Source organism: Narcine bancroftii, chromosome 7, assembly GCF_036971445.1.
Source record: "Narcine bancroftii isolate sNarBan1 chromosome 7, sNarBan1.hap1, whole genome shotgun sequence".
NCBI classification, from domain to species: Eukaryota; Metazoa; Chordata; class Chondrichthyes; order Torpediniformes; family Narcinidae; genus Narcine; species Narcine bancroftii.
The window spans coordinates 209,743,766-209,815,854 of record NC_091475.1 but is presented as its reverse complement, the minus strand read 5'-3'; the positions used below and the strand labels follow the sequence as shown (position 1 = coordinate 209,815,854).

Genomic DNA, 72,089 nt, shown 5'->3' with positions numbered 1-72,089 from the left:
AGCATAGAACAGTACAGGCCTTCAGTAGCATAGAACAGTACAGGCCTTCAGTAGCATAGAACAGTACAGGCCTTCAGTAGCATAGAACAGTAACAGAACAGTACAGGCCTTCAGTAGCATAGAACTGTAACAGAGCAGTATAGGCCTTCAGTAGCATAGAACAGTGACATAGAACAGTACAGGCCTTCAGTAGCATAGAACAGTACAGGCCTTCAGTAGCATAGAACAGTAACAGAACAGTACAGGCCTTCAGTAGCATAGAACAGTAACAGAGCAGTACAGGCCTTCAGTAGCATAGAACAGTAACAGAGCAGTACAGGCCTTCAGTAGCATAGAACAGTAACAGAACAGTACAGGCCTTCAGTAGCATAGAACAGTAACAGAGCAGTACAGGCCTTCAGTAGCATAGAACAGTAACAGAACAGTACAGGCCTTCAGTAGCATAGAACAGTAACAGAGCAGTACAGGCCTTCAGTAGCATAGAACAGTAACAGAGCAGTACAGGCCTTCAGTAGCATAGAACAGTAACAGAACAGTACAGGCCTTCAGTAGCATAGAACAGTAACAGAACAGTACAGGCCTTCAGTAGCATAGAACAGTAACAGAGCAGTACAGGCCTTCAGTAGCATAGAACAGTAACAGAGCAGTACAGGCCTTCAGTAGCATAGAACAGTAACAGAACAGTACAGGCCTTCAGTAGCATAGAACAGTGACAGAACAGTACAGGCCTTCAGTAGCATAGAACAGTAACAGAGCAGTACAGGCCTTCAGTAGCATAGAACAGTAACAGAGCAGTACAGGCCTTCAGTAGCATAGAACAGTGACAGAACAGTACAGGCCTTCAGTAGCATAGAACAGTAACAGAGCAGTACAGGCCTTCAGTAGCATAGAACAGTAACAGAGCAGTACAGGCCTTCAGTAGCATAGAACAGTGACAGAACAGTACAGGCCTTCAGTAGCATAGAACAGTGACAGAACAGTACAGGCCTTCAGTAGCATAGAACAGTAACAGAACAGTACAGGCCTTCAGTAGCATAGAACAGTGACAGAACAGTACAGGCCTTCAGTAGCATAGAACAGTAACAGAGCAGTACAGGCCTTCAGTAGCATAGAACAGTAACAGAGCAGTACAGGCCTTCAGTAGCATAGAACAGTGACAGAACAGTACAGGCCTTCAGTAGCATAGAACAGTAACAGAACAGTACAGGCCTTCAGTAGCATAGAACAGTAACAGAGCAGTACAGGCCTTCAGTAGCATAGAACAGTAACAGAGCAGTACAGGCCTTCAGTAGCATAGAACAGTAACAGAGCAGTACAGGCCTTCAGTAGCATAGAACAGTAACAGAGCAGTACAGGCCTTCAGTAGCATAGAACAGTAACAGAGCAGTACAGGCCTTCAGTAGCATAGAACAGTGACAGAACAGTACAGGCCTTCAGTAGCATAGAACAGTAACAGAACAGTACAGGCCTTCAGTAGCATAGAACAGTAACAGAGCAGTACAGGCCTTCAGTAGCATAGAACAGAAACAGAGCAGTACAGGCCTTCAGTAGCATAGAACAGTAACAGAGCAGTACAGGCCTTCAGTAGCATAGAACAGTAACAGAGCAGTACAGGCCTTCAGTAGCATAGAACAGTAACAGAGCAGTACAGGCCTTCAGTAGCATAGAACAGTGACAGAACAGTACAGGCCTTCAGTAGCATAGAACAGTAACAGAACAGTACAGGCCTTCAGTAGCATAGAACAGTAACAGAGCAGTACAGGCCTTCAGTAGCATAGAACAGTAACAGAGCAGTACAGGCCTTCAGTAGCATAGAACAGTAACAGAGCAGTACAGGCCTTCAGTAGCATAGAACAGTAACAGAGCAGTACAGGCCTTCAGTAGCATAGAACAGTAACAGAGCAGTACAGGCCTTCAGTAGCATAGAACAGTAACAGAGCAGTACAGGCCTTCAGTAGCATAGAACAGTAACAGAGCAGTACAGGCTTTCAGTAGCATAGAACAGTAACAGAACAGTACAGGCCTTCAGTAGCATAGAACAGTAACAGAGCAGTACAGGCCTTCAGTAGCATAGAACAGTAACAGAGCAGTACAGGCCTTCAGTAGCATAGAACAGTAACAGAGCAGTACAGGCCTTCAGTAGCATAGAACAGTAACAGAGCAGTACAGGCCTTCAGTAGCATAGAACAGTGACAGAACTGTACAGGCCTTCAGTAGCATAGAACAGTAACAGAACAGTACAGGCCTTCAGTAGCATAGAACAGTAACAGAGCAGTACAGGCCTTCAGTAGCATAGAACAGTAACAGAACAGTACAGGCCTTCAGTAGCATAGAACAGTAACAGAACAGTACAGGCCTTCAGTAGCATAGAACAGTAACAGAACAGTACAGGCCTTCAGTAGCATAGAACAGTAACAGAACAGTACAGGCCTTCAGTAGCATAGAACAGTAACAGAGCAGTACAGGCCTTCAGTAGCATAGAACAGTAACAGAACAGTACAGGCCTTCAGTAGCATAGAACAGTAACAGAGCAGTACAGGCCTTCAGTAGCATAGAACAGTAACAGAGCAGTACAGGCCTTCAGTAGCATAGAACAGTAACAGAGCAGTACAGGCCTTCAGTAGCATAGAACAGTGACAGAACAGTACAGGCCTTCAGTAGCATAGAACAGTGACAGAACAGTACAGGCCTTCAGTAGCATAGAACAGTAACAGAGCAGTACAGGCCTTCAGTAGCATAGAACAGTAACAGAACAGTACAGGCCTTCAGTAGCATAGAACAGTAACAGAGCAGTACAGGCCTTCAGTAGCATAGAACAGTAACAGAACAGTACAGGCCTTCAGTAGCATAGAACAGTAACAGAGCAGTACAGGCCTTCAGTAGCATAGAACAGTAACAGAACAGTACAGGCCTTCAGTAGCATAGAACAGTAACAGAACAGTACAGGCCTTCAGTAGCATAGAACAGTAACAGAGCAGTACAGGCCTTCAGTAGCATAGAACAGTAACAGAACAGTACAGGCCTTCAGTAGCATAGAACAGTGACATAGAACAGTACAGGCCTTCAGTAGCATAGAACAGTAACAGAGCAGTACAGGCCTTCAGTAGCATAGAACAGTAACAGAGCAGTACAGGCCTTCAGTAGCATAGAACAGTAACAGAGCAGTACAGGCCTTCAGTAGCATAGAACAGTAACAGAGCAGTACAGGCCTTCAGTAGCATAGAACAGTGACAGAACAGTACAGGCCTTCAGTAGCATAGAACAGTAACAGAACAGTACAGGCCTTCAGTAGCATAGAACAGTAACAGAGCAGTACAGGCCTTCAGTAGCATAGAACAGTAACAGAACAGTAGAGGCCTTCAGTAGCATAGAACAGTAACAGAGCAGTACAGGCCTTCAGTAGCATAGAACAGTAACAGAACAGTACAGGCCTTCAGTAGCATAGAACAGTAACAGAGCAGTACAGGCCTTCAGTAGCATAGAACAGTAACAGAACAGTACAGGCCTTCAGTAGCATAGAACAGTAACAGAGCAGTACAGGCCTTCAGTAGCATAGAACAGTAACAGAACAGTACAGGCCTTCAGTAGCATAGAACAGTGACATAGAACAGTACAGGCCTTCAGTAGCATAGAACAGTAACAGAACAGTACAGGCCTTCAGTAGCATAGAACAGTAACAGAGCAGTACAGGCCTTCAGTAGCATAGAACAGTAACAGAACAGTACAGGCCTTCAGTAGCATAGAACAGTAACAGAACAGTACAGGCCTTCAGTAGCATAGAACAGTAACAGAACAGTACAGGCCTTCAGTAGCATAGAACAGTAACAGAACAGTACAGGCCTTCAGTAGCATAGAACAGTGACATAGAACAGTACAGGCCTTCAGTAGCATAGAACAGTAACAGAACAGTACAGGCCTTCAGTAGCATAGAACAGTAACAGAGCAGTACAGGCCTTCAGTAGCATAGAACAGTAACAGAACAGTACAGGCCTTCAGTAGCATAGAACAGTAACAGAACAGTACAGGCCTTCAGTAGCATAGAACAGTAACAGAACAGTACAGGCCTTCAGTAGCATAGAACAGTAACAGAACAGTACAGGCCTTCAGTAGCATAGAACAGTAACAGAACAGTACAGGCCTTCAGTAGCATAGAACAGTAACAGAACAGTACAGGCCTTCAGTAGCATAGAACAGTAACAGAGCAGTACAGGCCTTCAGTAGCATAGAACAGTAACAGAACAGTACAGGCCTTCAGTAGCATAGAACAGTGACATAGAACAGTACAGGCCTTCAGTAGCATAGAACAGTAACAGAACAGTACAGGCCTTCAGTAGCATAGAACAGTAACAGAGCAGTACAGGCCTTCAGTAGCATAGAACAGTGACATAGAACAGTACAGGCCTTCAGTAGCATAGAACAGTAACAGAGCAGTACAGGCCTTCAGTAGCATAGAACAGTAACAGAACAGTACAGGCCTTCAGTAGCATAGAACAGTAACAGAACAGTACAGGCCTTCAGTAGCATAGAACAGTGACATAGAACAGTACAGGCCTTCAGTAGCATAGAACAGTAACAGAACAGTACAGGCCTTCAGTAGCATAGAACAGTAACAGAACAGTACAGGCCTTCAGTAGCATAGAACAGTAACAGAACAGTACAGGCCTTCAGTAGCATAGAACAGTGACATAGAACAGTACAGGCCTTCAGTAGCATAGAACAGTAACAGAACAGTACAGGCCTTCAGTAGCATAGAACAGTAACAGAGCAGTACAGGCCTTCAGTAGCATAGAACAGTGACATAGAACAGTACAGGCCTTCAGTAGCATAGAACAGTAACAGAGCAGTACAGGCCTTCAGTAGCATAGAACAGTAACAGAACAGTACAGGCCTTCAGTAGCATAGAACAGTAACAGAACAGTACAGGCCTTCAGTAGCATAGAACAGTGACATAGAACAGTACAGGCCTTCAGTAGCATAGAACAGTAACAGAACAGTACAGGCCTTCAGTAGCATAGAACAGTAACAGAACAGTACAGGCCTTCAGTAGCATAGAACAGTAACAGAACAGTACAGGCCTTCAGTAGCATAGAACAGTGACATAGAACAGTACAGGCCTTCAGTAGCATAGAACAGTAACAGAACAGTACAGGCCTTCAGTAGCATAGAACAGTAACAGAACAGTACAGGCCTTCAGTAGCATAGAACAGTAACAGAGCAGTACAGGCCTTCAGTAGCATAGAACAGTAACAGAACAGTACAGGCCTTCAGTAGCATAGAACAGTAACAGAGCAGTACAGGCCTTCAGTAGCATAGAACAGTAACAGAGCAGTACAGGCCTTCAGTAGCATAGAACAGTAACAGAGCAGTACAGGCCTTCAGTAGCATAGAACAGTAACAGAGCAGTACAGGCCTTCAGTAGCATAGAACAGTGACAGAACAGTACAGGCCTTCAGTAGCATAGAACAGTAACAGAACAGTACAGGCCTTCAGTAGCATAGAACAGTAACAGAGCAGTACAGGCCTTCAGTAGCATAGAACAGTAACAGAACAGTACAGGCCTTCAGTAGCATAGAACAGTAACAGAGCAGTACAGGCCTTCAGTAGCATAGAACAGTAACAGAACAGTACAGGCCTTCAGTAGCATAGAACAGTAACAGAGCAGTACAGGCCTTCAGTAGCATAGAACAGTAACAGAACAGTACAGGCCTTCAGTAGCATAGAACAGTAACAGAACAGTACAGGCCTTCAGTAGCATAGAACAGTAACAGAGCAGTACAGGCCTTCAGTAGCATAGAACAGTAACAGAACAGTACAGGCCTTCAGTAGCATAGAACAGTGACATAGAACAGTACAGGCCTTCAGTAGCATAGAACAGTAACAGAGCAGTACAGGCCTTCAGTAGCATAGAACAGTAACAGAGCAGTACAGGCCTTCAGTAGCATAGAACAGTAACAGAGCAGTACAGGCCTTCAGTAGCATAGAACAGTGACAGAACAGTACAGGCCTTCAGTAGCATAGAACAGTAACAGAACAGTACAGGCCTTCAGTAGCATAGAACAGTAACAGAGCAGTACAGGCCTTCAGTAGCATAGAACAGTAACAGAACAGTACAGGCCTTCAGTAGCATAGAACAGTAACAGAGCAGTACAGGCCTTCAGTAGCATAGAACAGTAACAGAACAGTACAGGCCTTCAGTAGCATAGAACAGTAACAGAGCAGTACAGGCCTTCAGTAGCATAGAACAGTAACAGAACAGTACAGGCCTTCAGTAGCATAGAACAGTAACAGAGCAGTACAGGCCTTCAGTAGCATAGAACAGTAACAGAACAGTACAGGCCTTCAGTAGCATAGAACAGTGACATAGAACAGTACAGGCCTTCAGTAGCATAGAACAGTAACAGAACAGTACAGGCCTTCAGTAGCATAGAACAGTAACAGAGCAGTACAGGCCTTCAGTAGCATAGAACAGTAACAGAACAGTACAGGCCTTCAGTAGCATAGAACAGTAACAGAACAGTACAGGCCTTCAGTAGCATAGAACAGTAACAGAACAGTACAGGCCTTCAGTAGCATAGAACAGTAACAGAACAGTACAGGCCTTCAGTAGCATAGAACAGTAACAGAACAGTACAGGCCTTCAGTAGCATAGAACAGTGACATAGAACAGTACAGGCCTTCAGTAGCATAGAACAGTAACAGAACAGTACAGGCCTTCAGTAGCATAGAACAGTAACAGAGCAGTACAGGCCTTCAGTAGCATAGAACAGTAACAGAACAGTACAGGCCTTCAGTAGCATAGAACAGTAACAGAGCAGTACAGGCCTTCAGTAGCATAGAACAGTAACAGAACAGTACAGGCCTTCAGTAGCATAGAACAGTAACAGAGCAGTACAGGCCTTCAGTAGCATAGAACAGTAACAGAACAGTACAGGCCTTCAGTAGCATAGAACAGTAACAGAACAGTACAGGCCTTCAGTAGCATAGAACATTAACAGAGCAGTACAGGCCTTCAGTAGCATAGAACAGTAACAGAACAGTACAGGCCTTCAGTAGCATAGAACAGTGACATAGAACAGTACAGGCCTTCAGTAGCATAGAACAGTAACAGAGCAGTACAGGCCTTCAGTAGCATAGAACAGTAACAGAGCAGTACAGGCCTTCAGTAGCATAGAACAGTAACAGAGCAGTACAGGCCTTCAGTAGCATAGAACAGTGACAGAACAGTACAGGCCTTCAGTAGCATAGAACAGTAACAGAACAGTACAGGCCTTCAGTAGCATAGAACAGTAACAGAGCAGTACAGGCCTTCAGTAGCATAGAACAGTAACAGAACAGTACAGGCCTTCAGTAGCATAGAACAGTAACAGAGCAGTACAGGCCTTCAGTAGCATAGAACAGTAACAGAACAGTACAGGCCTTCAGTAGCATAGAACAGTAACAGAGCAGTACAGGCCTTCAGTAGCATAGAACAGTAACAGAACAGTACAGGCCTTCAGTAGCATAGAACAGTAACAGAGCAGTACAGGCCTTCAGTAGCATAGAACAGTAACAGAACAGTACAGGCCTTCAGTAGCATAGAACAGTGACATAGAACAGTACAGGCCTTCAGTAGCATAGAACAGTAACAGAACAGTACAGGCCTTCAGTAGCATAGAACAGTAACAGAGCAGTACAGGCCTTCAGTAGCATAGAACAGTAACAGAACAGTACAGGCCTTCAGTAGCATAGAACAGTAACAGAACAGTACAGGCCTTCAGTAGCATAGAACAGTAACAGAACAGTACAGGCCTTCAGTAGCATAGAACAGTAACAGAGCAGTACAGGCCTTCAGTAGCATAGAACAGTAACAGAACAGTACAGGCCTTCAGTAGCATAGAACAGTGACATAGAACAGTACAGGCCTTCAGTAGCATAGAACAGTAACAGAACAGTACAGGCCTTCAGTAGCATAGAACAGTAACAGAGCAGTACAGGCCTTCAGTAGCATAGAACAGTAACAGAACAGTACAGGCCTTCAGTAGCATAGAACAGTAACAGAGCAGTACAGGCCTTCAGTAGCATAGAACAGTAACAGAACAGTACAGGCCTTCAGTAGCATAGAACAGTGACATAGAACAGTACAGGCCTTCAGTAGCATAGAACAGTAACAGAGCAGTACAGGCCTTCAGTAGCATAGAACAGTAACAGAACAGTACAGGCCTTCAGTAGCATAGAACAGTAACAGAACAGTACAGGCCTTCAGTAGCATAGAACAGTAACAGAACAGTACAGGCCTTCAGTAGCATAGAACAGTAACAGAACAGTACAGGCCTTCAGTAGCATAGAACAGTGACATAGAACAGTACAGGCCTTCAGTAGCATAGAACAGTAACAGAACAGTACAGGCCTTTAGCCCACGGTGTTGTGCTGATTTGTGTAAATCCACTCCACGACAATCTGACCCAGTGCTTCTCAACCTTTTTCTTCCCATTCACAGACCACTTTAAGTCATCCCTATGCTATTGGTGCTGTTTGATTAGTAAGGGATTGCTTAAGGTGGGATGTGGGTGGGAAGGGAAGGTTGAGAATCACTGCTCTAGACCCAATTGTTACTAAAATATGTTGCTTGAGAAAAATGGTCATTGGCCTATTTCCTTTGGAGTTCTGAAACCGTGCACATAACGAGTCCATGTGGTACGATTAAAACAATGGTTTTCAAACTTTTTCTTCCCACCCACATCCCTCCTTAAACAATCCCTTACTAATCACAGATCACTGATGCATAGAGAATACTTAAAGAGGGATGTGAGTGGAAAGAAAAAGTTTGAGAACCACTGATCTAACCCTTCCCTCCCTCACACCTATAACCCTCTATTTTTCTTACATTCATGTGCCTGTCCTTTGAATGTACCTATTGTACCAGCCTCCATCACCAACTCCTGGCAATGCATTCCACGCACATACACTCAGTGTAAATATCGTACCACTAATGTCCCCACTAAACTTTCCTTTGCATACTTTAAACAGATGCCCTCTTGTGTTTGCTATTGTTACCCTATTAAGTTATCCCTCATCCTTCGTCACTCCAGTGGGCAGCACGTAGCGGTCAGTGCAACGCCTTTGCAGCACCAGCGATCGGGACCGGAGTTTGAATCCCCTGCCATCTGTAAGGATGGCATTCTCTCCGTGGGTTTTCCCCGGGGGCTCTGGTTTCCTCCCTCCGTTCGAAAAGTACCAGGGGGAGTGTAGGTTAATTGGGTGTTAATGGGGCGGCACGAACTTGTGTGCCAAAATGGCCTGTTACTAATTTTTTTTAATTCAAAGAGAAAAGCTCTAGCTCGGTCGACCTTTTTCTCAAATCTAGGCATCTTGGTAAATGTCCCCTGCACCTTATCTGAAGAATCTATATCAGAAGTTCTCAACCTTTTTCTTTCCACTCACATCCCACCTTAAGTAATCCCTAGGCCAGGGGTGTCAAACTCAAATTCACCGAGGGCCAAAATTAAAAACTTGGACTAAGTCGAGGGCCGAACTAAATATTTATTGAAAATTTTCAACAACATCTGCATGTTTTCTCTCAACATATGTAATGTTAAACTTTTTCTTATTAAAATAAATGTTTAATAATAGTTTTGATTAAACTCTTTCCATATGAAGCATTAACAAATAAGAAATAAAATATTCAATAAATAATATTTCTCTCTAGCCTTTAAGCCAAGGATCGCACATTTCCAAGAAGCATGCCAGGGAGTGGATGTCTGCAGGGAGCCCTCCCCAGCCCAGCCAGCAAACCCGAGTGACATCCCCCCCCCACCCCCTCTCCCTCCTCAGCCCCCACCTCTGCCTGCCGCAACCGCCGCCAACAACCCAAGGAGTCCTCGCTGGTCTCGCCATCTCACCGGGAATACCGTGAGAGCGGTGGAACTCGTCCGCGACCTCCACCCCAGCGGAAAGTCCGATGCCCAGCAGCATCTGCCCACAGATGAAGTTCAAGGAGACGCGGAGGTGACCCACCACATCCAGCCACATGGAGCTAGGCGGCGGGTCCGTTGTAGCTGGGCGGCGGGTCCATTGTAGCTGGGCGGCGGGTCCGTTGTAGCTGGGCGGCGGGTCCGTTGTAGCTGGGCGGCGGGTCCGTTGTAGCTAGGCGGCGGGTCCGTTGTAGCTGGGCGGCGGGTCCGTTGTAGCTAGGCGGCGGGTCCGTTGTATCGGCGCCGCTGTGAATATCTAATTAACGTTCCCGTTAACTATATCGGTGTAGTGCTGTGCCTGCTGTGGAAGTGCTAAAAACTACTACGGTGTTGCCTGCTGCTGTGCGTGTGCTATACTTGCGCGGCGGTCAGCGGGCCAATTCTAATATATATTTAATATGATCTTGCGGGCCAAATATAATTATATTTGGCCCGCGGGCCAGAGTTTGACATGTGTGCCCTAGGCCATCAGTGCTTTGAGATTAATAAGGGATTGCTTAAGGTGGGATGTGAGTGGAAAGAAAAAGTTTGAAAAACACTGTTTTAATCGTACCTCATTAACTCATTATGTGCACTACTTCAGAACTCCAAAGGAAATGGGCCAATGACCATTTATTTCCATCAAAATATTTCAGTAACAAAGGGGTCTGGAGCAGCGATTCTCAACCTTCCCATCACACCTTAAGCAATCCCTGACTAATCACAGAGCACCGATGGCAGAGGGATTACTTAAAGTGAGATGGGAGTGGGAAGAAAAAGGTGAAGAACCAGTGGTTCAGCCAGAGTTTTATAGAGCTGCAATATTACTTCACAGTTCTTGATCTCAATCCCCTGACTAATGGAGGTCAACATACCATAATCCTTAACCACCCTTCCAACCTGAGCAGCAACTTGAGGGATCTTTGAACCTTGGCCCCCAAGATCCCTTTGCTCCTCCACTCTGCCAAGAATCCTGCCATTAAGCACGTGCTCTGCCTTCAGGTTTGACCTTCCAACATGCATCATTTCACATATCCAGATGGAACTCCAACTGCCACATCTCTGCCCAATTCTGCATCCTGCCTAGATCCTCTTTTTAACCCTCAAACAATATCACCAAAGCAGATTATCTGGCCAATCTTGCACTGGGTGTGGACAGATTTCCCCTGCTGTTCTCTCAAATGGGCGGCACAGTTAGTGTTGCAATTGGTGCATTGCACAAGGGATTGAATCCTCGCTGTCTGGAAGTAATTTGGACATTCTCCCCATGTCCTCCGGGTGCTCCGATTTCCTCCCGCCCTTCAAAAACATGCAGGGTTGTAGGTTAATTGGGTGTAACTGGGCGGACTGGGCCCGTTACCGTGTTGTATGACTGCATTTAAAGAGATTTTAAAAAAATTTCAACTGCCCCCTTCCTCGCTTTCCTTCCTCCCTCTGGACCCATCCCTCCTTCTCTTTCTCCTCCCCACTCTCTCTATCAGCCTGTCACTCACACCATCCTCTAGCTCCTCAGCCCCTACTGTTCCTCCTATCAGAGTGCAGCATTCTCAATGCTGGGTTTCTTCTTCCTTGGCTTCTTGCTTTTCCTTCCCCTACATCCACCTATCACCTGTGCTCCTCTCCCTTCCCCCACATCCTTTTATTGGGTGCCTGCCCTCTTCCTAATCTTCGTGAAGGGTTTCAGCCTGAAATGTTGACTATTGCCTCCCACAGATGCTGCCTGGCCCACTGAGTCTCTCCAGCTCGTTGTGTGTCACTCCAGTTTCCAATATCTCTAGTCCTTCTCATTGGCTCCCTTTTCTATCTTCCAGCTACCCATCCCATAGGACGATGATGTCAGTTTGTGGGGTTTATAACCCATCCCCTCAGAAAGGAACAGCGCGTGTGTGAATGGATTTAGCTGAGTAGGGAGTTGAACAGGACAAGCCCCACCCTCCCGGATCCAGCAGCCTGGTGAAGCCCAGGACAGCTGGGGTGAAATTCTGTTGCAGTGAATGTCTGGACTGAGCTTCGATGCAAGGGATACCCATTCCGTGCTTCACGGCACCTGTTTGCTAGACAGCCGTTGATCCTATGAGAGGGTTCGTCCGCCCTTTTCTATCAATCCCATTTTAAATCCCCCAACATTGTCATCAACTGCCCACCAGTTCTATCCCTCACATTGGAGGTAAATCTCAGAGGCTGATTAACCAGTTCACCCACAAGTTTAGGATGAAGGAGGAATCAAAATCAGAATTTATTGTCATGAACATGTCATAAACTTTGTTGTTTTACAGCAGTATCACTGTGCAAACATGGCTATAAATTGCATTTGGCCAGTCAAATCAACTCAAGTTCATTCTCATCTGATTGTACAAGCACAACCTAATGAAACAGCGTTCTCTGGTCCTCGGTGCAAAACACACAGACACACAACCAGACATACAAACAAAAAAATACAAGTATTGATATATACAAATAAATATTGTTTTGTGAATATGAGTCTTGGAGGGACAGTGTGAGCAGTTCCTTTGGTCGTTCGGCATTCTCACTGCCCATGGAAAGAAACTGTTCCTCAGCCTGGTGGGGCTGGCTCAGATCCTCCTGCATCTCTTCCCCGATGGGAGCAGCTGAAAGATGTTGTGTGCGGGGTGGAAGGGGTCCTCAATGATTTTGTATGCCCTTTTCAGACAACAAACCCAGTAGATTATATTGATGGGGGAGGTGGGGGTGAGAGACTCCAAGTCCAGTGATCTTTGTTGCAAGTCTTATGGTCCTGTGGATTGATCTCTGATCCATTTCTCTGCAGCAACCGTACCTACACTGTTTTGCAGCCAGCCAGGACACTCTCGATAGAGCTCCTGTAGAAGATTGACATGATGGTGACCGGTCACCTTGCCCGCTCCAGTCTTCTCAGGAAGTTCAGTCGCTGTTGAGCCTTCCTGACAACTGAGGAGATGTTGAGTGTCCACGATATCTCTAGTTGAGTGAACTCCAAGGAACTTGCTGTTCCCCACTCTCCCAATTACAAAGTTACTGATGTGTAGTAGAGGTGGTCGTTCCTGGTCCTCCTGAAGTCCACGATCATCTCCTTTGTCTTGTCCACGTTGAGGCTCAGGTTGTTACCCTCGCACCATTACTTGAGATTTTCATCCTCTTTTAATGCCCACAAGTTCTACCCCTCACCCACAGACTAGAGGCAATTCACAGCACCCAATTAAACTGTCGACCTGCAGGTTTGGGATGCAGGAGGTGACTAGAGAACCTGGAGGAAAACACAGGAAGAATGTGCAAACTCCACACAGACAGCACCTGAGATCAGGATCAAATCAGTGTCTCTGGCACTGTCTCAGCACCTCCTGAATATGGTGATTGGCAAAGCAGATGATCCCTGGGTCTCTGTTAATCCACGGACTGGTGGTGGTGGTGATCCTTTCCCTCATCTCCTGCTATTTCAACGCATCTCCCTGTCCCAATGCTCACCTCGTCCCATCCCAAACACCCTCAGGTACCATTCAAATTCTCTCAATTAAACTCCTCCGCATTTTCCGTGACCACACCTCCAGCTGAAGGTTAGCCTGAATTCCCCACTCCACCATCCAAGATTATCCTGAATATTCCCAATTAGGGATGTCATGGTTAAGCATACCGGTTAACCCAACACTTTTACAGGGTCAGTGATCCTGAGCTATCTGTAGGGAGTTTGCATTTTCTCCCCGTATCTGCATTGGTTTCCTCTGGGTGCTCCAGTTTCCTCCCACCCTTCAAAAAAAAACATACTGTGGGTTATATAATCATATAACCCTTAACAGCACAGAAACAGGCCAGTTCGGTTCTTCTAGTCCATGCTGAACAATTTCTCGCACCTAGTCCCACTGGCCCGTATTCGGCCCATAACCCTCCACACCTCTCCCATCCATATACCTATCCAACTTTTCCTTGAATATTAACATCAATCTCGCTTCTACTACCTCTGCCAGAAGTTCATTCCACACACCTACCACCTTCTGCATGAAGAAATTCCCTCTCATGTTTCCCTTAAACTTTTCCCTTTTTACTTTCAATCCATGCCCTCTTGTTTGAATCTCCCCCAATCTCAGTGGAAAAAGCCTGTCCACATTGATTATCTGTCCCCCTTATAATTTTGAATACCTTTATCAAATCACTCCTCAACCTTCTCGGCTCCAGGGAATAAAGTCCCAGTCTGCTCAATTGTTTCCTGTAACTCAAACCCTGAAACCCCGGCAACATTCTCATAAACCACCTCTGCACCCTCTCTATTCTGGTTATATCCGTCCTGTAATTCGGAGACCAAAAGTGCACACAATATTCCAAATCTGGCCTCACCAATGCCTTACACAACTTCAACAAGACATTCCAACTCCTGTGTTCTATACTCTGATTTATGAAAGCCAATATACTAAATACTTCAACACCCTATCCACATGTGATTCAACTTTCAGAGAATAATGTACCATGACTCCTATATCCCTTTGTTCTACTGCACTCCTCAATTGTCCACCATTTAACATGCATGTCCTATTTTGATTAGCCCTTTCAAAATGTAGCACCTCACATTTATCAGTATTAAATTCCATTGGTCTTTGTAGGTTAATTGGGTGTATTTGGATGGCATGGGCTCATGGGCTGAATGGCCTGTTACCGTGCTCTCTATCTACATTTAGGTCTCACTTCTCCCATTATTGCCCCATTGGTTCTCCTGATTCCAAGCTCTCATCCACTTCTGTTGTCCACAACAGCTCTGAATCCCTTCCTCAATCCGACTTTCCCTTTGCCTCCACCTCCACTTTCAATTCTCCCCTTCTGCCTCCCTCCCTCCCAATCCTTCCCCTCTTCCCACTCTCGATCTCCCGTCCTGTGAGATCCATCCCTTCTCCTCAAACTCCCAATATTCTCCCAGTCACATTGTCACACATCCTGGAAACAGACCCTTTGGCCCAATTTTTCCACGCCGACCAGAAGGTCCCCTCCCTCCCTGCTTGTCCCACCTTCCGGCATTTGGCCCATATCCCTCTAAACCCGTCCAATGCACAATTCCCTCCAAATTTTCTTTAAGCTTTGAAATAGTATCCGCCTCACCCACCTCCTCTGGCACCTGTTCCACACACCCACCACACTTTGTGTAAAAAAAAAAAAAGTTACCCTTCAGGTTCCAGTCAAATCTCTCCCCTTTCACCTTAAACCTGTGTCTTCTGGTTACCGGTACCCCCTACTCTTGGGCAAATTACCCAATCTATTCCTCTTGTGATTTTTGTCAACCTCTGTGACATCTCCCCTCACCCTCCTGCACTCCCAGGACTAAAGGCCAACCTGTTCAAACTCAGTCCTGGCAACTCCCTCGTAAATCTGCTCTGCGCCCTTTCTAGCTTGACAACGTCTTTTCTGTAGCACGGTAACCAAAACTGGAACACAATACTACAAATGGCCGCCAATGCAGTGTGACCTCCCAACTCCTGTATTCAATACTCTGACCGATGAAGGCCAATGTGCCAAAAGCCTTTTTGACCACCGTATCTAACTGTGACAAGGTACTATGATTCCTCTGGTCTACAACACTCCCCCAGATATTTCTGCTCCACAGCACTCCCCCAGATCCCTCTGCTCCCAGGTCCCTCTACTCCACAACACTCCCCCAGATCCCTCTGCTCCCAGGTCCCTCTGCTCTACAACACTCCCCCAGATCCCCCTGCTCTACCACACTCCCCCAGATCCCCCTGCTCCACCACACTCTCCCAGATCCCTCTGCTCCACCACACTCCCCCAGATCCCTCTGCTCCACCACACTCCCCCAGATCCCTCTACTCCACAACACTCCCCCAGATCCCTCTGCTCCCAGGTCCCTCTGCTCTACAACACTCCCCCAGATCCCTCTGCTCCACCACACTCCCCCAGATCCCTCTACTCCACCACACTCCCCCAGATCCCTCTGCTCCCAGGTCCCTCTACTCCACAACACTCCCCCAGATCCCTCTGCTCCCAGGTCCCTCTACTCCACAACACTCCCCCAGATCCCTCTGCTCCCATGTCCCTCTGCTCTACAACACTCCCCCAGATCCCTCTGCTCCACCACACTCCCCCAGATCCCTCTGCTCCACCACACTCCCCCAGATCCCTCTACTCCACAACACTCCCCCAGATCCCTCTGCTCCCAGGTCCCTCTGCTCTACAACACTCCCCCATATCCCTCTGCTCCCAGGTCCCTCTGCTCTACAACACTCCCCCAGATCCCTCTGCTCCACCACACTCCCCCAGATCCCTCTACTCCACAACACTCCCCCAGATCCCTCTGCTCCCAGGTCCCTCTGCTCTACAACACTTCCCCAGATCCCTCTGCTCTACCACACTCCCCCAGATCCAACTGCTCCACCACACTCCCCCAGATCCCTCTGCTCTACAACACTCCCCCAGATTCTTCTGCTCTACAACACTCCCCCAAATCCCTCTGCTCTACAACACTCCCCCAGATCCCTCTGCTCCCAGGTCTCTCTGCTTTACAACACTCCCCCAGATCCTTCTGCTCTACAACACTCCCCCAGATCCCTCTGATCTATAACCCCCAGTTCCCACCATTCGCTGTGTGGGTCCTACCATGTTAGGCCTCCCAATATTCAACACCTCACATTTATCTGCATTAAATTCCATCGACCATTTCTCTGCCTATCTGCCCAACCAATTAAGATCCTGCTGCAACCTTTGGCAAACCGTCTTCACTTTATCCAGAACCAAACATTTCAGTGTCATCAGGCATGGATAAAGATGGTGGGGTTGCTGGTGCCGCTGTAGCAGCAGTGCTGCCACTGGAGCGGACCCTCAGGGTGCGACGGAGCGGAGATGGAGTGCTTCCACAGGGTCCAGCCGCCCAGTTGACTGCTGTCAGCTCTGCATGGGTTTGAGGGATTTCAGTTGATATCCCACGACTGCAGGATCTGTGCCCAAGATGGTGGCACCTATTAATTGGAAGCAGCTCTGAGGGGCTACAGACTCCAGGAAAGCATAGGACTGGAGCAGGTAACCAGAGGATAGAAAGATCACCCCCAACACCACCCCGTCTAAGAGGGAGACGTAGAGGAGACGACCAGTAGGGATGGTGACCATGGCCGCGAACCAATGACGGGGCTCTGCGGCTGAGGGACCAGTGCACACGGCGGGGCTACTGGCGACTCAAGACGAGGAGGCTGCAGGCTGCTGCCAGGAGACTCGCGTCGGGCCACAGACTGCTGGAGACCGGCTTGAAACTGGCTGGAGGGGTACCAGGTACCGGATCCGGGATAGGAGGCTCAGATCTGGAGATCGGATCACCAGTGGTTTGGACTGGACTCTATGTGGCCATAGGAGCGCTGGAGGAAAATTCACGGACACAGCGACTTGGTGGGGGGGGGGTGGGGGCTCTCTTTTGCTTCTCTTCCTCTGACTGTAAGCGGCGTTTCAGGCAATTCCTGCCAATTGTGAAACGGTTTGCCTTACTGCAGACAAAAATTAATGTCACTGTTTTCTTACTATGACAATAAATTGAATCTTGAATCTTGTGAATCATGAATTATGGGTTTTCATCTAAACCACTGAGTTGTCCCTCGATCAGCCTCTCCCCTAACTCCTTGATAAATAATGCATTCTCTGTTCGTACACATCAGCCAAGAACTTACTTGTTTTTTTTTAAATTTTTTATTTTTCACACCATAAATCACATGAACCATGGTACACACTTTTTCCTTTTCACACATATACAGTGCCATTTTCTCCCCCCCTCCCTCCTCCCATCCCACCCTCCCTACCTCCCCCCTCCCGTCCATTTAAGGTATACAATCTAGGAGACATTAAACCAGTCAGACAATGTTGTCATTCAATAAAAATACACCAGAAATTCTACTGAGTCCATTCTTTTCATTTCCTTTTGCTTCCGTTAACTTAGGTAATGATTGTCCCCGGTAGGTTTTCGCTATTGTATTTAATGTAAGGCTCCCATATTTGTTCGAATATTTCAATATTATTTCTTAAACTATATGTTATTTTTTCTAATGGAATACATTTATTCATTTCTATATACCATTGTTGTATTTTCAAATTATCTTCCAATTTCCAGGTTGACATAATACATTTTTTTGCTACGGCTAGAGCTATCTTAACAAATCTTTTTTGTGCATCCTCCAAATCAATTCCAAATTCTTTATTTTTTATGTGACTTAGGAGGAAGATCTCTGGATTCTTTGGTATATTGTTTTCTGTTATTTTATTTAATATCTGATTTAGATCTTCCCAAAATTTTTTTACTTTCTCACATGTCCAGATTGCATGAATTGTTGTTCCCATTTCTTTTTTACATCGAAAACATCTATCAGATACTGTTGGGTCCCATTTATTTAACTTTTGAGGTGTAATGTATAGCCTGTGTATCCAGTTATATTGTATCATACGTAACCTCGTATTTATTGTATTTCTCATCGTTCCGGAGCATAGCTTCTCCCATGTTTCCTTTTTTTATCTTTATATTTAAATCTTGTTCCCATTTTTGTTTAGTTTTACCATTTGTTTCCTCATTCTCCTTTTCTTGCAGTTTAATATACATATTTGTTATAAATCTTTTGATTAACATTGTATCTGTAATCACATATTCAAGGTTACTTCCCTCTGGCAAACTCAAACTGCTTCCTAATTTATCCTTCAAGTAGGATCTCAATTGGTAATATGCCAGCGCTATATCTCCAGTTATATTGTACTTATCTTTCATTTGTTCAAAGGATAAGAATCTATTTCCTGAAAAACAATTTTCTATTCTTTTAATCCCTTTTTTTCCCCATTCTCTAAAGGAAAGGTTATCTATTGTAAAAGGGAGTAACTTGTTTTGCGTCAATATTAGTTTTGGTAATTGATAATTTGTTTTATTTCTTTCTACATGAATCTTCTTCCAAATATTGAGGAGATGATGTTACTGGAGAAATTCTATGTTGTACCAATTTTTCATCCCATTTATATAATATGTGTTCAGGTATCTTTTCCCCTATTTTATCTAATTCTAATCTCGTCCAATCTGGCTTTTCCCTTGTTTGATAAAAATCTGATAGGTATCTTAATTGTGCGGCTCTATAATAATTTTTAAAGTTTGGCAGTTGTAAGCCTCCTTGTTTATACCATTCTGTTAATTTATCTAGTGCTATCTTCGGTTTCCCCCCTCTCCATAAAAATTTCCATATTATTTTCTTTAACTCCTTGAAGAATTTCTCTGTCAGTTGTATTGGCAATGCCTGAAATAAGTATAATATCCTTGGAAAAATGTTCATTTTAATACAGTTTATCCTTCCTATTAGTGTTAGTGGTAAATATTTCCAATGCTCTAAATCATTCTGTAATTTTTTCATTAGTGGATAATAATTGAGTTTATATAGTTGGCCGAGATTTTTGTTTATTTGTACACCTAGGTATCTTATTGCTTGCATTTGCCATCTAAATGGTGATTGCTTCTTAAATTTTGAGAAATCCGCATTATTCATAGGCATTGCTTCACTTTTATTTACGTTTATCTTGTAACCCGACACTTCTCCATATTCCTTCAATTTCTTATATAATTCTTTTATTGATAGTTCTGGTTCTGTTAAGTACACTATAACATCATCTGCAAATAAACTGATTTTATATTCCTTGTCTTTTATTTTTATTCCTTTTATATTATTATCTGTTCTTATCAATTCTGCTAGTGGTTCTATAGCTAACGCAAACAATAAAGGTGATAGTGGGCATCCCTGTCGTGTTGACCTGCTTAAGTTAAATTGTTTTGATACATGTCCATTTACTGTCACTTTCGCTAATGGTCCCTTATATAATGCTTTAATCCAATTAATATACTTCTCCGGTAAACTGAATTTTTGCAATACTTTGAACAAATAATTCCATTCTACTCTGTCAAAGGCCTTCTCTGCATCTAAAGCAACTGCTACTGTTGGTGCTTTATTCCCTTCTACTGCATGAATTAAGTTAATAAATTTACAAATATTGTCTGTTGTGCGTCTTTTTTTGATAAATCCAGTTTGGTCTAGATTTACCATTTTCGGTACATACTCTGCTAATCTGTTTGCTAATAATTTAGCTATTATCTTATAATCTGTGTTAAGTAAAGATATTGGTCTATATGACGCTGGTGTGAGTGGATCTTTCCCTTGCTTTAGTATTACTGTAATTATTGCTGTTTTACATGAATCTGGTAAGCTTTGCGTTTTATCAATCTGGTTGATTACTTCCAGGAGGGGCGGAATTAATAAGTCTTTAAATGTTTTATAGAATTCTATTTGAAATCCATCCTCTCCTGGTGTCTTGTTATTTGGTAATTTTTTTATTATCTCTTGTATTTCTACTATTCCAAATGGCTCTGTTAATTTATTTTGTTCCTCTATTTGTAGTTTTGGTAGTTCAATTTTAGTTAGAAATTCATCTATTTTCCCTTCTTTCCCTTCATTTTCAGTTCGGTATAATTGTTCATAGAATTCTCTAAAGTTTTCCTTAATTTCTTTTGGATTATATGTAATTTGTTTGTCTTTTTTCCTTGATGCCAATACCATTTTCTTAGCTTGTTCTGTCTTAAGCTGCCATGCTAGGATTTTGTGCGTTTTTTCACCTAGTTCATAATATTTCTGTTTTGTCTTCATTATATTCTTCTCCACCTTATGTTTGTAGTGTTTCATATTTTATTTTTTTATCCGCCAATTCTCTTCTTTTAGTAATATCTTCCTTCATTACTAATTCTTTTTCTATATTTACTATTTCCCTTTCCAACTGCTCTGTTTCCTGATTATAGTCCTTCTTCATCTTGGTTACATAACTTATTATTTGCCCTCTAATGAATGCTTTCATTGCATCCCATAGTATAAACTTATCTTCCACTGATTCCGTATTTATTTCAAAATACATTTTAATTTGTTTTTCAATAAATTCTCTAAAATCCTGCCTTTTAAGTAACATGGGGTTTAATCTCCAACTATACATTCTTGGAGGGATGTTCTCTAACTTTACTGTCAATATTAAGGGTGAATGGTCCGATAGTATTCTAGGTTTATATTCTGTTTTTTTTACTCTATCTTGCATTCGAGCTGATAACAAAAATAGGTCTATTCTTGAGTATGTTTTATGTCTAGCCGAGTAATATGAATATTCCTTTTCCTTTGGGTGTTGTTTCCTCCACATATCCAAAAGTTGCATTTCTTCCATCGATTTAATTATAAATTTGGTTACTTTGTTCTTTCTGTTAATTTTTTTCCCAGTTTTGTCCATATTTGAATCCAAATTCAGGTTGAAATCCCCTCCTATTAATATGTTCCCTTGCGTATCTGCTATCTTCAAAAAGATATCTTGCATAAACTTTTGATCTTCTTCGTTAGGTGAATATACATTGAGTAGATTCCAAAACTCCGAATATATCTGACATTTTATCATTACATATCTCCCTGCTGGATCTATTATTTCCTCTTCTATTTTAAATGGCACATTTTTACTAATTAATATAGCTACTCCTCTTGCTTTTGAATTATACGATGCTGCTGTTACGTGTCCTACCCAATCTCTCTTTAATTTCTTATGCTCCAATTCAGTTAAATGTGTTTCGTGCACAAATGCTATATCAATTTTTTCTTTTTTCAGTAAATTTAACAGTTTCTTCCTTTTAATTTGGTTATGTATTCCATTAATATTTAAAGTCATATAGTTCAACGTAGCCATTTTATACTTTGTTTATCTTCCCTTTCCGTTTCTCCATCATTACCTTTCCTTCTTATCCATTTCTGTTTTCTTGTTTTGAATCCTTTATAAGACAACATTCCTAAAACATCAAACATTTTCCTTATTCTCCTATTTAAAACTTCTTTAGCCCCAATCCCCCCTTCCCCTCCTGAGTTGTCCTTTATCCCTTGTCGGACAACCACATCTCCCCTCTCCATTTGGATTTGCGAATTCACTCGCAAGCGTCAGCTGATTTTGCAGTGACCATAACACCCCCCCCACCCAGCTCCCCCCAGAAAAGATTTCAATTTTCATATGTGACAAAGGTCACTCTTTTAATTCCCTCCTTATTCCTTCTATTCCTTTTCCTTCCCTTATTAATTCTTGTCTATACTATCTATATTTTCCTCTAAATACGGATACATTCATGTATGCACATTATACATATACACACATATACCTCTTTACCCACATACATATAAATCGTGGTCATTTTTACTCTTATTACATGTCTTCATCTCTCTGTTTGTTTTGTAGTTCTGCAAATTTCCTTGCTTCCTCTGGGTCCGAGAATAGTTTTTTTTCCCATAAGATCGTTTTCAATGTTTTGAACTCCTTCCTCCGCTTCAGGAGTTCAAAACTTATGTCTTTTTAGTTTGCAGTCTTTTGTACTCTCGTTACACGTCTTCATCTCTCAGTCCATTTTGCAATTGTTCTTCAAATTTTCGTGCTTCCTCTGGATCTGAGAATAGTCTGTTTTGTTGTCCTGAAATAAATATTTTCAATACCGCTGGATGCTTTAGTATAAATTTATACCCTTTCTTCCATAAAATCGCCTTTGCTGTATTGAACTCCTTTCTCTTCTTCAGGAGTTCAAAACTTATATCTGGATAAATGAAGATTTTTTGCCCTTTGTACTCCAGTGGCTTATTGTCCTCTCTTACTTTTTCCATTGTTTTCTCCAGTACCTTTTCTCTTGTAGTATATCTTAGGAATTTTACTAAAACAGATCTTGGCTTTTGTTGTGATTGTGGTTTAAAGGCCAATGCTCTATGTGCCCTTTCTATTTCCATTTCTTGCTGTAGTTCTGGACATCCTAGGATCCTAGGGATCCAATCTTTTATAAACTCTCTCATATTCTTGCCTTCTTCATCTTCCTTAAGGCCCACTATCTTTATGTTATTTCTTCTGTTATAATTTTCCATTATATCTATTTTCTGAGCCAACAGTTCTTGTGTCTCTTTAACTTTTTTATTAGATTCCTCTAATTTCTTTTTTAAGTCCTCTACCTCCATTTCTACTGCTGCTTCTCGTTCTTGCACCTTGTCCATTTTCTTTCCCATTTCTGATAAGGTCATATCTATTTTATTCATTTTCTCTTCTGTGTTGTTTATTCTTCTTCTTAAATCATTAAATTCTTGCGCTTGCCATTCTTTAAATGACTCCATGTATCCCTTAATAAGAGAAAGTACCTCCTTTATCTTGCCTTTCCCTTCTTCTTCTATTTCACTGTACTCTTCCTCTTCCTCTTCTTCTTCCTCTGGGTTGGCCATCTGTTGTTTCTTTGTTGCCCTTTTCTTCTCTTCTTTCTTGTTTTCGTTGTCTTCTATGTTCTCCTCTTGCTGCAGGTGTCCTGCAGCTGTCGTTGCCGGCTGTGGAGATTGACTCCCCAGCTGGTCACCCCTCCCGTCGGTGAGTTTTTTTTCATGCGCATCGCGCATGCGCACTTTTACTCGGCTCAGCGAGCAATTTTTGTAGTCCATATTCTACCGACCTGAGGGAGCGGGTTTCTCTCTCCACCGCGGGCCTCTTCGAACAGGTAAGGCCTTTTCCTTCATCTTCCGTTGTCTTCTCTTCCTCTCTTCTTACCGTTGGTTTCGACTTTTCTTTTATCATCGCCATCTTCTTTCCACCTTTATATTCACTTTACTTTGATTTTTATTTTTGTGCCTTTGTGTTTTGCTTTTTTTTTCTATCTTTTCTGGAGAGGGCTGGAGTTCACCGTCCGGCCACTACTCCATCACGTGACTCCCCTTACTTGTTGATACGTTTCTCCTTCGCCTCGTGGTGTTGGAATAATTCTGTCAATAATGCTTGCAAAAAATATCAAGAATGTTGAAAATACCTCATCCATTAATTCCAAAATCGAGTGACCACAAAGTATTTTGCCATTTTTCGAAGAAACAGATTTGAACGGTCAGTGAGGATAGTCTTTGTTTAAACATAATCTTGCATGATCTGTTCATTATAATGGACATAAAATGCTTGGCTCATGTGTGGCACATTCGCTCAGAGTCTTGCCACTGTGGGCGAGGTCAGTTCTTATTGTCTGCCCTTAATTGCCTGTGTGAAGGTGGTTGCGCCACCTTCTTGATTTTTCTTGCTCTAGCTGCAACCACAAGACACAGGAGCAGGGGTAGTCTATTCAGCCAATTGAGTCTACCACACCGTTAAATCTCGAACTGATCCATTCTCCTATTCAGCCCCATTGCCTGGGCTTCTCCCCTTAAACCTGGCTAATCAATCTCTGCCTTAAATACACCCAACAACCTGGCCTCCACAGTCACCTGTGGCAACGAACACCACAGATTCATCACCCTCTGGCTGGGGAAATTCCTCCACATCTGTATTCTAAGTGGACGCCCTTCAACCCCAAAGTTGTGCCCTCTTCTCCAAGACTCCCCCACCGTGGGAAACAACCTTTCTACATCTACTCTGACAATGCCTTTCAACATTCAAAAAAGATCCCCTCCCCGATTCTCCGTGAATATTTATCTATCATTTTACATTTATAACCTGGACAATCATAATGAGTTTATTGTCATACACATTGTACAATGCACATAGGCACTGAAATTCTTACTTATCGCAGCTGAGCAGGAACTTTCCAAAAATTGTTTGCCCTTTTGATTGATATTAAGATCAACTGTCCAATGAGTTTAACCCAGAACTGATTTGGAGTGATGGTAACAGAGATACAGAGTGAGAGAGATAGAGAGAGAGAGAGAGAGGGGTAGAGAGAGAGAGAGGCTGAGAGAAAGAGAGCAACAGAGAGAGAGATAGCAAGTAGGAGTGAGGAAAGGAAAGAGGAGAGGGGAAGAAAAGAGAAAGTGAGATCGTTGAAATGGGGAAAAAGATAGAGGGAGTGAGAGTGAAAAAAGTGGCGAAAGCAAGAGGGAGGGGCAGATAGGGAGTGAATGAGAGAGGGAGAGGGAGGGGGAAGAGAGCAGGAGAGGGTAAATGAGAAAGTTGGAATGGTTAAGAGAAAGACAGGGTAGAGGGTGAGAGTGGGAGAAAGCAGGAGGGAGGAGCAGGGAGTGTGTGAGAGTTTGTGCAAGAGCAAGGAAGCAAGAAAGAGTGAGTGACAGAAAGAGAAAGAAAAGGGGCTCAAGTGAAAGTTAAGTGTCTGTCTTCTGGCACCTTGTATTTTGCTTTGTGTTCCTCAAAGAGGTGGGAGAGGCCCTCAATGTATTTCTGGTGCAGTTTGTTAATTTCCTCTAGGGTTGGATTGTCCATTCTGTAAACCTCTATTGGTCTGCCAACTGGAAGGAAGAAAACATGCAGATGTCACTGAATTCTCCCTTCACTCTGGACCAAAGGCTTTACCAAATACATCACTGAAAGTCAGACCATTCATGCCAGGTATGTTACCGAATCTCTGGGGAAGCTACCAGTCCGTTGAATTTGATGAAGGGTGAAATGTCGGTTAAGTTTCTTTAGCTTTGCTATATAGATTACACTGTCTGACCTGCTTTTACTTCAACCACGGTATTTGCAGACCTTCGTGTTTTACTTCCAATCAGTTGTATTTCTCCCTTTTACTCTCAATGGCTTGTCCAATCCCCTTTAGCATGCAGCTGTCGAACATATTTCCATGGTGTATTCTGATCAGATCCTATATAAATAAAAATGTGCCCTTTGGTCACCTCCGTGGCCTTTACCTTCACCCCAGCCCACAGGTGAGCAGTTAGTCATTTGGAACAGCTTTTATTGGGCCTGATCTTTTTTCTCTCTCTTGTTCTCTCTTTTTCACCCTGCCCTTCCCCACGTCTTTATCTCCACCTTTTCTCCTCATCTTTATTTCTCTTTATCTCCACTTCTTTCCCTCCATCTCCTCCTCTTTTTCATCTCTACATCTGCCTTTCAATCATTCAACTCCTCTTCCCAACTCTCTCTCCCCTTCTCTCTATCAGATTCTCCCACTCCCTCCCTCCCTCTCTATCCCTCACACATCTCTTACCTTCTCTCTCCATCTCCCTGTCTCCTCCTCCTTCCTCCTCCTCCCATTCACCCCCTCCCTCTCTCCCACAAACACACCTACAACTGCAGACACAAACGCAGACATATCATGACCCACATGCCCACACCAACACACACACACATACACACACACACACGCCCACACCCACACACACACACACACACACACACACACACATACACACACACACACACACACACACCATCTCTAAGACTACTACCCTCATCAATCCATTCACTCCAAGTTGTGCTGTAATTTCGATGGACTCACTGGACTGACCCAGCCAATCATATCAGCCTTTGGACACACCTGTCACAGATGTTTTATTGCAGGATCTGGGACCAGGGGGACAATCTATTTCACAGCTTTAATGTAAATAAATGTCTGAAACTTGGTCCCTTGTTCCTGCCAGTAACGTCCCAGAGCATCCTAAGGTAATTCCTAGTGTACCTCAGGGAAACATCCGATTATAATGTGCCAGTGTACCCTGGGGTGATGTCCCACTGTACCCTGGGATAAGGTCCCACTGTATCCTGGGTGATGGCGCACGGTCCCTGGGATAATATCCCACTGTACCCTGGGGTGATGTCCCACTGTACCCTGGGGTGATGTCCCACTGTACCCAGGGGTGATGTCCCACTGTACCCTGGGGTTAAATCCCGATGTGTACAGAGAGAAAGGTCTTGGTGCAGGTGTGGCACAAGATTCCATTCTTCATTGGATTGCAAGGTCCAGTCCACCTCCATCTCCCACTCCATGACCTGCACCTCTTAATCCCCAGACAAACCCACTGAGAACTCCAGACTGGGGGAAAATGGTCTCAATTTTCAATGTAACGTTGTGGACCTTTCTAGAAAATGAAGAAAGAGCTAGGAGCAGGATTCTGCCATCTGGCCCGTCAAATCTGCTCCGCCATTCAGTAACACTCTGCCCGTGGGCTCATTTCCATCTACCTGCCTGCTCCTCATAACCCTTCATTTACATATTCTTCAAAAATCTATCTCCCTGTCCCAAATACATTCAACGAGGCAGTTTCTACTACTTTTAGAGTGCAGAGAAATCTACAGGGTTCACTCTTCTCTGTTACAAACAGTTCCTCCTCATCTCGATCTTAAAAGAACTTCCCAGAATCTTATGTCTCTCAGTTCCCATCTCTCCTCGTTAATTTTATCGCATCTATTTCACAAGATCACAAGACAAAGGACAAGAACCAGACCACTAGGCCCATCAAGTCTGTTCCATAAACCGACACTGAGCTACTCTACACTAGTTCCAATTTCTGGCCTTTTCCCCGTATTCCTTGATGCCCTCACTAATGAGATATTTGTCTATTTCTTGTTTAAATACTCCCAGTGATCTGGCTTCCACTGCTGTATTGCAGCAGTGAGTTCCACAGATCCACGACCCTCTGGCTAAAGAAGTTGTTTCTAATCTCTGTTTTATATGGATAACCTCTAATTTTCAGACTATGACCCCCTTGTCCTTGATTCACCCACCAGGGAAACATCTTACCCGCCCGCATCCACCCTATCTAAACCTTTCAAAATACGAAAAGCCTCTATGAGATCTCCTCTCATTCTCCTATACCCCAATGAATACAACCCAAGAGCTGCCAAACGCTCCTCATACGTTAGCCCTTACATTCTGGAATCATCCTAGTAAATCTCCTCTGCACCCTCTCCAACAACATTACATTCTTTCTAAGATAAGGACCCAAAACTGCACACAATTCTCCAAATGAGGTCTCACCAGTGCCCCATAGAGCCTCATCAACACCTCTTTACTCTTACACACTATTCCTCTTGAAATGAAGGCCAACATAGCATTCGCTTTCCTCACTACCAATCCCACCTGGTCATTAACTTTTAGATTTCCCTGCATGAGGACACCCAGGTCCCTTTGCACATCCGAGCTCTGAATTTTCACCCCATCCTAACAGTATTCTGCCTGTTTATTTCCACTGCCAAAATGTACAACTGTACATTTCTCTATGTTAAATCTCATCTGCCATAATTTTGCCCAGTCTCCTAATCTGTCTCTATCCTTCTACAACTTTACAGTTTCTACTACATTTCCTACTCCGCCACCTATCTTGGTGTCATCCGCAAATATGGCCACAAAACCATTCATACCACAATCCAAATCATTAATATAAATTGTAAACAGCAGTGGCCCCAATACCGGCCCCTGTGGAACACCACTAGCTACAGGCAGCCATCCAGAATGGGAACCCTAATTTCAACCCTTTGCCACTTTTCTATCCGGTTTAATAACTTCCCTGTAATTCCATGGGCCCTCATCTTATTTTGCAGCCTAATATGCGGCACCTTATCAAAAGCCTTTTGAAAATCTAAATAGATAACATCCACAGCCTCTCCTTTGTCCATCCTACTTGAGATTTCTTCAAAAAACTCTAATAGGTTGGTCAGGCAGGATCTACCCTTTAAAGAACCATGCTGACTTGGACCTATCCTGTCGTGCATCTCTAGGTATTTCATCACCTCATCCTTGAGGATCGACTCTAATATCTTCCCAACCACTGACATCAGATTTATTGGCCTATAGTCTACTAAATTCGACTTTTACACCAGTTAATACAGTATATGGACTGAATGGTGGGTACAATCACCGTATTCAAAAGACCTCTAGAATGGTACAAGGATAGAAAAGGATTAAGCCAAATGTAGGTAACTGTAACTAGGTCTGATGTATACACTGGTTCAGCATGGATGAGTTGGGCCAAATGGCCTGTTTTTGTGATGTACAATGCAATCTAATTACCCCAGCAAGCCTGTGAACACTAACGGATACACACAACAAACTGCCGGAGGGAACTTCACAGGTCAAAACATTCTCTGTGGGGTGGGGGTGGGGGGCTGGAAGGTAATGCGTTAATATGTGGCTCGATCTCTGAAACAATCACAGGACACTCACCTTTCCATAACGACACTAAGTGAGGGTTGGACATAGAATATGGAGCACCGTTAGCCCAATGCTGTTCCAGCGCCAGCGACCCTGACTGGAATCCAGCGACATCTGTAAGCAGTTTGTATATTCTCCCCGTGTCTGTGTGGGTTTCACCCCCCCCCCCCACCGGGTGATCCGGTTTCCTCCCGCCCAACAATAATGTGCGGGGATCGGTAGGCTAATTGGACGGCACTAGTTTCATGGACCAGAAGGGCTGTTTCATTAAAATTGAACAAAATAGTTTCCAGGAGAAATTCCTTGCTCTTTGAAAATTCTCATTCCATGATTCGTTCACTTTATGGTCAGAGTTCCACTTAATGACACAACCAGTCACATCTACGAAGGTCACTGATCATTCTCGAGAATGGGGCAAAAGGGGATCGTTGGAACATTCTAACGTATAACAGCCATAACATCTCAACCCCGCTCTCCCATTCAATGTAATGGCTGAACTCATTGCAAGCTCCATAGCCCACCTATCTCCAGTAACCTTTCACTCCTCAGCAAGAAAAAAAAAGGGCAGACTCTTCTCTAAATGGGGAGAAAATTGAAAATCCCCCAATGCCAAGGGACCTGGGAGTCCTTGTGCAGGACAGCCTGAAGGTCAACCTACAGGCTGAGTTGGTGGTGAAGAAGGCAAATGTGATGCTGGTGTTCGTTTCAAGAGGAATAGACTATAGAGAGGGGTGGGGGCAAGGAACGAGCTGCCATCTGAAGTGGTGAATGCGGGTTCAATTTTAACGTTTAAAAGGAATTTGGGCAGGTACATGGATGGGAGAGTTTTGGAGGAGTATGGTCTGGGTGCAGGTCAGTGGGATTAGGCAGGAAAATGGTTTGATTCGGCACAGTCCAGAAGGTCCAAAGGATCCCGGTTCTGTGCTTCTCTAAGAGCAAGGATGTGATGTTGAGGCTTCATAAGGAAATGGTGAGACGTCACTTGGAGGATTGAGAGTAAGGTTTGGGCTAATCATTTGAGAAAGGATGTGCTGACTTTGGAGAAGGTTCGGAGGAGGTTCAGAAGGATGAGTCTGGGAATGAAAGGGTTATCATGTGAGGAGCGTTTGATGGCTCTTGGCCTGCATTTGTTGGAATTTAGGAGAACTCAAACATTTCAAATGTTGAAAGGAGTAGATGAAGAAAAATTGTTTCCCATGGTGGGAGAGTCTAGGACAAGAGGGTCGAGGAATTGAAGGGCGCCCACTTCGATCAGAGATGCAGAGGAATTTCTTCAGCCAGAGGGTGGTGAATCTGTGGAATTTGTTCCACAGGCAGTTGTGGAGGTGAAATCATTGAGGGAATTTAAGGCAGAGATTGATAGGTTCTTGATTAGCCAGGGCCTCTTAGATTATGGGGAGAAAGCCAGGTCAGTAGGGCTGAGTGGGATAATGGATCAGGTCATGATCGAATGGTGGGGCAGACTCGATGGGCTGAACGGCCTATTTCTGCTCCAAGGTCTTATGGACTTAAGAATCAATCAACCAAGTAGCTGTTGCTTTAGATGCAGAAAAGGTCTTTGACAGAGTAGAATGGAACTATTTATTTAAACTATTACAGAGGTTCAATCTACCAGAAAAATATATAAATTGGATTAAAGCATTGTATAATATGCCGTTGGCGAAGGTAACAGTAAATGGATATGTATCGAGCCAATTTAAATTAAGTAGGTCAACTAGACAGGGATGTCCATTATCCCCTTCACTGTTCGCCTTAGCAATAGAACCATTGACAGAACTGATAAGAACAGAAAATAAAATAAAAGGGATAAAAATAAAGGAGTATAAAATCAGTTTATTTGCAGATGACATCATAGTATACCAGAAATATCAATAAAAGAATTACATAAGAAATTGAAAGAGTGTGGAGAAATATTGGGGTACAAGATCAACGCAAATAAAAGTGAAGTGATGCCAGTGAGTAACCCGGATTATACAGAATCTAAAAGAATCACCGTTTAAATGGCAAACACCAGCAATCCAATACCTAGGTATTAGGTTACATAATAACTTAAGCCACTTGTACAAACTAAATTATCAGCCACTAATAAAGAAATTGCAGGAAGACTTAGAACATTGGAAAGAATTACGGCTAACGTTTATAGGGAGGGTAAATTGCATTAAAATGAAAGTCTTCCCAAGGATACAATACTTATTTCAATTGTTGCCAATTCCCTTAACAGAGAAATTCTTTAGTGAACTAAAGAGAATAATAAGGAAATTCTTGTGGAAAGGGGGGAAACCGAGGGTAGCGTTAGATAAATTAACAGAGAGGTATAACCAAGGTGGTTTGCAGTTACCAAACTTTAAAAATTACTATAGAGCTGCACAATTAAGGTATTTATCAGATTTTTACCAGACAAGGGAAAAACCAAACTGGACTAAGATAGAACTAGATAAAATAGGGGAGAAGGTACCGGAACATATACCTTATAAGTGGGATAAAAAGCTGGTGCAATATAAAAGCTCACCAGTATTGCATCATTTACTTAATATATGGAAGAAGATCCACTTAGAAAGGAAAAAAATGAATGATCCAATACCAAAATTATTATTGACACAAAACCCATTACTCCCTTTTACAATAGATAACCTTTCCTTTAGAGAATGGGAGAGAAAAGGAATAAAAAAAAATAGAAAATTGTTTTTAGGGAAATAATTTATTAACATTTGAACAGTTGAAGTACAAATATGGAATAACTCATGGTACAACGTTTGCATATCATCAATTGAAAGCTTATTTCAAGGATAAATTGGGAAACAGATTGAGGTTACCAGAAGGAAGCAGCTTTGAATATGTGATTACAAACACAATGATAATTAAAAGATTTATAACAAACATGTACATTAACCTGCAAGATAAGGAAAATGATGAAATAAGCTATAAACCCAAACAAAAGTGGGAAAAGGATTTGAACATAAAGATAAAAAATGAAGTATGGGAAAAGTTATGTTCTGGAACTATGAAGAATACAATAAACACAAGGTTACGCATGATACAGTATGATTGGTTACACAGGTTATATATAACGCCCCAAAAGGTAAAAAAATGGGATCCAACATTATCAGATACATGTTTTCGCTGTAAGAAGAAAATGGGAACAACAGTACATGCAATTTGGGCATGTGAGAAAGTGAAAATCTTTTGGGAAGATCTAAATCAGGTATTAAATAAAATCACAAAAAGCAACATCCCAAAAAATCCAGAGATCTTTCTTCGAAGTAATATAAGAAGTAAAGAATTAGGCCTCAAATTAGATAAAGCACAAAAAAGATTTATTGTGATAGCCTCAGCAGTAGCAAAAAAATGTATAATGTCAACTTGGAAAACGGTTGAGAGCCTGAGAGTACAGCAATGGTACATGGAAATTAATAAATGTATTCCATTGGAAAAAATAACATATAATTTAAAAAATAAAGTCACATTATTTGAACAAATTTGGGAACCGTACATGGAACATAACAGAGAGGGCCTGCCGCGGACCTCCACCCCCTAAAATGGTAAGAAGACAAAACGACTTGATCTTGTGCGTAAAAGTAGATGACACATTTTTCTTGTTTATTTTTCATTGTGTGATGACATTGTTTAATGGGTTTATTGTATCGTATATGTTGAATATTTATTGGTTTTGGAGGGGGGTGGGAAGGGGGAGGGAAGGTAGGGGGGGGAAAGGAGAAAATGCCACTGTATATTTAATGAGAAATGTTTGTATATATTTTGGTTGATATGGTTCAGTGTGAAAAATAAAAAAATTATAAAATAAAAAAAATCAATTGACCTTTGTGATAAAAATATTCTCTGAAGTTTTCATTAATCTCCGTTGGATTATATGTGATTTGCCTGTCTTTTTTCCTTAATGCCAATACCATTCTCTTAGTTTGTTCTGTCTTAAGCTGCCATGCTAGAATTTTGTGCGTTTTTTCTCCTAGTTCATAATATTTCTGTTTTGTCTTCATTATGTTCTTCTCCACCTTATATGTTTGTAGTGTTTCATATTTTATTTTTTTATCTGCCAATTCTCTTCTTTTAGTTGTATCTTCCTTTATTGCTAATTCTTTTTCTATATTTGCTATTTCCCTTTCCAACTGCTCTGTTTCCCGATTGTAGTCCTTCTTCATCTTAGTTACATGATTTATTATTTGCCCTCTGATGAACGCTTTCATTGCGTCCCATAGTATAAACTTATCTTCCACTGATTCCGTATTTATTTCAAAGTACATTTTTATTTGTCTTTCAATGAATTCTCTAAAATCCTGCCTTTTAAGTAGCATGGAGTTTAATCTCCATCTATACATTCTTGGTGGGATGTCCTCTTGCTCTATTGTCAATAACAGGGGTGAATGGTCTGATAATAGTCTAGCTTTATATTCCGTTTTCCTAACTCTCCCTTGCATGTGAGCTGATAACAGGAATAGGTCTATTCTTGAGTATGTTTTATGTCTGCCCGAATAATATGAATATTCCTTTTACTTTGGGTGTTGTTTCCTCCATATATCCAAAAGTTGCATTTCTTGCATCGATTTAATTATAAATTTAGTTACTTTGTTCTTTCTGTTAATTATTTTTCCAGTTTTATCCATGTTTGAATCCAAATTAAGGTTGAAATCCCCCCTCCTATTAGTATGTTCCCTTGCGTGTCTGCTATCTTCAAAAAGATATCTTGCATAAATTTTTGATCTTCTTCATTAGGTGAATATACATTGAGTAAATTCTAAAACTCTGAATATATCTGACATTTTATCATTACATATGTCCCTGCTGGATCTATTATTTCCTCTTCTATTTTAATTGGTACATTTTTACTGATTAATATAGCTACTCCTCTGGCTTTTGAATTATATGACGCTGCTGTTACATGTCCTACCCAATTTCTCTTTAATTTCTTGTGCTCCATTTCAGTTAAATGTGTTTCTTGCACGAATGCTATTATCAATTTTTTCTTTTTTCAGTAAATTTAGCAGTTTCTTCCTTTTGATTTGGTTATGTATTCCGTTAATATTTAAATATTTTTTGAACACATTATAAGACAACATTTCTAAAACATAAAATATTTCCATTATTCTCCTATCTAAAATCCCTTTAACCCCACTATCCCCTCCCCTTCCTGAGTTGCCCTTTGTCCCTTGTCGGGCAACCACATCTCCCCTCTCCATTTGGATTTGCGAATTCACTCGCAAGCATCAACTGATTTCGCAGTGACCGTAATTCTTCCCCACCCAGCCCCCCCCAGAAAAGATTTTAATCTTCATATATAACAAAGGTCACTCTCTTAATTCCCTCCTTACTTCCTTTCTTCCCTTTCTTTCCCTTCTTAGTTCTTACCTATACTCTTTTTTTTATATATACATACACACATATACGTGTATATATATATATATATATATATATATATCCATATACACACATACATATAGTTCGTGGTCATTTTTGTTCTTGTTACATGTCTTCATCTCTCTGTCTGTTTTGTAGTTGTTCTGCAAATTTTCGTGCTTCCTCCGGATCCAAGAATAGTCTGTTTTGCTGCCCTGGAATAACTATTTTAAGTACCGCTGGGTACTTTAGCATAAATTTATATCCTTTTTTCCATAGGATTGTTTTTGCTGTATTAAACTCCTTCCTCTTCTTCAGGAGTTCAAAACTTATATCTGGATAGAAAAAATTTTTTTGACCTTTGTATTCCAGTGGCTTTTTGTCTTCTCTTATTTTCTTCATTGCTTTCTCCACTATATTTTCTCTTGTTGTATATCTTCGGAATTTTACTAGAATGGATCTTGGTTTTTGTTGTGGTTGTGGTTTAGGGGCTAATGTTCTGTGTGCCCTTTCTGTTTCCATTTCTTCCTGTAATTCTGGTCTTCCTAGAACCCTGGGGATCAATTCTTTTATAAATTCTTTCATATTTTTGCCTTCTTCATCTTCCTTAAGGCCCACTATCTTTATATTGTTTCTTCTATTATAATTTTCCATTATATCTATCTTATGAGCTAACAGCTCCTGTGTCCCTTTAACTTTTTTTATCAGATTCTTCTAATTTCTTTTTTAAGTCATCTACTTCCATTTCTATGGCTGTTTCTCGTTCTTCCACCTTGTCCACTCTTTTTCCTATATCTGACATGATCATCTCTAATCTATTCACTTTTTCTTCTGTACTTTTTATTCTTCTTTTTATTTCACTGAATTCTCGTGACTGCCATTCTTTTACTGATTTCATATATTCTTTAAAAAAATATATATCCATGTACTTGCCCTTCCCTTCATCTTCCATTTCTCTGTGTTCTTCCTCTTCTTCTTCTGAGTCCACTCCAGGATCTGTGTCCTTTACCTCTGTCTCTTCTGGTTTTCTTGTTGGGTTGTTTGTTTTATTTTGTTGGGTATTTTTGGTCTTATTTTTACTAGAAGTGTCTTGATGCTGGTCTTCTTCCTCTGGGTTGGTCATCTGTTGTTTCTTTGATTTCTTATTTTTATTCTCTTCCTTCTTGTTCCTGTTATTTTCTATGTTTTCCTCTTGCTGCTGTGTTGTGGTTGTCAATTTCAGCTATGGAGATCGACTCCTCATCTGGTCCCCCCTCCCGTCAGTGTTATTTTTGTCTTGTGCATTGCACTTTTGTTTGGCTCCGCGAGTCATTTTTGTAGTCCCGAGTTCGTGGCTTCGACTGACCTTAGGGAGCGGGCTTCTCTCTCCACGGCGGGCCTCCTCGAACAGGTAAGGCCTTCACCTTCTTCTTCCAACATCTTTCCTTCTTCTCTTCTTCCCGTTGTTTTTGGCTTTTCTTTCTTCGCTGCCATTTTCTCCACACCTTTACTTTCACTTTATTTTGGTTTTTGTGTTTGTGCCTTTGCTTTTTCTCTAACTTTTTCTTACTTTTCCGGAGAGGGCTGGAGTTCCCCGACCGGCCACTACTCCATCACGTGACTCCTCCCCCCATCAATCTTCTCCATCCTGTTCTGTCCTTTATCTTGATCCTAAATGGTGACAATTCCTCCAGTTCTTCTGTCCATTCTGATTGTTCAACCCCTTGAGTTCCTCCAGTGGATCGGATTGAAATTTGTGTATGCATTTGTCTGGACCATTGGTTCTCAACTTTTTTTTACTCACAGACCACTTTCAGTAATCCCTCTCCCATCAGTGCTCTGTGATTAGTAAGGGATTGCTTAAGGTGGGATGTGAGTGGAAAGGAAAAGTTTGAAAACCACTGTTTTGATCGTCCCTCATTGTTTCATTATGTGCAACATTTCAAAACTCCAAAGGAAATGGGGAACAAGCAAAATATTCCAGTTAACAATTGGGTCTAGAGCAGTGATTCTCGACCTTCCCTTCCCACTCACATCCCACTTTAAGTCATCACTATGCCATCGGTGCTCTGTGATTAATAAGAGATTGCTTAAGGTGGGATGTGAGTGGGAAGGGAAGGTTGAGAATCACTTCTCGAGACCCAATTGTCCCTGAAATATTTTGCTTGAGAGAAATGGTAATTGGCCCATTTCCTTTGGAGCTCTGAAACCGTGCACATAATGAATCCATATGGGATGATTCAAACAAGGGTTTTCAAACCTTTTCTTTCCACCCACATCCCACCTGAAGCAGTCCCTTACTAATCACAGAGCCCCAATGGCCTAGGGAATGCTTAAAGTGGGATGTGAGGGGAAAGAAAGAGGTTGAGAACCACTAGTTTAGAGGGATATGGGCTGAACCTATGGAGATGAAATGGATGAGGGAGGGGAGGTCTATAAAATTATGGAAGGAATGATTTATCGTCCTATACGTTGTGCAAGGTGTGGATGCATTTAAATTCTTGCTGCAGCTGAACAGGTCCATTTCAAATGTTAAGATTTTATTGACAATGCACCAGAGGCCGATTCTGTCCATTTGTGTCCCAGCTGAACCCAACTGACTCACAACCCCCTGTTCATTTTGAAGGGTGGAGGCAAATAGGAGCAGCAGGAGGAAACGCATGAAGGTCACGGGGAGAACGTACAAACTCGAAACAGTGGCAGATTCCAATCCGGGTCTCCGGCATCGCGTCGCGCTAACCGTGCCACTTCTTCGTTTGTTAAAAAGAGTCTATGACTCTAAAGGTAGTGGAGTCATAAACAACTGCAATATTATGATTAATTGAATTAAACAGACAATAAATATCCACAGTTCTCCTGCTCACAGTGAATTGGCAATAGTGCAGAGAATCCTTTTGTGGTTTTGGAGCAGTTGTGGAAAAAAAAGAACTTTTCTTAGTGCTGGCCTTCAGGCCTGAGGGTAGCAGTGAGAGGGGGTGTGGAATAGGTACAAGAGAAGCAGGGTGCTTGTTTCCACTAGCAGGAATGACGAGAACTACAGGACAGAGCCTCAAAGTCTTTTCTTTCGTTCACTACTGTGGGATATCCAATATCGACATTAGCGTTGCAATGCAACTATCTCAATCAGGAAATGTTTTGACAAGCAAAGCTTACGTGGTGACCTTGGAATTCAAGTGCTCTGCTATTGTTTTGAAGATCACAAATTAAACTTTAACAGATTAATTGCGGCACGCTTGGCTTAGTGCAACGCCATCACAGCGCCAGGGTTCGAATTGCTGCGCTGTCCATAAGGAGTTTTTACGTTCTCCACGTGTCTGGGTGGGTGTTCCCGGGGGGGCTCTGGTTTTCTCCTCCCACTGTTCGAAACGTACCTGGTGGGGGGGGGGGGGGGCGGGTATTAGCTTAACGGGATGTAAATTGGGCGGCATGGGTTTGTGGGCCGAAATGGCCTGAAGGTCTAAATTTAAAAACAAACTCAGAGACTTATTAAAGATTTGTACTTTGCACAGTATTTCTGACTGAACATTTATTTTCTGTATTGCACAGTTCGTTAGCACTTCCTTCTTGCTTACATTTCTCTCTTTAGGATCCACTTCTTTTCTTGAATGCAGATTTGTGCTTTGCACTACCGCTAAGAAGAAATTCTGCCTGGCTCGCAGAAAAAGCCTCAGGATTGTATGTGATGTCAGGGATGTACCTGATCATAAATCTGAACTCTGAACTTGTGAATTGTGGGCAGTCAGCTGTTTGGCCATAATATCTCTCCAGCTTCTCACCATGACGGGGCTAGGATATTGATGGAAATAACAAGAAAATTCCAACGGCGAATGGTAAGGAAGATCGGGTGCAGGAGAGGGGTAGAGGAATAACCTGTTCAACTTTTGCTATTTCTGGAATTGTTGACCTTCAGTCACCGATTATTGGCACAGAGACCTGTTTTGTGGAGAACTCAGGATGTTTATTGTGGAACCTGCCAATGAGTGAGGTGGTTGTAGCTTGGGCTGTCTCCAGCAAAGTGAGGTATGAACAGAGCAAATGCAAGCAGGCTTTTTCCACTGAGGTTAGGTGACACAAGAATGAGAGGACATGGGTTAAGGGTGAGTTGTGTTTAAATGGAAAATGAAGGGGATCTTTTTGACACAGAGAATGATGGGAATGTGCAAGGAGCTGCCAGCTGAATCTGGGCACGATTTTGACATTTAAGGCTCCATTTTAAATCTTGCCCCTCTGACTTTAAACCTGTACCTCTTACTTTTGGCTCCCCTACCCTGAGGGAAAGACTGTAACCCTTCATCTAATCCAGGCCCCTCATGATCAAGCTACCAGCTGAGGTGGTGAATGTGGGCTCCATTTGGACTTCCAAGAAACACTTGGACAGGCACATGGACGGGAGGGGTATGGACTGGGTGCAGATCAATGGGATGAGGCAGAATAACAGTTTGGCACAGACTAGATGGGCTGAAGGTCCTGTTTCTGTGCAGTGGTGTTATTTGGTTCTATAATAACAGTTCTTTGGAGATCTTGATGAGCAGGGCTCCTCCAGAGGATTTACACCAGCATGGATCTCTAGGGCTGAATGGCCTGTGTTGCTTCTGCAATAATTTATGAGTTGATGTTTTGTCGAGTTGCAACATTACATCACCCCTCTTGAGTTCATTCCCAAGTAATGAAGGTCATGCACTTTATTCACCACTCTATCATGGCAACCCTGATGTATCTACAGACCTGGACGCCAAGGTCCCTGTGTTCCTCCACACTCTTAAGAATTCTGCCATTAAACATACACTCTGCCTTCAAGATCAACCTTCTCAAATGCAACATTTCACATTTATCTGGATTGCAGACCTTCTGCCACTTAAAGGACCTGGATCAGGATGAAGTCGGAATAGAACAGGACTGGGTGCTGGACCATATTGAGATTAAGGAAGAGGAAGTGTTGGATCTTCTTTAAAACATTAAGCTTTATAAACCCCTGGGGCTGGACATGATATACCCAGGTTGGTATGGTAAGTGAGGGAAGGGAAGGCTGTGGCATTGGCTATGATCTTAGAGCCCTCTTTGGCTACAGGGGAGGTGCCGGAGGATTGGAGAATGGCAAATGTGGTCCCCTTGTTTATAAAAGGTAATAGGGAGAATCCTGGGAAATTATTGACTGGCGAGTCTTACGTCAGTGGTGTGCAAACTATTGGAGACGATTCTTAAGGCTAGGATCTATGAGGATTTGGAGAAGTCCAGTCTACTCAAGGATTCTCAACATGGCTTTGTGAAGAGAAGATCGTGCCTCACGAGCCTAATTGAGTTTTTTGAGGATGTAACAAAAGAAATTGATGAGGGTAGGACGGTAGATGCGATCTATATGGATTTTAATAAGGCATTTGACAAGGTCCTCCATAAGAAAGTCATTCAGAAAGTTATGAGACATAGGATCCATGGAAATTTGGATGCATGGATTTAAAAAGTTGGCTTGCATGTCAAAAGCAGAGCTCCGAAAAAAGGTTGACTTCAGTCTTCTCAGGAAGTGCAGTCGCTGTTGCACCTTCCTGACAAGTGAGGAGATGTTAAGTTGCTTCCAAGGAACTTGGTGCTCTCCACTGTCTCCACTACAGAGTTGTTAACGTGTTGTGGAAGGTGGTCATTCCTGGTCCTCCTGAGGTCCACGATCACTTGTGATTTGTACATCACCTATGATTAGTGAGGGATTGCTTAAGGTGGGATGTGAATGGGAAGGGGAGGTTGAGAACCACTGCTCTTGACCCAATTGTACTGAAATATTTGGCTTGAGAAAAATTGTCATTGGCCCATTTCCTTTGGAGTTCTGAAACCGTGCACAGAACGAGTCCATGAGGGACGATTCAAACAGTGGTTTTCAAACTTTTTCTTTCCACCCACATCTGGTGATACAGTCAATCACTGACCTGTATAAAGACTTGAGCCGGCCCCTCCTGGGCCAGTCGCACGTGGAACCATCGAGACTATTCCTCGTGAGAGTTAAAGTGGATTAAAACCTGTAGTACAGTCTTTTCTATGTTTCGTGTCTGCTTGCTGCACCACACCACATCCCACCTTAAGCAATCCCTTACTAATCACAGAGCACCGATGGCATAGTGATTACTTAAAGTGGGATGTGAGTGGAAAGAAAAAGGATGAGAACCACTGACTTAAATACATCTGGACATGTATTGGAAATAATTGAAATGTGTCATGAATAAAGAGCTTCACCCAGCCTCTAAATGGCTTTTGTGGAAAGTAGTCGCTACACTGAAGTTGTGCCCTCTTGTCCTTGACTCCTCTATCATGGGAAACAACTTTGTCACATCTACTCTGTCCACGTCTTTCAACATTCAACATGCTTCCATGGGGTCCCCCCTTATTCTTCTGAACTCCAAGGAGTTCAGACCAAGAGACGTCAAAGATTCTTCATGTGCTCCTCCATGTATTCTGGGAATCATTTTTGTGAATCTTCTCTCAATCCTCTCCAATGCCAAAAAACTGTACCCCATACTCCAAGTGAGGCCTCACCAGTGCCTTATAAAGCCTCAACATCACATCTCTGCTCTTATGTCCAATCCCTCTAGATATGAATGCCAACATTGCATTCTCCTCCTTCACCGCTGACTCAAGCTGGAGGTAAATGTTTAGGTTTGTCCCTGATGTTCTTTCATTCTGCATTGTCCACAGGTGGAATCTAGCAAGTCGCAAATGTGCCCTTCAGAATCCAGCCAGATGCCAAGGCTCTTTGCTCTTGGCCACTGACTTCTCTGACCCCAAAATACATGTTCCCATGCTACTTTCATTACTTTTTCTAAGGATTGTTCAACATGGAGATGCCGATTCATCAGCTAAATGGTAACCCTCTTCACTGAATAATCTGTGAGATACCTCTTCCTAATGTAAAATGCTAGAGATAAGTTGAACGTTACAGGCTGTTCCTGGGGATTCTTATTGACGCTCCCCTTGGGTATAACTGTGTAGGCACCAATTGTCTTTCATTATTGTACCATGAGTTTCTGCTAAAAAAAGCCATGATCATTGTTTGACCACATCGTCTTTGCCTACTTCATCAACTGACACTTCAATTTTATTTGCAGGAATGGATGCAGCCCTCAAGCCAGAGCGGCTGATAATCGACCAGTCTGCCCTGAGGGCCAGAGAAATTTTCAACCACTGGATTGCTTGTTTCGATTACTACATGGCTTGAAACAACGTGGTCGATGAGGCGATACAGTGGGGCCACCTGAATTCCCTCCTGGGTGAGGTCCCTTTTGCCGTAACGCAAGGAGCTACCATTCTGGCTATAGCCCGGGAACGACTGACCGCTTACTATGCGGCGCCACGGAACGTGGTGCCTGCTCAATACCAGTTGCTGACTAGATGCCAGAAACCCAGAGAAAGTGATGCTGCCTATACACTGGCCCTTGACTCATTGGCAAATGAATGTGATGTCAGAGCGGTCAATGTGCAACCTTGAAGCTGGATGCTTTTGTTAACGGTATCGACTGCAGTTACATCCGTCAGAGACTGCTGGAGATGGAGCCCCTATCCTATGACTGTGCAGTCACTCTAGTTAAAACACTGAGAAGAGTCATGCGATCCAGTGAAATGCTAGAAACGGAAAAGCAAACATCCAGGAGTGCTGGAACCCCGAAGGAAAGAAAAGGGTGAACACCTGGCAAATGCTACTTCGGTGATAAGAGCTAGCACTCCAGACAGAAGTGTCCGGCTCAATTTGCTAACTGCTGCTATTGGGGGAAACTCGGCCACTTCGCTAAAACTTGTAAGGCGAAAAGTACTCCCACTGATAAGAAGAAAAGGACCAAGAAAATGCATCCTGGAGCTGCAGGATTGGAAGACAACTATGAAAAGGGGGAATCTTCAGACTCTCAATTGCTTAATAGACTCAGGGAGTACTGATAGCCACATCCACGAGAAGGTCGCCAAAGCCTTAAATTTACGGGATGTGTAAAGTTACTTTGAACTTGCAGGGACATTGCCTTGCTGATGTATGGCTTTTCGTAATGCCTGATCACTGTGATCCTGTTTTACTGGGGATGATAGTCAATCTCAGATGAAAACTGTAGAGTTAAATTTTGATGGGCCGCTACCCAAATTTAACATCCCCCACACTAGTTATTGTGGTCTGTCCACACTAAAGATCAAAGCTCCCTCCCTGTTCAGTAATCTGTCTCCTGAGTGTCGACCATTTGCCATTAAGAACCGTTCTTACAGGAAAGAGGATCGTGAGTTTATTAAAGCTGAGACCCGGAGATTGCTGAAAGAGGGGGTGATTGAACCCAGTAAGAGACCCCTGGGTGGCACAGTCTGCTGTGGATTCCCTTTAGTCCCTCAAGCTGAGTACTGGCAGCAGCTCGTGATAATGCGTCGGGGGGATCGTTTAACCTGCGAGGTCTGTACATGATCTCATAATTGTAAGTTGAGAGTTCTATTCGCCAGCGTGCCATCTTAACGTTTTTGATTTTACTTTTGCGTTTAGTACTAAAATGTAGGCTACAGATTTCTAATCAGTGATCAGGGTAAATTTTCTGCCAGCTAGAAAGTGTCTCCAGTAGTGAACAGCTTCAATGATAGCCTGGGCTTCTTTTTCAATGGCAGGATGCTTAAGTTCAGGTCCGCGTAACGTACGGGAGAAGAAGGTCTGCCTTTCTGATTAAGGGTTCTTGCCAAAGCACAATCTGAGGCATCGGGTTCCTCTTGGAACAGGACATCCTCGTCAATGAACGAGAGTGCAGCTTTGGCAATATCAGCTTTAATTCTCTCGAAAGCTTTCAAAGCTATTGGAGAGACAGGGAAGAATTTTGTGTCAAACAGAGCCCGTGCTTTCGTAGCGTAGTCACGTACCCATTTACAGTAGTAGGAAAAGAATCCCATACACCTCTTAAGGGCTTTTGCGGAGTCTGGGGGTGGCAACTTCTAAGGGGTGCCATTCTTTCAGTATCAGGGCGGGTTTCACCCTCGCGAAAAATGTAGCCCAGAATGGGTAGTTCTGTTGCATTGAAAGCACATTTGCCCTTGTTAAATGTAAGGTTGAGATCTTTGCCCATTGCTAGAAATTTTTTTAGGTTGTTATCATGCTCGGTGTGAGTCTGCCATATATAGTGACATTATCCAGATAGGGAAACGTACCCTGTAACTCATACGTGCTAACAATTTTATCTATCTCCCTCTGAAACACTCACACACCATTAGTGACTCCGAAAGGTACCCTCCTAAACTGGTAGAGCACCCCATCAACCTCGAACGCTGTATAGGGTCGTTCGCTTTTTTTAATGGGGATTTGGTGATAGGCTGCCTTAAGGTCGATAGTCGAGTTCACTTTATGTTGTGCTACCTGATTAACCATTTCATTAATGCGAGGCAGGGGATAGGCATCCAAGTTAGTATAATGGTTAATTGTCTGGCTGTAGTCAATAGCCAGTCATTTTGTAGGGTGAATTTTTACACCACTACCACCTGGGCTCACCAGGGATTCCTGCTGAGTTCAATCACCCCCTCTTTAAGTAGCCTCCAAGTCTCAGCCTCAATAAACTCACGGTCCTCTTGGCTATAAGAACTGCTCTTAGGGGCAATCGGTCGCCACTCGGGAGATAAATTACTGAACAGGGAGGGAGCTTTGATCTTTAGTGTGGACAGACCGCAGTAACCAATGCGGGGGATTGTAAGTGTAGGTAGCGTCCCATCAAAATTTAACACGACAATTTTCATCTGAGATTGAATATCCAACCTGAGTAACATGGGAGTGCTGAGATCAGGCATTACGAAAGCCAAACATCAGTAAGACAATGTCCCTGCTTAGTCTGCTCTACTGACATTGGATGTACCACTAAAGACACTCCCCTTGGCTATAACTATGTATGCCCCCATTATCATTCATTATTGTACTACTGAGTTTCTACCAATAAAATTGAAGTGCCAGGTAATGAAGAAATCAAAGGCAGTGTCGTTATCCAGGAATCCTGGCTTTTATTAGTAGAAACTCAGTAATACAATAATGAATGATAATGGGTGCGTACACAGTTATAGCCAAGGGGAGAGTCTTTAGTCGTAGAGATAATACACGTCCATATCCAGTAGAGCAGACTGAGCACAGCGAAAGACTGATAGCATAACACAGATTCATCACACAATGGATGGCAACATGGGATGGCAGCTTCGATAGGAATATGGTTTCAAAGAACAGCTAATGAGGATGACCGTACACCAATGCCAGCATTTCATTCAGTCGATCCGATTGATTCCTATCATCCAGACCTTCCATATTCAAAAGTCTCATGCCACGTTCATGCCTCGTCAACTCCAGTATATGCAGGAGAAACTGGCGGAACCTGGTGTACTGGTTTTCTGCTAGGGGATTGGCAACGAATTCGCTTACACGAGCTGCAGTGGTGATGTAAAGTGCCCACGACATGCCAGATAATGACATGCCAGATTATTGATAATGTGTTCTCCTCTGTAGCCGAAACTGGGTTACAGCCTGAAGAAGCCAAACTCGAGGTTAGTGGGTCCATAAAGGAGGCAAGTGAAGTCCCACACTGTTACCGGCTGCAATGCCGGCAGCTGCTGCTGTGGACATAGCTGCGTCCATTGAGACTGGAGATTCAAATTTCAGTTGAATCCTGCAGTCCTGGTCACGAATTGTAGTGGCTACGACATTAGACCTACTGAGAAATAAAAACAATCACACAATAGGCTAGTAAAGCAAATACTGGTTTATTGAAATTTTACAAACAAATTTTATTCACTTTCGAGCAAACAATGCAGTTTAATTTAGAGAATAATTTTTCTTAAGTGCATATCTAGTTTATCGATACTTTTTTGGTCAATGGTGGTAGACATATGTGGTAGTTTAGTTTTACTTCCTTTTGAGATAGACCAGTGGTTTTACGTTGTAAAGTTAAGGTTCTCTTTTCTTCATCGATATTGCTGAGCCCTGCATTTCCAGCTTTCCCTATTTTATATCAAATAAACTGATTACTCCTTAAACCATTGAGGCCCCAGAAGTTGTTCCATGAAGTCTGAATAACTGTTGGAAGGCCCCGTGTCTGATTTTTCTTCTTTCTCTTTACACTGGCTTCCAACAACTTCCTCTGTTCATTGTCCAGTAATGGCGGGCCATTTGTATTATCCATTACCCACAAGATAGGCTTCCGATTTATTGGGGTGGAATCCTTCCAGGAGCAGGCGGAATAACAAATTCTGACAAAATTTGAATATGGGGTGGTCGGCCCCAATGGTGTTCCAGTTTTTTCTGTATGACATGGAAATTCAGCCGGTCCACAATATCACGTTCAATCCAAGGTATTTCCATATGTATAGGTTCTATTATTTTCAAACTTGATTTGATTGGTGGAGGCACTGGGGGACCTTCGGGAATCATCATTTCCATTGATTCCTCATACGGAGTAGCAAGTCCCAAGAGACGAGCCATTCCTTTATGTTTTTGATTTATCTCGAAGACATCAGCTGCATCTTGTTCAATAAAAGCTATATGTAATGAACGTTTTGGTTTGTACCCTTGACCAGCTGCAATAATCTTATCTACTGGCTTCTCCAATGTGGAAAGAAGGTTCTGATAAAATGTCTGGACTAATTCTGGCAAACAATGCAGTTTAATTTCCAGAACCATTTTACTTATGTGCATATCTAGTTTGTCGAAACCTTTTTGGTCAATGGTGGTAGACATATATGGTAGTTTAGTTGTACTTGCTTTTGTGTTTTGGCCAGTTGATTTATGTTGTAAAGGTAATGTTCTCATTTCTTTTTCGATATTGCTGAGCCCTGCACATCCGACTTTGCCCATTTTTGAACGAATAAACTGATGACTGCTTAAACCATTCAGGCCCCAGAAGTTGTTCCATGAAGTCTGAATAACTGTTGGAAGGCCCCGTGTCTGATTTTTCTTCTTTCTCTTTACACTGGCTTCCAACAACTTCCTCTGTTCATTGTCCAGTAATGGCGGGCCATTTGTATTATCCATTACCCACGAGATAGGCTTCCGATTTAGTTGGGGTGGAATCCTTGTCGGAGCAGACGGAATTACAAATTCTGACAAAATTTGAATATGAGGTGGTCGGCCCCAATGGTGTTCCAGTTTTTTTTGTATGACATGGCAATTCAGCCGGTCCACAATATCACGGTTAATCCAAGGTATTTTCATATGTATAGGTTCTATTATTTTCCTACTTGCTTTGTTTGGTGGAGGCACTGTTGGTCCTTCAGGAATCATCATTTCCATTGATACCTCATACGGAGTAGCAAATCCCAAGAGACGAGCCATTCTTTTATGTTTTTGATTTATCTCGAAAACATCAGCTGCATCTTGTTCAATAAAAGCTATATGTAATGAACGTTTTGGTTTGTACCCTTGACCAGGTGCAATAATCTTATCTACTGGCTTCTCCAATGTGGAAAGAAGGTTCTGATAAAATGTCTGGACTAATTCTGGCAAACAATGCAGTTTAATTTCCAGAACCATTTTACTTATGTGCATATCTAGTTTGTCGAAACCTTTTTGGTCAATGGTGGTAGACATATATGGTAGTTTAGTTGTACTTGCTTTTGTGTTTTGGCCAGTTGTTTTATGTTGTAAAGGTAATGTTCTCATTTCTTTTTCGATATTGCTGAGCCCTGCACATCCGACTTTGCCCATTTTTGAACGAATAAACTGATGACTGCTTAAACCATTCAGGCCCCAGAAGTTGTTCCATGAAGTCTGAATAACTGTTGGAAGGCCCCGTGTCTGATTTTTCTTCTTTCTCTTTACACTGGCTTCCAACAACTTCCTCTGTTCATTGTCCAGTAATGGCGGGCCATTTGTATTATCCATTACCCACGAGATAGGCTTCCGATTTAGTTGGGGTGGAATCCTTGTCGGAGCAGACGGAATAACAAGTTCTGGCAAAATTTGAATATGAGGTGGTCGGCCCCAATGGTGTTCCAGTTTTTTCTGTATGACATGGCAATTCAGCCGGTCCACAATATCACGTTCAATCCAAGGTATTTCCATATGTATAGGTTCTATTATTTTCCCGCTTGCTTTGATTGGTGGAGGCACTGGTGGTCCTTCGGGAATCATCATTTCCATTGATTGCACATACGGAGTAGCAAGTCCCAAGAGACGAGCCATTCCTTTATGTTTTTGATTCATCTCGAAAACATCAGCTGCATCTTGTTCAATAAAAGCTATATGTAATGAACGTTTTGGTTTGTACCCTTGACCAGGTGCAATAATCTTATCTACTGGCTTCTCCAATGTGGAAGGAACGTTCTGATAAAATGGCTGGATTAATTCTGGCAAACAATGCAGTTTAATTTCCAGAATCATTTTACTTATGTGCATATCTAGTTTGTCGAAACCTTTTTGGTCAATGGTGGTAGACATATATGGTCGTTTAGCTGTACTTGCTTTTGTGTTTTGGCCAGTTGTTTCATGTTGTAAAGGTAATGTTCTCATTTCTTTTTCGATATTGCTGAGCCCTGCATATCCGACTTTGCCCATTTTTGAACGAATAAACTGATGACTGCTTAAACCATTCAGGCCCCAGAAGTTGTTCCATGAAGTCTGAATAACTGTTGGAAGGCCCCGTGTCTTATTTTTCTTCTTTCTCTTTACACTGGCTTCCAACAACTTCCTCTGTTCATTGTCCAGTAATGGCGGGCCATTTGTATTATCCATTACCCAAGAGATAGGCTTCCGATTTAGTTGGGGTGGAATCCTTGTCGGAGCAGGCGGAATAACAAGTTCTGGCAAAATTTGAATATGAGGTGGTCGGCCCCAATGGTGTTCCAGTTTTTTCTGTATGACATGGCAATTCAGCCGGTCCACAATATCACGTTCAATCCAAGGTTTTTCCATATGTATAGGTTCTATTATTTTCCCACTTGCTTTGATTGGTGGAGGCATGGTGGTCCTTCGGGAATCATCATTTCCATTGATTGCACATACGGAGTAGCAAATCCCAAGAGACGAGCCATTCCTTTATGTTTTTGATTTATCTCGAAGACATCAGCTGCATCTTGTTCAATAAAAGCTATATGTAATGAACGCTTTGGTTTGTACCCTTGACCAGCTGCAATAATCTTATCTACTGGCTTCTCCAATGTGGAAAGAAGGTTCTGATAAAATGTCTGGACTAATTCTGGCAAACAATGCAGTTTAATTTCCAGAACCATTTTACTTATGTGCATATCTAGTTTGTCGATACTTTTTTGGTCAATGGTGCTGGACATATATGGTAGTTTATTTCTACTTGCTTTTGTGTTTTGGCCAGTTGTTTCATGTTGTAAAGGTAATGTTCTCATTTCTTCATCGATATTGCTGAGCCCTGAATGTCCAGCTTTGCCCATTTTTGAACAAATAATCTGATGACTGCTTAAACCATTCAGGCCCCAGAAGTTGTTCCATGAAGTCTGAATAACTGTTGGAAGGCCCCGTGTCTGATTTCTTTTGCTTTCTCTTTACACTGGCTTCCAACAACTTCCTCTGTTCATTGTCCAGTAATGGCGGGCCATTTGTATCATCCATTACCCACGAGATAGGCTTCCGATTTAGTCTGGGTGGAATCCTTGTCGGAGCAGGCGGAATAACAAATTCTGGCAAAATTTGAACATGAGGTGGTCGGCCCCAATGGTGTTCCAGTTTTTTCTGTATGACATGGCAATTCAGCCGGTCCACAATATCACGTTCAATCCAAGGTATTTCCATATGTTTTGGTTCTATTATTTTCCCACTTGCTTGGATTGCTGGAAGCAGTGTGGCGTGTTTTGGAATGATCTTTTCCTTTTTTATTGAACAAATTATTTAAATTTTACAAAGTATAAGTGTAGAAAATACAACATAAAACCCAAAATTACCCCATAATATCCCCCCCCACCCCCCGTCCCCCATCCCAGCTCCAGCAACCTTTTTACCCCTGCCCCCTTGGTTCTTATTAAAAACACATACCTCAAATTGCAAAATTCTGCTGTGTGGTTTGGCAAAGTTTACATCTTTAAACACAATTTGAAATTTTACTTCACATCGAAACCCATGCATTCAAGATTAAAAGCCCACATTTTAACCATGTCCAATGACTTTGCAATTTCTACATTATCTTCTCCAAATATAGACAAGATTGAATTTCATCGTCCTCTTTGTCTACTCAATTCAACCTCTGTTTTCCAAGTTATGGCAGTACATTTTCTCGCCACCGCCAATCCTCATCGTGGAAACGCAATTTGAGTTCTTTCCAATCACAAAGCCTTAATCTTCCTCATTTAACCCATTAGACAGAGCCTTTGATGGAGAAGGGATGGGGAATATGGGAAGTGAAGGAAGTCCCTGTCTGACCTGCCCTGAGTGCGAGAGGAAGGAATGTGTGCGGGGAGAGACCTCCTGAAAGTTGCTTCGGGAGGACGATGAGGAATGGCGAACGAAGAACAAGGATAGGAGTCAAATGATTGCACAGCGTTGCTTGATGTGGCCAAAGGAAAGGGTGAGGCCACCCTCAGTCTTCTGGCCAAAGCCGAGGACGAGCAAAGATTGACTCTCCCAGGCATGAGATGTTGATGTGAATGCAAAGAGCCCATTTTCACAAGAAGGATCTGACTATGCTTTGTGTTGGAAACCCATTCCTTCCTTGAAAGGGAGAGAAAGAAGAAGACGACCCCAATTTGGGACCATCTTGAAGCTTGACCACACCTGCACGTGCTCCTCCACCACCACCGTCTCCACAGCAACAGGAATGAAGTCGGCCGGGCCTGGCCGTGACGTCACAGCGGGCGGGCGGCGCGGGTCAGGGTCGTGACGTCACAGTGGAGTGGCGGCGCGCGTCAGGGCCGTGACGTCACAGCGGGGGCCGGCGCGGACCCCGGCTGAGGGAGGCGGGTCAGTCACATGAGTTGTCCTCGCGTGAACTTGTCGCCTAATTTGTCGTCAAGGCTCGGACCCATTTCCGCCTTTCCTTCCACCTCCGTCGTTCGGCCACACGCGCCTGCGCTCCTCGTGGGCGCCGTGACGGCGCCGGGTTGCCGCCATGTTCCGGCATCTGCTCCAGAGCCTGGGGCTCCAGCAGTCCGAGGCCGCCGCTCGTGCAGCCTGGTGGCCCTTCCAGGGGCCGCCCCCAACGGGCCCCAGTCTCGAGCGCGGCTTCGCTGGCCTCTCGCTCCTCTGCTGGGCCTATCTGGTGGCTGCCGTGGGCCTCCTCACTGGGCTCGCCCTGTGGGGGCTGCGGGCGAGGAGGAAGCGGCCACGCAGCCCAGACCCATCGACTGGGGAGCCAATGGATCACGAGGTGCGTGTTTGGGGCGGAGCGGCGTCGTGGATTTGGCGGGGAATTGGAGTCCGGATCAAGGGGGAGTGGAGTCCGGATCAAGGGGGAGTGGAGTCCGGATCAGGGGGGATGAGAGTCCGGATCAGGGGGGATGAGAGTCCGGATCAGGGGTGTATTGGAGTCCGTATCAAGGGGGGATTGGAGTCCGGATCGGGGGATTGGAGTCCGGATCAGGGGGATTGGAGTCCGGATCAGGGGGATTGGATGGGGATTGGAGTCCGGATCAAGGGGGGGGGTGGGAGTCCAGACCGAGGGGGGATTGGAGTCCAGACCGAGGGGGGATTGGAGTCCAGACCGAGGGGAGATTGGAGTCCAGACCGAGGGGGGATTGGAGTCCAGACCGAGGGGGGATTGGAGTCCAGACCGAGGGGGGATTGGAGTCCAGACCGAGGGGGGATTGGAGTCCAGACCGAGGGGGGATTGGAGTCCAGACCGAGGGGGGATTGGAGTCCAGACCGAGGGGGGATTGGAGTCCAGACCGAGGGGGGATTGGAGTCCAGACCGAGGGGGGATTGGAGTCCAGACCGAGGGGGGATTGGAGTCCAGACCGAGGGGGGATTGGAGTCCAGACCGAGGGGGGATTGGAGTCCAGACCGAGGGGGGATTGGAGTCCAGACCGAGGGGGGATTGGAGTCCAGACCGAGGGGGGATTGGAGTCCAGACCGAGGGGGGATTGGAGTCCAGACCGAGGGGGGATTGGAGTCCAGACCGAGGGGGGATTGGAGTCCAGACCGAGGGGGGATTGGAGTCCAGACCGAGGGGGGATTGGAGTCCAGACCGAGGGGGGATTGGAGTCCAGACCGAGGGGGGATTGGAGTCCAGACCGAGGGGGGATTGGAGTCCAGACCGAGGGGGGATTGGAGTCCAGACCGAGGGGGGATTGGAGTCCAGACCGAGGGGGGATTGGAGTCCAGACCGAGGGGGGATTGGAGTCCAGACCGAGGGGGGATTGGAGTCCAGACCGAGGGGGGATTGGAGTCCAGACCGAGGGGGGATTGGAGTCCAGACCGAGGGGGGATTGGAGTCCAGACCGAGGGGGGATTGGAGTCCAGACCGAGGGGGGATTGGAGTCCAGACCGAGGGGGGGATTGGAGTCCAGACCGAGGGGGGATTGGAGTCCAGACCGAGGGGGGATTGGAGTCCAGACCGAGGGGGGATTGGAGTCCAGACCGAGGGGGGATTGGAGTCCAGACCGAGGGGGGATTGGAGTCCAGACCGAGGGGGGATTGGAGTCCAGACCGAGGGGGGATTGGAGTCCAGACCGAGGGGGGATTGGAGTCCAGACCGAGGGGGGATTGGAGTCCAGACCGAGGGGGGATTGGAGTCCAGACCGAGGGGGGATTGGAGTCCAGACCGAGGGGGGATTGGAGTCCAGACCGAGGGGGATAATCTGGAATGGCGTGTGACAGTGACATGGTTCAGTCCGTGGAACCAAAGGACTGAGACAGCACCTCAGTCGTGTGGAGATCAAGTCTCCAAAACAAATAGCCGATGAATAGAGAGGGGCAATGAGCTGGTGACAGCTCATGATTACGTCATGACCATGTCCTTTTCCAGATGGGGGGTGGGGGGGTATGTTCAGTCAATAGGGATTGGGTTTGATGTCTGGACAGGGCATAGTTTCACAATCCATGCCAATGACAAATGAGAAAAGAGGATTATTACTGCCCTCGAAAGGGCATAGTTTGGACCAGGTGGGTCGGAATAATTCAAGAGTTACCATTCCATTGGTTGCTTTCTAATCCATTGAGGTCAACATTAAAAAAATAACATTTAAATATTAAACACAGCCTGGTAACAGGATATTTCTGCCCGCGAGTCCATGCTGCACAATTTACACCCCATGAATCGACACACCTGGTATTTCTGAATGATGGGAGGAAACCAGAGCCCCAGAGAAAACATTCTTCAAAGGCGCTATCAGATGGCCAATTGCCCCGCTTGTCATGCCACATCTTTGGGCAAGATGCGGCTGTTGGGAGACCCCGTGAATGTGCAGGAGGCGCCTGCACATTCCTCCAAGAGGGTAATCGCCGCATTGCAGTGTCCTCCCCAGCCATCTGAATGCAGTCGCCTGAAAGTGGCTGCAGGGCGTGAGCGGCCGGCGGGGGAGAAAGGGGGCTGGAGCAGCCGGCGGGGGAGAAGCCGGGCGACTGGAACGGCCGGTGGGGGAGAAGGGGAGGGGGGGCTAGAGCGGCCGGTGGGGGAGAAGGGGAGGGGGGGCTAGAGCGGCCGGTGGGGTAGAAGGGCAGGGGGGCTGGAGCGGCCAGCGGGGGAGAAAGGGGGTGGGCTAGAGCGGCCGGCGGGCGAGAAGGGGGGCTGGCCAAAACAATGCCGATACTGCGTACTCACTCGCCAGCTGCTCCAGTCCCCGTTCTCCCCCGCCGGCCGCTCCAGCCTCCTCCTCTCCCGCCGATGGGCAGAGCGATCAGTGTGGGGACATTCCACGGGGCATGTCCCTGTGCTGGCTGTCCCAGGTGACAGGCAGCCATCCTAACTTGACAGCCCAAGGGAGAGGAGCCGGAGCTCGCTCGCTCAGAGGCGCATCGCGGTGCCGCTGTTCTTTCAGGTGGCCAGCGTTGTGCTTTCAACGCTGCCTCCTGAACGGCAATTTAAAGGGCCGCTTCTGCTTCTTCAGGCGCATTCTTAATGGAGAATCCACCTGGAGAAACCTAAAGACAGTGTGGGATTTGAATCCCGATCCAGTCCAGATTGCTGTGCCTGAGTGTAAGAAAACTGCTGAAACTTTCTGGATGAAGAGATGTATATTTCCAATCTGGTTGTTCTCATTGATCATCCCTAGTGAAGTGGATCTGATACAAACGAAGGGAAGAAAAAGGAAAATGTCAATGATCTTCTCCAGAGATTTCAGTCGTAGGAAGATGTTTAGGCAACTGGGCAGAAGAGGTCAGCAAAAGGATCAGATCCTTCTCTCAACAACCAGCTTTGTTCTTATTTCAGACCCTTGTCCATACTAGACAATTATACACAGCTTGTTACAAGTTACACTTTGGGTACAAAAGTTAAAATCATGAATATTACCCCTTAGTTCCCCCTGGATTATCACAATTGTTTATATATTTATATTTTTTAGTTGGTTCAGTACCAGTTTATCCTGACATCACTTTTCATCAACTTGATAGAATGCTATTGTGTTCAAATTTTCAGCCCACTTTTAGGAAATGGGTGAAGAGCATGTCAGCTCCTTCCAGCACCACAGAAAGTCTTGCTTCTGTCATTAGTGCTACTGAAACAAACTGTCACATGTTGCCCACATCATTAATCCCATTGGTTTTTCTGGACTCTGTTGTGAATCTGAATTTGTGACCCTTTCAGGTTCCTTGCCAGCTGTGGTGCACACAAGCCAAGAGCACTCATCCAATTAAAATTAGTTTAAGGTTAACGGTTTAAAATTAATCTCATTAAGTTTCCAAAGGGTTCAGTTGGATGCTGTTCAATGTCATACTCACCATCCACATTTATTTCTTTGGAAATTGTGCATGTCATCGGTGTAATTGTAGAATCTTTCAGACAGGAAGTTGTATTTGTGGACTTGAAAAGTAATTCAAGCTTGTTTTTGATACTTCACTTATTTGTGCCCTTGTAAATAAGAATCATGGCACTTACAATATTTGCATCAAGCGAGATTGGAGAATGGACAAATGATGGGACCTGAAAAGAAAAGAAAAGGAGAGGAAGTTTGAGGAAGAACTGTTGGAAGAAAGATATAGAAAAGAGAAAGGGGAATAAAGAAGAGAAATTGACCATGGGAACGAAGGGAGTGATCATGTTGGAATGGAAAAGTGGAAAATTGGGTGGCCCGCCTCTGCAGCAATCAAGCTGGCACTCTGGGCGGCGAGCACAACCAAAGGCCAGCAGCCCGCGCAGCGCACTGGCCCCAACTAACGATCCGGCAGGTGAATGGCAAGGGCAGCTTAAAGGCCAGCGACCCCAAAATGGCGCTGGCCTTACTGCGAAGCCAACAGACAGGACAGTGTGCGGGAAAGAAGGACACTGTTATGCAGGAAAGTGCCCGCTTGCGGAAATCTGCTTTTGTTATGCACGTTGTGATGTCAGCCAAGAGTGGGGGGGGCGGCAGAGCGGGAACAGTGCAAGTATAAAAGTCGGACCTGAGCCCTAATAAAACTCAGAGCTTAACCTGACTATACTGCACGTGCATGTCTTCTTTCCAGTAGTGCGCGGTTATAATTGGTAACCCCAAAGGTTTAGATCGCATCTAAACTCAGCGATGAGTGAACAGGCAGCAGTCCATGCAGTCGCTCTCAAGCTGCTGACCTTCTGGACGAATCAGCCATGCGTGTGATTTGACCAGGCTGAGGCACAGTTTCAGATCTGGCAGATCACAGCAGAATCTACCCAGTACTACCACCTGGTGAGTGCCCTGGACCAGGACACAGCAGGCCGGGTGGCCAACTTCATTCAGGAACTCCCATTGAAAGGTGTGTACATCACCTTCAAGGACATACTGATTGAGACCTTCGGGATCTCATGAGAAAGGGGCACATCTGCTCCAACTGGACGGGGTATTCCCAAGACTGCCATCATCACCCCGTTTGACCACTTTGAATTCCTCCGAATGCCATTCGGGCTAAAGAATGCGACTCATGGACGCAGTGGGCCGAGACCTGGAATGCTCCTTCGTGTACCTGGATGACATCCTGAGTGGTGAGCTGAAACCTACAGGTGCAGATGGGGCACCTCTGCAACGTCTACTGAGTGAGTTCGGCCTGACAATCAACCCAGCCAAATGCCATTTCAGATTGGACACCATCAACTTCCTGGGCCACAGGATAACCAGGGAAGTAGCTACATGGCTAGCCAACGAAGTGGAAGCCATCCGAAAGGTTTCTAAGCCCAACATTACCAAGGAACTACAGGAGTTTGTGGGGATGATCAATTTTTATCACAGGTTCATCCCCTCAGCTGCCTGGATCATGCGGTCCTTGTTTGCCCAGATGGCAGGCAAGGTGAAGGACATCACCTGGGATGAGGAATCAGTGGAAGCCTTCGTGAAGGCCAAGGTAGCCCTGGCCGATGCCACTCTCCTAGCACACCCAGGTCAGATGCTCCAAAGTCCTTGACGGTGGATGCCTCCGGAATGGCGATTGGCAGAGATCTGCAGCAGCAGATGGAAGGAAGTTTGGGGCCGCTGGCTTTCTTCAGCGAACGTCTGCGGCCTCCACAACTGAATTATAGCGCTTTCCACACAGAGCTACTGGCATTGTACTGCCACTTCAGGTACTTCCTAAATTGGCACGGTTTTCATAGATCACAAGCCCCTGACCTTGGCCTTGGCTATGATATCGGACCTCTGGCCCGCCAGCAATGACACCTTTCTTGCATCACGGAGTACACTACAGATGTAAGGCACGTCTCTGGCAAGTACAAGATGGTGGCCGGCATACTGTCCAGGCAAAGTATCCACACGCTATCAAGGGGATTGGACTTTGTGCCACTGGCGGAGGGGCAGCAGAAAGATGAAGAAATGCCCCAATACAGGACTGCCATATTGCGACATCAAACTGCATCCACAACTAATTTCTTGGTAATGTCACGGACAATATTGCTCACCTTCAGATGCTACTGATATTACAGTTTTTTGACAATCAATGGAAATGATGATTCCCAAAGGACCACCAGTGCCTCCGGCAATCAAATCAAGTGGGAATAAAATAGAACTGTACATATGGAAATATCTTGGATAGAACACCCTCTGCCGGGCAGAGGGTAGGTGGCGGCGGCCCCAGTCCGGGCAGAAGGGAGGGGGAGGCAGTGGCCCCAGCCTTGGCAGAGAAAAACAGGCAGAGGCCCCGGTCCGGGCAGAAAGAAGGAGGCGGCGGCCCCGGTCCGGGCACAGGGAAGGTAGCGGCGGCCCCGGCCCCGGCAAAGGGTAGGCGGCGGCGGCCCCGGTCCGGGCAGAAGGGAGGGAGAGGCGGTGGCCCCGGCCTCGGCAGAGAGAAGCAGGCAGAGGCCAACAGGATGGATTGCGACCAGGTATGGTTCGGCCTAGGAGGGGAGGCAGGCCTCTCCAGCCCGGTTAAGCAACCTGCATAGGAGAAGGCCACTCCGATATAAAACCTACGACCCACGGACCTTGCTGCCATGTCCCAGTTCACTCGGCCACGGCACACGAACCATGGGTGTAAAGGGTGGGGCCAGTACTGCGCACACTGCACTCCACCTAAAAGCTCCTTTGCTCAGGCCCAAGGACATGTCCACGTCCTCCCCCTCAAAAGATGCACACAAACTCGAGCTATGCTGGAACATCAGAACCATGCTAGATAAGGCTGACAGCCACCGACCTGAACGTTGGTCTGCCCTCATCGCACATGAATTCCTCACACTTGGCATCGACATAGCTGCTCTCAGCAAAGTCCGCCTTGCAGATGTAGGCAGCCTCCAAGAACGTGGCGCGGGTTACACACTCTACTAGTCTGGCAAGCCTATGGATGAACGACGCCGATCTGGTGTAGGCTTCATGGTCAAGAACTCCATTGCCTCCAAACTCGAAAACCTCCTGACAGGCCACTCGGACCGGATCGTGTCCATGCGACTCCCCCTTCAAAACAAGCGTCGCATCACCCTCATCAGTGTCTATGCTCCAACCCTTCAGGCGGAACCAGCAGAAAAGGACAAGTTCTACACTGATCTGCGCAACCTCATCCAACGCACCCCTACAGCCGACAAGGTTGTCATCCTTGGCGACTTCAACGCTCGCATTGGCAAAGACTCAGAAAGCTGGCCAGGAATCCTGGGCAAGCATGGTGTCGGCAAGTGTAATGACAACAGGCGCCTCCTGTTGGAGCTCTGCGCAGAACAGCGGCTTGTCATTACCAACACCCTTTTTCAGCAGAGGGACAGCCTGAAGACGACTTGGATGCATCCCCGATCCAAACACTGGCACCTCCTGGACTACATCCTGGTGCGAGAAAGAGACAAACGAGATGTGCTGCACACCAGGGTCATGCCCAGTGTGGAATGTCACACTGACCACCGGCTTGTTCGCTGGAGGCTCAACCTTCACTTAAAGCCAAAGTCCAGGAACAGTTAAGCCCCTAGAAAGAGGTTCAATGTTGGAAACTTGCAGTCAGACGAAGTGAGAGGAAACTTCCAGGCAAACCTCCAAGTAAAGCTCGAGGATGCAATCCGCCTCATGGACACGTCCCCTGAAACCCTCCGGGATCAGCTGAAAACGGCCATACTGCAATCCACTGACGAGGTACTGGGCTTCTTCTCCAGGAAAAACAAGGACTGGTTCAACGAAAACAACCAGGAAATCCAGGAGCTGCTGGCAAAGAAGCGATCTGCCCACCAGGCCCACCTTGCAAAGCTGTCCTGGCCAGAGAAGAAACGAGCCTTCCGTCGCGCATGCAGCCATCTTCAGCGCAAACTCCGGGAGATCCAAAATGAGTGGTGGACTAGCCTCGCCAAACAAACCCAGATCAGCGCTGACATTGGCAACTTCAGCGGTTTTTATGAGGCTCTAAAGGCTGTGTACGGCCCCTCACACCAAGTCCAAAGCCCGCTGCGCAGCTCAGACAGCAAAGTCCTCCTCAGCGACAAGATCTCCATCCTCAACCGATGGTCAGAACACTTCCAATCTCTTTTCAGTGCCAACCACTCAGTCCAAGAAATGTCCTGCTCCAGCTCCCTCAACAGCCCTTAAGGCTAGAGCTGGATGAGGTCCTTACCCGGGAAGAGATATATAAGGCAATTGAACAACTGAAAAGTGGCAAAGCAACAGGTATGGATAGAATCCCCCCAGAGGTCTGGATGCCAAACTGCATGAGTTTTGCTGGGACCAAGGAAAGCTGCCTCAGGACCTTCGTGATGCCATCATCATCACCCTGTACAAAAACAAAGGCGAGAAATCAGACTGCTCAAACTACAGGGGAATCACGCTGCTCTCCATTGCAGGCAAAATCTTCGCTAGGATTCTCCTTAATAGAATAATACCTAGTGTCGCCGAAAATGTCCTCCCAGAATCACAGTGTGGCTTTCGCGCAAACAGGAACTACTGACATGGTCTTTGCCCTCAGACAGCTCCAAGAAAACTGCAGAGAACAAAACAAAGGACTCTACATCACCTTTGTTGACCTCACCAAAGCCTTCGACACCGTGAGTAGGAAAGGGCTTTGGCAAATACTAGAGCGCCTCGGATGCCCCCCTAAGTTCCTCAACATGGTGATCCAACTGCACGAAAACCAACAAGGCCGGGTCAGATACAGCAATGAGCTCTCCGAACCCTTCTTCATTGACAATGGCGTGAAGCAAGGCTGCGTCCTCGCACCAACCCTCTTTTCTATCTTCTTCAGCATGATGCTGAAACAAGCCATGAAATACCACAACAATAAAGACGCTGTTTACATCCAGTACCGCACGGATGGCAGTCTCTTCAATCTGAGGCGCCTGCAAGCTCACACCAAGACACAAGAGCAACTTGTCCGTGAACTACTCTTTGCAGACGATGCCACATTAGTTGCCCATTCAGAGCCAGCTCTTCAGCGCTTGACGTCCTGTTTTGCGGAAACTGCCAAAATGTTTGGCCTGGAAGTCAGCCTGAAGAAAACTGAGGTCCTCCATCAGCCAGCTCCCCACCATGACTACCAGCCCCCCCACATCTCCATCAGGCACACAGAACTCAAAACGATCAACCAGTTTACCTATCTCGGCTGCACCATTTCATCTGATGCAAGGATCGACAATGAGATAGACAACAGACTCGCCAAGGCAAATAGCACCTTTGGAAGACTACACAAAAGAGTCTGGAAAAACAACCACCTGAAAAACCTCACAAAGATTAGCGTATACAGAGCAGTTGTCATACCCACACTCCTGTTTGGCTCCGAATCATGGGTCCTCTACCGGCATCACCTACGGCTCCTAGTACGCTTCCATCAGCGTTGTCTCCGCTCCATCCTCAACATTCATTGGAGCAACTTCATCACCAACATCGAAGTACTTGAGCTGGCAGAGTCCGAAAGCATCGAATCCACGCTGCTGAAGATCCAACTGTGCTGGGTAGGTCACGTCTCCAGAATGGAGGACCATCGCTTTCCCAAGATCGTGTTATATGGCAAGCTCTCCACTGGCCACCGAGACAGAGGTGCACCAAAGAAGAGGTACAAGGACTGCTTAAAGAAATCGCTTGGTGCCTGCCACATTGACCACCGCCAGTGGGCTGATATCGCCTCAAACCGTGCATCTTGGTGCCTCAGTTTGGCGGGAAGCAACCTCCTTTGAAGAAGACCGCAGAGCCCACCTCACTGTCTAAAGACAAAGGAGGAAAAACCCAACACCCAACCCCCACTAACCAATTTTCCCTTGCAACCGCTGCAACTGTGTCTGCCTGTCCCACATCGGACTTGTCAGCCACAAACGAGCCTGCAGCTGACGTGGACATTACCCCTCCATAAATCTTCATCCATGAAACCAAGCCAAAGAAAGAAAAGAAGGATAGCACATGATATTAGGGGCAGGCTGGATTAGCATGTCACACAGAAAAAGACTACAACATTGCGGCCGACCACCTCACATTCAAATTTTGTCAGAATTGGTAATTCCGCCTGCTCCTAAACTGATTCCACCCCAACTAAATCAGAAGCCTAACTTCAGGCTAATGGTTAATACAAATGGCCCGCCATTAATGGAAAATGAACATAACATAACATAACATATAACATAACAATTACAGCACGGAAACAGGCCATTAGGCTCTTCTAGTCCGCACCGAACCAAACACCCCTCTCTAGTCCCACCTCCCTGCACAATGCCCATAACCCTCCATCTTCTTCTCATCCATATACCTGTCCAACCTTTTCTTAAATAATACAATTGACTCCGCCGCCACTATTTCTCCCGGAAGCTCATTCCACACGGCTACCACTCTCTGAGTAAAGAAGTTCCCCCTCATGTTACCTCTAAACCTCTGCCCCTTAATTCTTAACTCATGTCCTCTTGTTTTAATCTTTCCTCCTCTTAACGGAAATAGTCTATCCACATCCACGCTGTCTATTCCTTTCATAATCATAATCTTAAATACTTCTATCAAATCCCCTCTCAACCTTCTACCTTCTACGCTCCAAAGAATAAAGGAAGTTGTTGAAAGTCCACATAAAGAGAAAGCTAAAAAATCAGATACGGGGCCTTCCAACAGTTATTCAGTCTTCATGGAACAACTTCTGGGGCCTGAATGGTTTAAGGAGTAATCAGTTTATTTGTTCAAAAATGGGGAAAGCCGGAAATGCAGGCTCAGGGATGAAGAAATGAGAACATTACCTTTACAACATAAAACAATTGGCCAAAACACAAAAGCAAGTAAAACTAAACTACCATATATGTCCAGCACCATTGACCAAAAAAGTATCGACAAACTAGATCTGCACTTAAGAAAAACGATTCTGGAAATAAACTGCTTTGTTTGCCAGAAATGACCCAGCCGTATTATCAGAACCGTCTTTCTACATTAGAGAAACCAGTAGATAAGGTTATTGCACCTGGTCAAGGGTACAAACCAACACGTTCATATATATAAGTGTTATTGAACAAGATGCAGCTGATGTCTTGGAGATGAATCAAAAACATAAAGTAATGGTTTCTCTCTCAGTATGAAAAATCAATGGAAATTATGATTCCGGGGGCGTGGTGAGATGGCGTAGGAAGAGGACGTGTAATTCCACCTCTTCCCAGCTGAATAATTAATGCCTGAAATTTAGAGATATTTAACTACTTAAAACTTGTTCTGAAAAATTTTAAGAAGCTTTTACAGTCATAATGAAAGGATCCAAGGTTCAAGCTGCAAAAAAAAGTTACAACTTAGGAGAGCTGGAAGTGCCTTAGAACTGAGGCCTACCTCTTCGAAGGAACCACGGGGGTCGACTCTGGAGCTGCTGAAGTCTCAAAGGACGACTCAAGCTACAACTGCTTTTACACCGGAGCCTTCTTTGCGTCCTACCACGCAAGATGGCACTGGAACGTAAGCCATTCTTTGGAGAAGGTGGGTAGCGGGCGTGACTCGATCGTGTGCACAGAGATATGTGGCCTTGTGGAGGCGATGCTCTCACTCCCAATCGTGGTTGTGAGTACATTGAACTGCCCGGTGATGCGCTGAGCTTGACAGCAGCAGAGGACCTGTGCCTACGGTCCCTGGCTGATCTGGGCCTGCGTGGAGATTCGTGTGTGTGCACAACTCCCAACGGACCACAGGCTGCGGGAGTGTCTGACTCCTGATGGGCTGACAGAGTCAGTTCTGTTTGCGAGGTAATCCCGATCTGTAGTCCTTTGGCTCAGACCGAAGGAGCAGTGTTGGAAATGGAAAAAGAAGATGAAGAGGAACTATTACAGATACAAGATGAAGAAGCATCAACACTCCATGCTGCTAGAATTCTACAAGGTGGGCCTCAAAAATCTCAAAGACTTCAGAGACTTCAATCTCCTACTTTACAAACTTTCCAAACTCTGCAGGTGGATGAAGACACAACATTGTCTGTGTCAGAAGAATTTCTCCATTGGATGAATAAATGGCAACTAGAGTTACGCAGGGATTTAAGGATAATAAGTTTCAATAGAGTGAATTGAGAAAAGGGTCATTAATTAAACAGGATGTATCCAAATGTTTGAGAGCAGTTGATGTGGTGCAAGATGAACTTAAAGAAATTAACTGGGCGTTTTGTGATTGTAACGATAAAGTGGTAATTCTTTGCCAAATAACCCACGTAGGTTTGAGTTGCAGAAACAATTGAAATCGCAGGGATCTCCAAAGAGGAATGGGGATGGAAATGGAAATGGCAGGTAGAAAGTGGAGAAACAACATCTGACTCAGAAGAGAGATGATGGTCAAGCAGTTGGTGGTGTTGGTGTTGAAGAACAAGCAAGTGGTGTTATGCGTATTGTAATTTAATTTTTTTCTGCATGAACAAGCTTTTTTGTTTGATATAAGAATATCAGCTGGGGAGGGTGGATAGCTCTGTGTCTTCTGGTTATCTGCCACTTGTGGTTTAGATCACACCCGGTTAGTAGAGGGGGGTACCACTTTGGTGGGTTTTTTTTGTTTCTTGTGGGGTTTTTTTTACGGTTCTTTTATTTTTTGGTAAATTTACTAGGGTTTTTTGGAGCTTATATATTTTGTGAGGATTTGCTGTGTTGGGTGCCATTTGTAATAAATGAATAAATTGAATTTTGCGACATTTAACGTAAAAGGGATGAACCACCTGATAGAAAGGAAACGTGTGTTGGATTACATTAAAAAGATGAAGGTGGACATTGCATTTTTACAAGAGACTCATTTGACAGAGAAAGAACATTTGAAATTGAAATGAGACTCGGTTGGACATATGCTGGCATGGTCTTTTAATTCTAAGGCTAGAGGAGTAGCGATTTTGATACATAAAAAGGTGCCCTTTGTTTTGGAATCGTTTTCTGAGAATGGAGCTAGAATTGTAAACTATTTTCAGAAGCTTGGACTTTAATGAATATATATGCACCAAATGAAGATGATGTACAATTTGTTACTGGCGCATTTTTGCATTTGATTCATGTTATGGTTGGAGGAGATTTCAATTGTTGTTTGTACCTATTGTTGGATAAGTCTCCAAAAATTGTAAAGAAAACCAAAATGGCAAAAAGAATTATTGAGTTGATGGGGGATTTAAATTTGGTTAATCCTCCCACTGTTTTCCAATGGTTTACCCAAACTATACTATGTTTAAATTTAGAGAAAATTAGAAATTCTGTCTATGAATCCCCTTCTAAGTTTGAGTTAACCTGGCGACCATTTATTCAATATTTTCATTTGTGGTGAGTTGATCTGGCTCTGTTTTCTTTCTATGATTATGTATGATAATTGGGCTGTAAGATGAGATCGGAGTGATCGGCGTGGTTTAGCTATATCTGTAGGTTTTTTTTTTTAAGTTTTTTTAATTCAGATTTGTTTTTTCTTCTTTTTTGGGGTTTTTCTTTTCTCTTTTTTCATATATTGTTATTAATTATATCTTTTTTTTTTAGAGATAGTTCACACCCTAAACTGATCTAAAAAATTTTTTTATGATATATTTTTATTCTGTAATATTATTGTTTAATATCTCTGTATTAATTCATTACTTACTATGTATTTTTTATATCTCTTTGAACTGTGTGTTTATAAATTATAATAATAATAAAAAGATTGAAAAAGAAAAAGACCTGAATTTATTTCGTATGTAAGAGATCAGATTAAGTTTTTTTTTAAGAAACAAATGCAGGATCAGTTCAAAGTAAATTTACGTTATGAGATGTTTTAAAAACATACTTACGGAGTCAAAATATTAGTTATACTGAAAAAGTGAAGAAGCAATATAAAGTGGAACTTCAAGATTTAGAAAAAGAAATTGCAGTATTGGAGAAGACATTTCAGAAAAATGCGACAGAAGAGAATAAGATACAGTTATCTAAATTGAAGCTTCGTTATAATACAACGCAAACTTATAATTATGAAAGAATGATTCAAGGATCAAAACAGCATTATTATGAGTTGGGGAAAGAGCACATAAAGTTTTAGCGTGGCAGCTGAAGACTGAGCAAGTTTCTATAATGATTAATGGGGTTCGGAGAAGTTCAGGAATTCCTTATAAACCACAGGAAATTCATGATGAATTTCATACTTTTTAACCAGGATTTCTACACATCTGAAGGGACTACCTGATGAGGAGCAGATTGATTCTTTTTTGTCAAATTTGGATTTGCCTTTATTGGAGGAAGAGGATATTAAGATGTTAGAGGGTTCATTTACGGATCTGGAACTCAAGGAGGCATTACAATCCATGCCTACTGGAAAATCACCTGAGAAGATGGGTTTACTATGGAATTTTATAACGAATTTCATGATTTGTTATTTCCAGTTTATATGGAAGTACTTAAACAAGCTACTGAAAAAGGTTTATTCCCAGAGTCATTTTCAAGAGCATTGATAACGGTTATACCGAAGAAAGGCAGAGACCCATTTGAGGTTGCATTGTATAGAGCTATATCTCTATTGAATGTAGATTATAAAATTGTAGCTAAAGTTCTGGCATATCGATTGCCTAATTTTTTTGCCGAAATTAGTACATGTAGATCAAGCAGGATTTATTAAAATAGGTATTCAGCAGATAATATTACTAAACTAAGTACTATAATTAATGCTTCAAGACTCGACCAACCAGTGATACTAACGTGAGACGTGGAAAAAGCCTTCGGCCGTGTAGTGTTAGAAAGATTTAAATTTGGACCACTGGTTGGGCTAAGGCACTATATACTAATCCTTCTGCTCGGGTGGTAACAAATGGACAGGTTTCGTAGGTATTTAATTTGTTTAGTTCAACTTGACAGGGCTGCCCATTGTCACCAGCCTTGTATGCATTAGTGACAGATTCATTGGTCCAAGCTATTAGGCAAGAATTGAACATTAAAGGAATTCCTGTAGTAGACAGGAGTATAAAATTAATTTATTGGCTGATGATGTGTTGATATATTGGTCTCAATGCAAGAATTCGTTAGAACCACTGCAGGATTTGTTGGTGATATGGTTATAAAGTAAATTGGGATAAAGGTGAGATATCACCAACATCAGGTGGGGTTATTCAGATTGTCAGCAACTCACTAAATTTAAATTGTCAAATAAAATGAAATATCTGGGTGTAATTGTGGATAAGGACTATAAAAATTTGTATAGTTTAAATTATGTCCCATTATTAAATAAGATCAAGTTTGATTTGAATAGATGATAGGACTTACCGTTAACATTGATTGGACGGGTAAATTGTATTAAAATGAATATATATCTTTGTATTCAATATTTGTTTCAATCTATTCCGAGTGTTATACTGGGAAAGTTTTTTGAGGGAATTAAATAAAGTAGTTTGTTTGCTTTTATGGAAAGGTAAGTTGTCCAGAGTATCTATGCAAAAGTTGACATAGAGATATGACTTGGGAGGTCTTCAGCTACCACATTTTCAAAATTATTATCAAGCAGCACAATTAAAGTTTATTAACAGACTGTTTGATATTGACCAGCCACCGGTGTGGGCAAAAGTGGAGATGGATCAGATACAGGAAGGATCTAAACATCACTTTATTTATAAATGGAATCCTTTGCTTTTGCAATGATATAAATTGCCTGTATTGAAACATCTGATAGTGATATGGTACAAGTGGAATCAACTTATAGGATTGAAAGAGGTGATTATAGATAAAATTCTGTTATATCAGAATCATTTAATTTCATTTTCTATGCACAATCCTTATCTAAGGGACTGGGATTCAAAAAGACTGATATTAGTGGAAGATTGTTTTGAAGGAGGTTAATTTCTTTCATTTGAGAGAAGTTTGGTAAATTGCAAAACATTTTATTTGCTGATTATCAAGTACGTGATTTGTTATTAAAATATTTTGTTTGAGATTTAATATTACCAGGTCAAAAGAAATTTGAGAAATTAATTGCTGGTAAGGAAAAAATGGTTTATTTCAGAAATTTATTTGTAATTACAGAAAAAGATGAAGAAGGTAGATATTTTCAGAATAAGAGAAAAATGGGAGCAGGATTTACAAATTCCAATATCTGTGGAAGAATGGTCTGATATGTGTTAGGATAGCATTACAAAATTAATTAATGCATGTTATAATTTAGTTAATGATCATTTTTGTCACAGTTTTAGTGAGTCAAATTTGTTTTTCTGATGTGGGACTTCGATTGGTACTTTAGTACACTCGGTGTGGGAATGTATTAAGATTAAGCCCTTATGGGGAAAAGTAATTAAAATATTGCGAGACTTATTTCAAAGAGATATACATTTGGATCAAAGGCTGTGTTTAATGGGTTATATGAGGAATATTAAGGCTTTGCGATTGGAACCGAACTCAAATTGCATTTATACAATTAGTATTGGTGGTGGCTAGAAAATATATTGCAACGACTTGGAAAAAAGATGTTGAATTGAGTAGACAAAGATGACAATGAAATTCAATCATGTCTATATTTGGAGAAGATAACGTAGAAATTGCAAAATAATTGTACATTGTTAAATTATGGTCTTTTTATCTTGAATGTATGGCTTTAGATGTTAAATAAAATTTTAAATTGTGTTTAAAGATGTAAACTTTGCCAAACCAGACAGCAGAATTTTACAATTTTATGTGTTTTTTTAATAAGAACCAAGGGGGCGGGGTAAAATGGTTGGTGTAGCTGGGATAGGGGATGGGGGGGGGGGGTTATTATGTGGTAATTTAGGGTTTTATATTGTATTTTGTACACTTATATTTCGTAGAAATTTAAATAATTTTTTCAATAAAAAAGGAAATGATGATTCCAAAAGGACCACCAGTGCTTCCAGCAATCAAAGCAAGTGGGAAAATAATAGAACCTTTAAATATGGAATTACCTTGGATTGAACGTGATACTGTGGACTGGCTGAATTGGCATATCACACAAAAGAAACTGGAACACCATTGGTGCAGCCCACCTCATATTCAAATATTATCAGAATTTGTTATTCCACCTGCTCCTAGAAAGATTCCACCCGAATTAAATCAGAAGCTTATGTCGTGGGTAATGGATAATACAAATGGCCTGCCATTACTGGACAATGAACAGAGGAAGTTGTTGGAAGCCAGTGTAAAGAGAAAGAAAAAAAATCAGACACGGGGCCTTCCATCAGTTATTCAGACTTCATGGAACAAATTCTGGGGCCTCAATGGTTTAAGCAGTCATCAGATTATTTGTTCAAAAATGGGCAAAGCCGGACATTCAGGGCTCACCAATATCGACGAAAAAATGAGAACATTACCTTTACAACATAAAACAACTGGCCAAAACAGTAAAGCATGTACAACGAAAGGGCCATATAAGTCTACCACCATTGACCAAAACAGTATCGACAAACTAGATATGCACAGAAGTAAAATGAATCTGGAAATTAAACTGCATTGTTTGCCAGAATTAATCCAGCCATTTTATCAGAACCTTCTTTCCACATTGGAGAAGCCATTAGATAAGATTATTGCACATGGTGAAGGGAACAAACCAACACGTTCATTACATATAGCTTTTGTTAAACAAGATGTAGCTGATGTCTTCGAGATGAATCAAAAAAAGAAAGAAATGGCTCGTCTCTTGGGACTTGCTACTCCGTATGAGGAATCAATGGAAATGATGATTCCCGAAGGACCACCAGTGCCTCCACCAATCAAATCAAGTGGGAAAATAATAGAACCTTTACATATGGAAATACCTTGGATTGAAAGTGATATTGTGGACCGGCTGAATTGCCATGTCATACGGAAAAAACTAGAACACCATTGGGGTCGACCACCACATATTCAAATTTTGTCAGAATTTGTTATTTCACCTACACCTAGAAGGATTCCACCCGAATTAAATCGGAAGCCTATTTCGAGGGTAATGGATAATACAAATGGCCCGCCATTACTGGACAAGGAACAGAGGAAGTTGTTGGAAGCCAGTGTAAAGAGACAGAAAAAAAATCAGACACGGGGCCTTCCATCAGTTATTCAGACTTCATGGAACAACTTCTGGGGCCTCAATGGTTTAAGCAGCCATCAGATTATTTGTTCAAAAATGGGCAAAGCCGGACATTCAGGGCTCAGCAATATCGACAAAGAAATGAGAACATTACCTTTACAACATAAAACAACTGGCCAAAACACAAAAGCAAGTACAACTAAACTGCCACATATGTCTACCACCATTGACCAAAAAAGTATCGACAAACTACATATGCACATAAGTAAAATGAATCTGGAAATTAAACTGCATTGTTTGCCAGAATTAATCCAGCCATTTTATCAGAACCTTCTTTCAACATTGGAGAAGCCATTAGATAAGATTATTGCGCCTGGTGAAGGGAACAAACCAACACGTTCATTACGTATAGCTTTTGTTAAACAACATGTAGCTGATGTCTTCGAGATGAATCAAAAAAAGAAAGAAATGGCTCGTCTCTTGGGACTTGCTACTCCGTATGAGGAATCAATGGAAATGATGATTCCCGAAGGACCCCCAGTGCCTCCACCAATCAAATCAAGTGGGAAAACAATAGAACCTATACATATGGAAATACCTTGGATTGAAAGTGATATTGTGGACCGGCTGAATTGCCATGTCACACGGAAAAAAGTAGAACACCATTGGGGCCGACCACCTCATATTCAAATTTTGTCAGAATTTGTTATTCCACCTGCACCTAGAAGGATTCCACCCGAATTAAATCGGAAGCCTATTTCGAGGGTAATGGATAATACAAATGGCCCGCCATTACTGGACAAGGAACAGAGGAAGTTGTTGGAAGCCAGTGTAAAGAGACAGAAAAAAAATCAGACACGGGGCCTTCCATCAGTTATTCAGACTTCATGGAACAACTTCTGGGGCCTCAATGGTTTAACCAGTCATCAGATTATTTGTTCAGAAATGGGCAAAGCCAGATATTCAGGGCTCAGCAATATCGACGAAAAAATGAGAACAATACCTTTACAACATAAAACAACTGGCCAAAACAGTAAAGCATGTACAACGAAAGGGCCATATAAGTCTACCACCATTGACCAAAACAGTATCGACAAACTAGATATGCACAGAAGTAAAATGAATCTGGAAATTAAACTGCATTGTTTGCCAGAATTAATCCAGCCATTTTATCAGAACCTTCTTTCCACATTGGAGAAGCCATTAGATAAGATTATTGCACATGGTGAAGGGAACAAACCAACACGTTCATTACATATAGCTTTTGTTAAACAAGATGTAGCTGATGTCTTCGAGATGAATCAAAAAAAGAAAGAAATGGCTCGTCTCTTGGGACTTGCTACTCCGTATGAGGAATCAATGGAAATGATGATTCCCGAAGGACCACCAGTGCCTCCACCAATCAAATCAAGTGGGAAAATAATAGAACCTTTACATATGGAAATACCTTGGATTGAACGTGATATTGTGGACCGGCTGAATTGCCATGTCATACAGAAAAAACTGGAACACCGTTGGGGCCGACCACCTCATATTCAAATATTTTCAGAACTTGTTATTCCACCTGCTCCTAGAAGGATTCCACCCCAACTAAATCGGAAGTCTATCTCGTGGGTAATGGATAATACAAATGGCCCGCCATTACTGGACAATGAACAGAGGAAATTCTTGGAAGCCAGTGTAAAGAGAAAGAAAAAAAATCAGACACGAGGCCTTCCAACAGTTATTCAGTCTTCATGGAACAACTTCTGGGGCCTCAATGGTTTAAGCAGTCATCAGATTATTTGTTCAAAAATGGGCAAAGCCGGACATTCAGGGCTCAGCAATATCGACAAAGAAATGAGAACATTACCTTTACAACATAAAACAACTGGCCAAAACACAAAAGCAAGTACAACTAAACTACCACATATTTCTACCACCATTGACCAAAAAAGTATCGACAAACTACATATGCACATAAGTAAAATGAATCTGGAAATTAAACGGCAATTTTTGCCAGAATTAATCCAGCCATTTTATCAGAACTTTCTTTCCACAGTGGAGAAGCCATTAGATAAGATTATTGCACCTGGAGAAGGGAACAAACCAACACGTTCATTACGTATAGCTTTTGTTAAACAAGATGTAGCCAATGTCATCGAGATAAATCAAAAACATAAAGAAATGGCTCGTCTCTTGGGACTTGCTACTCCGTATGAGGAATCAATGGAAATGATGATTCCCGAAGGACCACCAGTGCCTCCACCAATCAAATCAAGTGGGAAAATAATAGAACCTATACATATGGAAATACCTTGGATTGAAAGTGATATTGTGGACCGGCTGAATTGCCATGTCATACAGAAAAAACTGGAACACCATTGGGGCCGACCACCTCATATTCAAATATTTTCAGAACTTGTTATTACACCTGCTCCTAGAAGGATTCCACCCCAACTAAATCAGAAGCCTATCTCGTGGGTAATGGATAATACAAATGGCCCGCCATTACTGGACAAGGAACAGAGGAAGTTGTTGGAAGCCAGTGTAAAGAGACAGAAAAAAAATCAGACACGGGGCCTTCCAACAGTTATTCAGACTTCATGGAACAACTTCTGGGGCTTCAATGGTTTAAGCAGTCATCAGATTATTTGTTCAGAAATGGGCAAAGCCAGATATTCAGGGCTCAGCAATATCGACGAAGAAATGAGAACATTACCTTTACAACATAAAACAACTGGCCAAAACAGTAAAGCATGTACAACTAAACTGCCATATAAGTCTACCACCATTGACCAAAAAAGTATCGACAAACTAGATATGCACATAAGTAAAATGAATCTGGAAATTAAACTGCATTGTTTGCCAGAATTAATCCAGCCATTTTATCAGAACCTTCTTTCCACATTGGAGAAGCCATTAGATAAGATTATTGCACCTGGTGAAGGGAACAAACCAACACGTTCATTACGTATAGCTTTTTTTAAACAAGATGTAGCTGATGTCTTTGAGATGAATCAAAAAAAGAAAGAAATGGCTCGTCTCTTGGGACTTGCTACTCCGTATGAGGAATCAATGGAAATGATGATTCCCGAAGGACCACCAGTGCCTCCACCAATCAAATCAAGTGGGAAAATAATAGAACCTATACATATGGAAATACCTTGGATTGAACGTGATATTGTGGATCGGCTGAATTGCCATGTCATACAGAAAAAACTGGAACACCATTGGGGCCGACCACCTCATATTCAAATATTTTCAGAACTTGTTATTCCACCTGCTCCTAGAAGGATTCCACCCCAACTAAATCGGAAGCCTATCTCGTGGGTAATGGATAACACAAATGGCCCGCCATTACTGGAAAATGAACAGAGGAAGTTGTTGGAAGCCAGTGTAAAGAGAAAGAAAAAAAATCAGACACAGGGCCTTCCAACAGTTATTCAGACTTCATGGAACAACTTCTGGGGCTTCAATGGTTCAAGCAGTTATCAGATTATTTGTTCAAAAATGGGCAAAGCCGGACATTCAGGGCTCAGCAATATCGATGAAGAAATGAGAACATTACCTTTACAACATAAAACAACTGGCCAAAACACAAAAGCAAGTACAACTAAACTGCCACATATGTCTACCACCATTGACTAAAAAAGTATCGATAAACTAGATATGCACTTAAGAAAAATTATTCTCGAAATTAAACTGCATTGTTTGCTCAAAAGTGAATAAAATTTGTTTGAAAAATTTCAATAAACTAGTATTTGCTTTACTAGGCTATTGTGTGATTGTTTTTATTTCTCAGTAGCTCTAACGTCGTGGCCACTACAATTCGTGACCCCAACTGCAGGATTCAACTGAAATTTGAATCTCCAGTCATAATGGACGCAGCTATGTCCACAGCAGCAGCTGCCGCCATGGCAGCCGGTAACATTGTGGGACTTCACTTGCCTCCTTTATGGACCCACCAACCTCGGGTTTGGCTTCTTAAGGCTGTAACCCTGGTTCGGCTACAGGGTATAACAGAGGAGAACACATTATTCTGGCATGTCGTGGGCACCTTACACTACCAATGCTGCTCGTGTAAGCAAATTCGTTGCCAATCCCCTAGCAGGAAACCAGTACACCAGGTT

The 72,089-nt window shown here is 43.5% G+C and overlaps 2 protein-coding genes across 4 annotated transcripts; one reads left to right on the top strand and one right to left on the bottom strand.

Annotated features, from left to right (window-relative positions):
• Positions 1–44,093: 44,093 nt before the first annotated feature.
• On the bottom strand, positions 44,094–50,422 carry LOC138739654 (uncharacterized). Of its 3 annotated transcripts, none has more exons than XR_011342358.1 (2): positions 49,100–50,422; positions 44,094–44,816 (listed from the first exon to the last, which is right to left on the bottom strand). XR_011342358.1 is itself a non-coding variant. In XM_069892153.1 (2 exons), the coding sequence occupies exon 2, from the start codon at positions 48,056–48,058 to the stop codon at positions 45,308–45,310; it is 2,751 nt and encodes a 916-aa protein (XP_069748254.1). In that variant the 5' UTR covers positions 48,059–48,934; positions 49,100–49,964; the 3' UTR covers positions 44,847–45,307. The 3 variants fall into 3 exon arrangements, 2 of the variants coding, with proteins under 2 accessions (XP_069748254.1, XP_069748255.1); XM_069892153.1 differs by lacking the exon at positions 44,094–44,816 and adding an exon at positions 44,847–48,934 and having other exon boundaries at positions 49,100–49,964; XM_069892154.1 differs by lacking the exon at positions 44,094–44,816 and adding an exon at positions 44,847–48,934 and having other exon boundaries at positions 49,835–49,964.
• LOC138739653 (uncharacterized) lies at positions 50,083–71,728 on the top strand. The gene is made up of 2 exons (XM_069892152.1): positions 50,083–50,426; positions 66,793–71,728. Exons 1-2 carry the CDS (start codon positions 50,169–50,171, stop codon positions 71,605–71,607), a joined length of 5,073 nt encoding a protein of 1,690 aa, XP_069748253.1. The 5' UTR covers positions 50,083–50,168; the 3' UTR covers positions 71,608–71,728.
• The last annotated feature ends 361 nt before the right edge of the window (positions 71,729–72,089 follow it).

What these genes read in the sequence shown, in the direction of transcription:
- LOC138739654 (XM_069892153.1), bottom strand. Translation starts at nt 48,058, where the DNA reads ATGCCTCCACCAATCAAAGCAAGTGGGAAAATAATAGAACCTATACAT.
- LOC138739653 (XM_069892152.1), top strand. Translation starts at nt 50,169, where the DNA reads ATGTTCCGGCATCTGCTCCAGAGCCTGGGGCTCCAGCAGTCCGAGGCC. An exon ending in GGGAGCCAATGGATCACGAG is followed by an intron (nt 50,427 to 66,792) that starts GTGCGTGTTTGG and finishes TCAATAAAAAAG; the next exon opens with GAAATGATGATTCCAAAAGG.